Below are 72,089 nucleotides of genomic sequence, written 5' to 3'. Positions count from 1 at the left end.
TCTACCTAATTATCTCAAATACTCCTCTCCGGACCAAATAATCATATAAAGAAAAAGATATTTGTAGAACCGCTTAAAAAAATCTAAATTATTCTGCCTAAATGAAACAGCAATAAAACCTAAAAACTATCTTCTTTTTAAATCATCCAACACACTGGGAGCGGTGTTCGGGTTGGAAACCGATGTCCTCGGCAAGAAAAAAAAAATAAAAAACAACAACATCCACACCAAACAACTATTCAAATTTATATGCAGTCATTAAAAAAAAAAAATCCAGAAGTCAAATGAATATAGTAATCCATACCTAAACCGAGCAGACGTAAAAATCACCAGTAAGGTTTGGGGGTATTTTGCTCTAGAATAAGGCGCTGTGAGTTGTTGGCTGCAGAGACAGAAGGGCTCTGTGGAGTTCTGGAAGTGGCCAGATGTCTTTATATCTGTCTACAGCATGCTCTGCCTCTCAGCACTTGCCTTTATAATCTCACGCATAATTGGCCTTAATCTGATTATTTCCAGCGCTGTCTACAGTGAGTAACTTGGATAGGTCTATTGGGCCCTACAAATGGCCCACGTGGTGTGCAGAGCAGAGGGGGGGTGGAAAGGATGAAAAGAAAAAACCGTCATTTCTCAGCAAACGCCAGGAATGTGAACGGCAGCAACACATTATTTTCTGAGCGCTGGTCGCTCCGGGGCTCGCGGCCCCCGGCGTGTCCCCCCTCCGCACCGGGGTGCCCCGGGGTGCGGGGCCGGGGGGTCCCGCCGCGCCGAGCGCTGCCCTGCCGCCCGCACCCCGGGCTGCCGGAGCGCCGGGTAATTGCCGCCGGATGGGTTTTGGGGGGCCGCTCTGCACACGCCTCGCCTTTCCAAGCGATCGTACCACGGCAAAGTTTGATTTTGTTCGCAGCGAGGGGTCTCTGGATTTATGCTCGCTTCCCGTCTGCAAATGATATGCGGCGGGACCCTGCGCAATTACTTTTAAAATGCATCCGAGACATAGGCTCAGCGGAGAGAGATGGCCCTTGCCTCAGCCCGGGTGAAAATTAGACTTTAAAGTACCCAGATGAAATTTTCAAGTCAGGGACGCGGGATTGGATCAAATCACATAAACTGCAAAAAAAGCAAGTATAATGGCGCATAATTGGTTCTGTAATAGCATTACACAAGGATAATAGCCTGTTATGGCCCCCTGCACATTAAGTGCTTCCCTGGCGTAAAGCCTTTATGATATTAAAGGGGGAATATAATGATATTTTGGTTATTAAATGCGTGTAATTAATTTATGCACCACTGAAAATAAAGTTGGTATTATGACCCACTCAAGATGCATCAGAAGATGTAAGTCAGACAACTGTTGATAAGTTCTGGTGTCTATGTTTCGTCTAGACTGCTGATTTTATTTTGGAACAATTGCTTCTCCGGCAGACTACACAAATTTAATATTTTATAAACATTGTAATGTTCTGTGCAGGAAGGGTGAGCAAATCTACACAGGCTCTCTTAGATCTGATGGGAGTTTAAAGACATAGCACATTCATACCAGAGGAAGGGAGATGGATACAGACAATACAGGTGCAGAAATAGAGAGTTTGAAAAGATGATGGTTTTGGAAAGTTATTCTGCATATAATCTCATTATATAAACACTAATAAGCCTTAGAAATATCACTTGCTCTATCTGCCTTCACACTAGGCATAGATGTGGAAATTCCCCTAATGTATATTCAAGTTGAAGTTATGTTTCAGCCCTGCAAAGCATTATTTTAGCAAAGAAAGGCAAAAATTAATTGTACTCGAGATCCAAATCAATCTGATCTTTTCTTATCTGCTGACTTATAATTTTATCACACTAGTAACAGATTTAGTAAGCAGGATTCATGTGTTTATATATATATATTTACATGTCTACACATGAACATAAACATTTTTATGAATATCTTTGTTTGACAACAGATATTGACTTACCATCCAGGCAAGTCTCTGAACAGCAAAGCATAGTACCAGTTGAGATGGCTTCTACAGCACCGTGCAAGATCAAAGACGAGTGTTCTGAAGCCGAGTGAGCTCCTTAAAATAGCAGCATAAGCTTTAGGTCAAGTAACCTTAAAAAGAAGAAAACATATCCCAGAGGTGCTGTGTGGATCTCCCCTGCCAGCCTCTCCATCCTGAGCTTTAAAATCCACACAGGGACAGCACTGTAGGATCCCTTTGCACAGAGACAGAAGTGACTTTTCCTTGTTCTCGGACATCGAGAAGTGAGGAGTGAGTGTTTTATCATAAGAACCCCTAATAAAATAATAATAACTTCATTATGGCGCTCTCAGGCCTTGCTCTAGTCAGGGGTTACATTGCTGTTTTGGCTCCAAGACTCACTTTCCCCAGCAGCTTGAAGCCTGCAAGTTCAGCGTATTGCAGGAGGTGGAGAGGGCGGAATGGAGCACGGGGAAATGCTCCAAGTCGCTGTTTTTTAAATAGAAACAGAAGGACCCGGAGCCGGCCGAGGCTCAACTTTCTCCCAAGGAGCAGCAGCTGCAAAACAAGGAGATAACTAAGCAATATATAATCCCCCACCCCTCTCCAGCTCCATGTCTGTTTAATTTTAATGCTCGAAACGTGGGGCTGACATAATTAAAAGTTAGCGCAGGGGAGTCCTGGGCGCTGCTCTCGGGCGGCCGGAGCCCAGGGGCGGCGGCGGCGCTTCAGCACCGCGGAGAGCGCCCGCCGCTCCTCCCGCACCCCGGCCCGCACCGCCCGCTGGGCGCACCGGGGCCAGTCCCTGCTCCGGGGGAAGGCTGCTGGCAGGGCTGCTTCTGGGTCCCTCCGTGCAGTAGACGCTTTCCTGCGAAGCTTAGGTACCACAGTGGAAAAAATACGCAGTAAATTTGCTTGGGACTGTGGCCCGTGTTTCTCTGGCGGTTCCTCTCATCCAGCTGCCAAAGGCAAGTACTAAAAACAAGCTGTAGAATGAAATAATGTACAGAGCTAGAATATTTCAGGGGAAAAAAAAAAATCCCTTTTTATATAAAGTCTTTAAAGTCTCTCTCGCAAACTTAATTTTTATTACTGTTATTATTACTATTAATATTACTGTTATTATTACTTTGACTACTTAGAGTGACATCAATATTAGTTACTAGGTCTGCAAGAAAAAGCCCAACTAAATATAATTCTGGATGGACATTCTGCTGATTGTGTCTGTCTTACAGCAGACCTGTTCCTGTACTGCACACACAAACACACCTCTTCTCATTTTTCACCCATGACGACAAAACCTAGGGCTGAACTGATGAGCAAAATCACTGAATGGACATTTTCCTTCAGAGCACTGAGCTTTGAGGGGTTCATTCGTAAAACTCAAGAAAGTCCGAAAGGCTCAGTTTGATGAAATGGGTCTTTTGCCTTTCCATGTCTAAACACATTCTTTCCCATGATTCTCAATACCTGACCACAGAAAAAAGCTAGCAGCTAAAAGGTTATTTTACCCTAATTCATGTGCAGTAAAATGTATTTTCCAATTAACCAAATTTGCCGATTTGTCCCGCTTGGACACTCTTATAATTTATAATGTAAAAGTGTTCTTTCTTTATCTAAAGACCAAGGTGACTGCTTTTAATTTTCTGTAACCTCTTTACACTTGATGTTCACCAGACTCATAATGTTAATTGGCTTCATATACGGATCATCAGTTTAATGAAGGAATAAATCCTATGTTGCTTTATGTCCCTCTGTTTTAACAATGATTGCTTTAATGAAGAATGTGACGTGTTTGAAATCAAAGCTGCAGGAGACATTAGAGGTTTTTTTTATGATGACTGAAGTGCTTATTTAAAGCTAAAACCATGAGGTTTCCATATTTCAAAAGCTTTCCTTTAAATCATTTTCCATGGAAATTACTGACACATTCTTCACCAAAGAACTTTTTCTTTGCAATTATGGGCAGAGACTGAGAATAATATAATCTTGTAATATAAACACCCCAATTAGGTTATGAAAATATCTCTAAGCTGATTTTGTATCACTGCAGTTTTCATTCAGAATTTAAATAAAACTCCCAGAGAGTTGAAAGGACTTATACCTGCCTAAATAAGGAGTATTTTGGGGTAACTAATAAATCTCTTTGTCAACCCATTGTATTTTCATTGTTCGTGTGTAGATGAAAGAAAATTACAGGGGAGAAAGAATTATCAGTTCACACACAAAAGCTATGGATCGCTGTAGTCTATTTATCCCCATGGGAATTTTAGGATTTCAGGAGCAAGGGTAAAATGTAATGAAACATGGGCTCATAGAGGTAGGTAGCTGCAAATCAGAGCATCAATTAGGTCAAGCTGCAAAGTAGCAATTAGACTCAACTGCATGTGCTGGTTACAATAGCTGCAGCAGGTTTAAAATGTACAAAGCAAATGCATTCTGGTTATTGAACTTTTACTTTCATGGTCCCACTTAAAATGAAAGCAAGCCTTCTCTCTCTCTCTCTCTCTCTCTCTCTCTCTCCCTCCCTGTCCTTCCCACCCCCTTTTACTGGGGACTGCATAGACTGGTATGCATATACTGGTATATATTTTCTTATTTGAGAGCTGATGTCTGGACTGCAATTACATGACCCTTAGATATAGGAACCTGCAACATCAGAGAGGAAAGTCTCTAATCAAAGCCTGGGCAAGGGTTGAGCAACTGATGGATTTGGACAGAAATTTCATGACATGGCAAAGGAAGTGCATGAGACAGGAATAGCAAGTTACATAGCACTGAGAAGTCATTCAGTATGCCAGGCCTGATCACATGACCTCTTGGGTTTATGTCCCTGCAAGTGTTACGCTCATTCAGCCCAGGTCACAAAAACCTTCCTGTAGGGTACACACAGAGCTTCACTCCCATTCTCTATACAGGATTGTGTCTAAGAGAACTATATGTTTCCATTCAGAGCCAGAACTGTGTGGACACCCAGAAGACAGCCCATAAACCACACCTGCCTTCCCTTTCCATGGAAAACAAGAAGGTACCTTGTGGCACCTCTAGTGGCACAGAAGATTAGTCTGTCAGGAGCCTTATTGAGTGTCATCAGTCCTCTACCTGGAGCTGTGCGTTTACCAAACCTATGTTTACCATTTGAAGTGACTCAAAGCACAGGCTGGGACTATGCCAGGATTTGATGAGGCAAAACAACCCTGGTTGAAAATAGTTGATTATGATATGGATCACACTACAGAGTCTATACTGATTTTTAACACTGGTTTTGTGCTGCTTGACAATTCAATTTAATCTGATATTTAACCAAGTAAGATTTCTGTGAGTAGATCTGAACAAGTGTGCTGGGGTTTAAACCATAACGCTGCTTTGTGTCACAAGGCCTAGATTTACACATCACCAAATCATGGTTTCAGTTAAGGGTCAATCACTTCTCAGTATCAGGCCGTTTTCCCAGGCAAAACCTACAGATTTGGTTTTCCAGAATAAGACAGGCTGTGATCTAGGCCTGAATCGGTTAGTATCTGCATGAATCTAAAGCACACACATCCTGTGAGAATAGAAAGTTAGCAGTCCCCCTTATTCTGTTAATGGCTTCTAGCAATAAAGCTAGTAGGAAGAAAGAAAACGTTTTATTAGCTGCTTTAATGCACAATTGTCTCATTCACCGAGGGTAAGGCAAATTCACACCTGCTAACTACTCTCCTTAGAGCTGAGCTGCACTCCAGGCCAGAAGGGGAGAAGTGGCTGAGGTGTGACATACTTTGGCACAAAGCCTTTGAAATGCACCTTTTGAATGTGGCAATGTTCTCAAATTAGCTCGAGCACTCCACCTTGGTTATGGATAAGTTGCACCATCATTTGGAGAAACCACGAATGAGGATGCCTCTGAACATGAACGCATGTGCACCTGGGTGTGTACATAAGAAAGAAGGCTCATGTATACATATTTGTATTTGCACGGGTGATCTGAAAGGGACCGGTGATAGTCCACAGGGTTCGGTATCTGTGGGAAAGCCCTGGAACTTATCACAGGCACCCAGCAACTCCTCTCTTTCCGGAGACAAACTCCATCACTGTGAATAAATACTACCTCCACGGGTCTTTCAAGTAATTTCCCCATTTTCTACAACCGAGGACAAGAAACTATACTACCCCAGACAGTCTGGAACAAAGACCAAGCATTTCAAACAGAATGCCTCACATCGAGAAGCATTTTCAAGCCTGCAGAGTGGACAGAGTAGAGCTGAGGCTTTTCAGTTTCTTACAGCACTGCTGTGCTCCAGTGTCCTCAGGGCAGGCACATTTAAGTTATCTCCCCCCACCAAAGGAAACCATCCCAGACCAATTTCCCCAAGCCCATCCCTTCTGCCTTACCCATCCCCAGACATCCACAGTGTATCCCTCCTCCTGCTTCAGAACGGAGAAGTACTTTCTGTCATCTATACCTTGTGAAAGGTATGTCACAGGAATCCCTTAAAACAAACATTTCTACAAACAGGAGACCACTCTCGTGAATTTTGTACTCCTTGCTCTTAGCTCTCTCCCATAGCATACCGACACCCCACTGCCATCTCACTGCAGTGTTGTCAGGGCCAGGTTTTGTGGTGTCCCCACCTTAAGCAGTACAGTGTGACTGCACATACCTCACATGCACGGACCACTTTAGTTCCAAATTGGACTTTATGCTTTGTCGTGGGGCTGAGCATAACCCTATAGCTTTACCATGGGGTTGGATTCTCTTCTAAGGTTGTCTGAGTCGTTCTCCCTTTGAAATATTGCTTTCCATGTGCCTGTGGGTAGGAAACATGAGCTGTGTTATTTGCTAGAGGAGCATCACACTGATCCCAAGCTGTGGAGAGGATGCAAAGATCTGGAGCCAGCAGCCCTCGAGCTGCAGGGCTGAGCACTGTACAGATTCTCCACAACGAATGGCTGAGGGCATTCTGCTTCCAGCCCAGGCAGCCCCTCGCTGTGGCTGTGCCCTCAGGCTTGGAGCTGGAGGCAGGGCAGAGATGATGCAATGCTCTTGGTCCTTTAACATGTAGATCTTCATCAGCATATCTCCCAATTTCAGTTCCTGGGGTGTGATGTTCTTGGCGGCAGCCTGAATATAAGATCTGCACTCATTCCTTTTTGTTTCTGCTCTTTACATGGACAGCTCTTCAGAGCCTTATTGGTCTTGGTACGATGCATCACAACAGGGTTTGCTACTAGCCTTGCCTTTTCCTGCTGCTGCGGTGGTGCAACATGGTATAACAATGCTCAGTTTGAGTCATCAATCCTTTTTCAGACTGGCCATGCTGGAGACAACTCCTAGTCCCTCTAAACCCCTCGCTGTTGCTGTTTGGTGTGTCACCTAAACATATGATTTAACCAAGACTCCGATGTGTAGAATTTCTTATTTTGGAATTCTTACCTATTTCAGTTAATGAATAAGAAGAAGATTCACCTTTATTCTAAGACAAACCAAAACAAAAAAGGCAACAAAAAAGGAGCCTACTTGTGCTTAATTGTTATTCTAATTACAAGTTGTGGTGTAGTGTAAATTTTTTCCCTTGGCATTATTATGAACCTCATTTCCTTACAAAGTCCAGGATAAACAATTCCAATATATTTTGTTTTAATTATCAGGGTTTAATGGGGCATAATGAGACTATGTTGAGTGGCGCAGAAAAAAAATAATTTAATGTGTGCAAAACTACTGAGTGCTCCTAGTTCGGCTGTGTATATTTCACCTATTGTAGGGCAGCACTATCTTAGCTAATATTCAGTGTGCCTATCATTTATTTATTAATCATACTTGCTTTTCAATAGAAAATTTTCCTTTTTATTTTTTTTCCTGGATTCTAAAACAAGAAGAAACACATTAGGATATCCTAGGAAAAAACTGAACAGTTCTCTGGGTTAAGAAGTGAAGGATGAAGCTGATACACAATTGATGGTGCTGGAAGTATTTGTCATGCATGGACAGAAGATGAGTATGTTGGACACAGAAACTGGCTCTGCCTGTCCGCTCCAAATGCTGTCCTTCCAGCATTACTTGGCAGTGAAAACTTCAGTTCTTAGGGCCTCTACCAAAAGCAGCATAGATAATATCAGCTGAGGTGTCACCATTCAAAAGTGACCTTGTCTGGACTCCCACTGTAGATACATTTTCCCACTCCCAAGGTGTGGTTCCTACAGACTTAAAACACCACAGGTACTTCTGCAGTGATAAGGAAAAAAACCAAAAGAGCAGCCTGGGAAATAAACCAGTAAAATGTGATCCTTTACGACCCTCTAAGCTTTCCAAGGTCCCTTTGCCAATGCCAATTGCCCAGCCATGGCTGGGTGTGGCTGATGAAGCAGTTAGAACCACTCTGCTACCAGATTTGCATTCACTTCACCAGGGTGACCATATACCCGGATCAAGATGCTTTCATTTCAGGAATAATCACTGAATCCTCCCTGAAGAGAAACACATTTATTCTGCTTATATACTTCTTGACACAGAATCAGAGGACTTGATACAGTACCCACCAAAGCCATTGGGAATGTCCTCTCTTCTGGAGAAGTATTTGATTCAGGCCTCTTGGGAGGAGGTTCAAACACAACAAACAGAACACACCAATGTCACATTACATTTATTTAAAAAATTAACATTTTATATTACAGATTAAGTTAATATACCCAAAGTGTTGGGGTTTTAAATAAAATAAATTTATTATAGACATCAGTATTTACAGAAAGAAAAACATTACTTATTTTTTTTTTTAAGTATCATTGGAGTAAAAAAAAAATCTCCATGAAGTTTCTGCCTATGGGAGATGTCATATTCTGTGAGAAATCAACCTCCTTTAAGGATTAATAGAGACAAGAAACCTAATCAGGATAAAGGACTGAGGAACTGTAATGGGCCAGTTACCTGTAGCAAGACTGAAAGACCTCAAGGGGCTGCTTACAAGTCTATGTCCTATTCTTCAAGGAAGAATGGAAAGGAATCAGTGAGTATATTCCACCAAATTTGCCTCAGACATGGGACCAGGCCATCAGCCACCATGTTGCCATGGACCTCCAAAGCTTAATGGTTTTCTTCCTGCTAAACTATGAGTATTCTGACCCAAGCTTAGGATCTCACTGTACAGCCACTGTGCAAATACGCAAAAGTAATCTCTGGTGCCACACAGCTGAACAGCCACAGCAGACCATGGTGGAAGAGAATAATTTTACAGAAGGACTGGCTGACCCTTCATTATACAGAGTTGCAGCCCTGAGTTAGAAACCAAATATGCTGATTCCCAGACAAATATTGACCCATGTGTTCCATCAGACTGGCTAGGAAGTACCTTGGGGACTTACAAGGAGGTTTCTGCATTTGGTAGAGCTGCATAAAGCACAGGGCAAAAAGTGCATTTCCCTGTAATGCATCATCTGCAGGTGGTAGAGGCCTCCTAGATGAGCTCTGGGAAAACACCCTGAAAGCTCAGTGTAGGAGTGTACATCCCTACTGGATCATGCAGCCAAAACTGAATTAAGGTTGTGTTACTAAGACAAGCTGCACCCCATCCTGGATTGAGGTAGGATACCGTGCCTGTTAAATCACAGAAAATTCTGAGTGTTAATATACAGAACAAGACCTTAATTTGAACAGTTGACTTGATCTGTTTCAACTCCTTCACATAGGAGGTTCCTGATTTTAATTGTTTCCTCTGGTGTACAGGCACTCAAAGAGTTCTCCACGGAGGTCTTGAAGTCCACAACTCTTTAAAAGCCAGCCACCTTTCCACAGAGCCATGGTGAGAGGAGAAGGATTTAAAGCACAGGCAAGTTTCTGGCTCTCCTGCCCTGTAAAGTGAAATGCCGTCTCCTCTGGTATCTTCAGTGACAAATGGGGAACTGAATCCAGGTGCACATCAAATGCAGACTAAAAGAGGTCCTGCTAATGACAACCACACCTTGTTGCCACCATGTCTTTATAATTTTTAAGGACCACATTCTCTTTGTCATCAAAGTAGAGAAGGTTGAGGGACTTCAGTTCATCTGGCACACAGCAGGGCGTGCTGACATCTTGAGACAGTTTCAGTGTATGGACGATGGACTGAACTGTAGCGTGGTTTGTTGCATTTAGACTTTCCCCCAAAGGGAAGAGACAGGATCCTCTGCAATAAAATGCATTGTATCCACTTGGATAAATAATCCATCCTGACCAGCCAATAGCATTGAAGTCTACGTAGAGTTCCCTTCGATGACATGCTGTTACCTGGCCTTTGGCAGAAGGGACTGGGGCAGCTCGAGGTCTCCTGTCCATGCTTGCACTGCTGCTTTTGATGACATCAGTTTCATGAGGCACATGAGAAGCATCAGTTTTGTCAGGGTTTATTTCTGATTCTGAAAGGAATTTGTGTGTTAATATTTCACAAGTGAAATTCATTTAGTAAGTACAGTATTCTGCATGAAAGTATATTCCATAAATCTACATCAAAGCCTTCAGAGTAGATTTTGAAATGACACTTGACCTGTGAACGTACCAGAAGGGGTGTGCATTCAATTGCCATTTCAGCCATATTTCCAAACCTGCCAAATCTTGCATTTAACTTTGTGTGAAAAAAGCACCCCAATTCAGCAGAAATACAAAGGAAAAATTCAATGATCTACAAAATACATTTTGTGAACTCCACAGTCCCTCTTCAGGGATGAATCTGGTCAGAATGGTATAAACAGTCTTCACACAGTCACTCCTACAACACACATTATGCTGAGCAGTGCTAACAGAGGGTGGAGATACAGCCTCTTTCTCTCCAGTATTCTCCCACAAACTCAACCCATACATTTGCAAAACGGAGTGTGCAGTAACCTGGTAATGTGTAAAGTAACATTTTAAAAAATTATTTTTCAATTTTTTTATCTGAAAAAATCACCACCAAGTTTACAGAACTCTGCTAAGGAATAAAGCTTACTGACAATAGGATGCTTTCTGAAGTATCTTCGGAGAAGCCTTGAGATCCAAGGAGACCTCAAGATCCATCTACGGAAGCTGAAACTCACTGATATGTAGAAGAACAATCTATATAGTCACTGACCACAAACAACAGGCAGGTCTAGGGAGTTTCTTCATTGAGAAATTTCTCAGTCCTGGCACAGTATCCCATGTAGAGCTTGATGCTCATTAAATTGGGCTCTAGGATTTCATTATTAATTTTTCTTTGGAAAACAAAAATAAACAGGCCAATCTCATTTTTATTTTTAATCAATTTCACTATCTACTTCTTAATATTGATCCAAGTCCTACCTAGCTTCTTTCTGATATGCAAATACGATCGTTTATCAGAAAAGCTTGCAAAGCCAGAACTGCATTATTTTTGCCCCTCCTCCCAACTTTTGCTCTTTGCGTTTATCAGGCCCTAAAAATCCAGCCTGAGTTGGTTTTACAGGAAGGCCAGTGGGAGAGGTATGACACTGTTTTGTAATTTAAGGCACAAGGGCGTTGTCGTTGATGAAAGCAGCCTTTTGTCACAATGCTAATTAGTCCCCGAAGTTAAATAGGTGCTTAAAAACCAAACCAAGTACAGAGAGGTTCAAATTGCTTATTTAACAACCTCTTTCACTCTTGAAAATTACACTTAAAAACTCTACTTACAGATACTTTACCAGCATTTTCACAAAGTTTTCCAAGATTTTTAAGTCTAAACCTAACATACAATATTCACCACCACAAAACCAACATAAATAGTACTTAAAAAAATAGAACTCCCATCCCTTTACAAACAAAGTAGATTCCCCTTAGGCTTTTATGAACATTTCCTGCAAACCCAGTTTTTCTCATGGGAGAGGCAATTTAAGATGCCGAGTGACCTACTATCAAGAAGTATCAAATCAAACTCTGATCAGTGACAAAGCTGAACTTCAAACGTGTTCAACACGGCAAATAAATAACTGCGGTTAGGTACACATGAGGTAGCAGGAGGTAAAAGAAGCTGAACAGACAGTTCATATTCCAAAACTCGAGTGAACTTACTTGTGGAGGACAGTACAAAGTTGAGAGACCTCCGTTTGTTACTGTTAGTGAAGAGGACAAGGAGAGCATTTCTACTCTCCTGCAAAGTGTCCTGGCTCTTGGCAAACTTAATCAGGTTGTGTTCAATTCTATTGTTGAATACATGTGTCGTTGTTATCAAAAAGCCATGGTTTGATCTGCTGTTTCCAACCCACCTGGAAACCTGGTAGTGACAGGGAAATGAAATAATATTGTTTCAATATTCCTATTACAGTATTATGATTAACCAGTGTTTATATTAGGAAAAGGGATCAGGCAACAAGCTGTGAGAGTATAAGGACATATAGGATGACAGAAGTGAGATAACTGTATAGCTGAGAGTCTATTGAGTTTAATAATTAGTAACTCAGCACTTAAAAACTTAAAAATAGCATATGCATACCCCAAACCTATATTTACAGTAAGATAATTAATTTCAGAGAATTTACCAGTGAACAAATGAGTGTAAGTATTAATATTAAAATAAATACTCTTTGACTTTCACCAGAAATTTATTTTTAATAGCAATCTCAGCACAGTAATATGAACCCTCCAGACTTTCCATACCATTAAGACCATTTAAATCTAACAAACGTGGCATTTGAAGAAATTACCTTGCAATCAAGCACATTTTCTTATCTAATTGTTATAATTACACACTAATAGATAAGGCCAGGCCATTCTTAAACAGGAATATCATGACTTAAGATGCAATCTGACCAACCATCCAAGCATGCTGTTCAGTCGGATCATAAAGCTTAGGCAACAAAAAACACTGTTAGAGAGTACAGTTTTAAACCCCCAAAAATGTTTCTCTTAAACCCCGTGTGACTTTTGTTTTGCTATGGAAAGGCATTCACCAACTACTTTTACAGTTTATGGATATCTACAAAACAAATCCTGAAGCTAACGAATAAAGAAGTCAACAGAGGAAGTTAAATGAAAAGCAATCCAACCATGATAAATTCCAGAAACACAACGTTGAAGCATACTGTTCTATAGAAATGTCGCCAGGATAAAAAGAAGAAATGAAAACTTACTTTTAGAACACAATCAATGCCAAATCCTAATGCATTATTGCTTGTATCACAAGGACATGCTTGGCCTCATGTCCCTCCATCGATTAGGTTTGGGTTACTCAATTCTCACCATGCATGTGCAGCTAGCAGCATATAAACAATTCTTTAATTCAGGTAGCACCAGGTGTGCTTTTAAGGGTAGAGAGAAAGCTTCTCCCCCTGCTGCTGTCCTTCAGTTTGAACTGACCACAAACCCCAGCATAATGGCAATGCTGGAGTTATGAGCTGTCACCTTAAGAGATTTAGAAATAAAGTGAAGTCAGACTTCTCTGCTTACTGTCTGCGTGACATTGAAGACTTCCCAGCCTTCTGTATACAGGGACAATAATCTTGACGCAATGAGATGTTTTTTCTGTGGCTTGCTTCCACTCTCCAGGAGCTCATACACTTCCACCTTGATTAACAGCAATACAACAAAACTAATAAGAAATTAACCCAATTGTTCTACCAGCAAAACAAGAAATATGAAGATTATGCACATTTCTGCTACAGCATAGCTGTAATTCTGTACTATCATTCTAAACAAGGCAAAAAGTAGGTTTTGGACTGGACAGTTAAACGGAGAAAACAATTATCACTACATACATCTACTTCTAGATGTGTTCAGAGGCAGTATGCCAAATTGTTTGATTCTACAGAAAAATATCCTGACCATTCCTATTCTATTTTGAATACCTAATAGCTTCAAAGTCTTCAGTTTCTCCACATCTTTGTCTTCAGGTTTGTAAAAAGTCCCATCCTGCTCTTTGCCAGAAAAACACAGACTGAATATCAGAATCCTGATCTGCCTTGTTCTGTTAGGAATCCCCGATTGCTATTATTATTTTTCAAAACAGCTCAGGCAGATAAAGTTCTACTCGAATTTGGAAACATCTCAAATCCCAGAAAAGTATGGTATGACTTGGGATAGGTCTGACACTGGTATAGCACAATTAAGTGTTTACCTGTTTCCCCACTTACTTTGCAGAAGTGTTTCACGTCGGACCTTCTGGACACGCGTGTCATCCTGAGCTTGAAGACCCTGAACTCCGCTTTCAGCATCTGCTCGCCCTTCTCCATCGCGCTGATGTCGAAGTAGAAGTGGTGCTGGTCCACGTGAGCTAGAAAAGACCCTCGTTTAGGAACTTCGCCAGACCCGGCAGCCCCAGCCACGCACCCCGCCGGGTCATTGCCCGTGTGCCGTCGGCCGAGCCCCTCCGCGGGGATCCACGCCCCGGCCCACCTCTGTCCTCGAAGCTCCGCACCACGTCCCCCTGCAGCAGCCCCGGGGCGCGGGTGATGCCGTGGGCGTCGGCCACCTTGTTGAAGAGATCCACCATGAACTGCGGCGGCTTCCTGCGGGACAGCACGTCGGGCGGCAGCTCCTCCACGTCGAACACCTCCCGCAGCCGCTGCAAAGCCGCCGCCTGCACCTCGCCCCGCGGGCCGGGGGCCAGGGGCAGGGCGCTGGCCGCCCGCAGGCTCAGCAGCGCGGCCAGGCACAGCCGCAGCACCGGGCAGGGCGGCCGGGCCGCCATGGACAGCGCCGCGGGCTCGGCGAGGCCGCCTCGGGTGCCCCGCGCAGCGCTGAGGGGGCAGCGGCCCTTGCGGGGGCCCGGCCCGGCCCGGCTGAGCGCGGCCAGCCGAGTGCGGGGAGAGCCGGGCAGGGCGCGCAGCCCTCAGGGCCAGGGGCCCCGGGCATGGGCGGCCGCGCCGCGCCCCGGCCATCAAGGGCTCTTAAGGGCTCAATGGGGCATCGCTCGTTGACATGAGAGGGGCCGCCGGCCGGGCTCGGGTAGCTCTGGCTGCCGGGGGCATGGATGGCCAGGGTCTGCGGGGAACACCGCACTTGCGAAAATACCGTCCTTTACATCCACCTTCCTCCCTCCTCGAAAAAGGCTTTGATTTGGGCACTGCTGAGCCCAGGTGCTGCATCCTGTCGTGGCAGCAGCAATGAAAAGTACAGTTGGCCATAGGCGTGAGCCTCGGCACCTCCCAGCCCGTGGAATCCCCGTGAGACTCGGCACCTCCCAACCTGTGGAATCCCCGAGAGCCTCGGCACCTCCCAACCTGTGGAATCCCCGAGAGCCTCGGCACCTCCCGGCGGATGCGGGCTGCGGGACAGAGCCTGCTGCAGTCATCCGAGTCTCCAACTCCGGCCCTACAGCTGCCCCAGGGAGAGGGTTTAGGGACAGAGTCCGGGGTTCTGCTATTGCAGTGCAGCAAGAGCAGCCACGGTTCGAAGTAATCAGGAATGGGAGGAGGCACACACATTTTGAAGAGTAGTTTTAGTGCTCAAATAAATCCAGAGTCAACCAGCTTTCAATACTTTGCCTTTTTTTCCCCACCCATTGATTGATGAAGAGGATTCTACCCCACCCCCTGAAAAAAGCCCCAAATCAAACCCCCACAACCCCCAAAATCCTCCAAACAAACCCAACCAAACCTTAAGCATCCTGCATACTAGTCTTTTTAAAAGCAGTCTGGCAACTTAGAGGAGCAATTATACATTCCTAATGGTTCATACAGTGGTGCCTGTTCTGCTTGTGACACACTGCACTGTGTTCCCTTTCCAGGCAGGAAAGCAGCGGGAGGCAGGTTATGGGGCAGGTAGAAATGTCTACTGGCTGCTCTGCTCAGGTGCACTGTGTTAGGAGTACTTGCACTGAGCAAACATATAGACCCACAGGAGAACAGGGTGGAGACAAAGAGGCTACAGCTCCACGCAGTCCCAAATCAGCCATTTGAATACGAAGTTTAATCTGGATTGTTCAAGCAGCTCTGACATAGGAAGCACTCACCTTCTACTGCACTAATGCTGAAGTTCCTTGGGACTTGGCCACATGGTTCTTCATACTCCCTCCCTCTGTCACTCATTCTAGCCTTCAGCTCGTATAGCCACGTTTAAAAAAATATGGATAGTTATTAATGCTATGTTTTTGCCTTTTTTTTTTATTGTGTTGTTTTGGTTTTATTGTTGGCTTTTTGTTTGTTTTGTTTGTTGGTGTTTGTTTGTTTGATTTTTGTTGTTGGGGAGGAGTGTGTTTTTTTCCACCAGGAGACAAACATGCTGATCCAGTTTGCCACATGAGGTGCAGAAGACTATTGGAGGAAAATGAGAAGTAGTGGTGGGTTAATCAGAGCAGTGTAAAAAGAGAATTGTTGCTGCAGATAAAGCTTCATCCAACCTTGATCCTCAAAACTCTGCAGTTGTCTTCTAAGGGCTGTAGGCATCTCAACTCATGGTTAACAAGTGGTGGATAAAGTAATACTCATTTAACTATCTGCCTGAGAGCATGGGAAGAGACTAGTAAGATATGAGAGATCATCTCTAGACTGTTTTTCAGTCATCCTAAAAGCTTCTCTTCCACTTCACTGCTTCTTCAGATGTTTATCCTCACAAACCCTACCCTGCCCTTGGGTTTCTTAATTTACTCCCAGTACCCTCCCTAGGCATATACCTTCATTTTTACTCTCATGGTGCTGCTTCCAGACATTAATGTCTAGAAACACATAGCTAGGGTTCCCAAACAATCTCAACTGTGCCCTGGAGGCAAAGATTTATGGAAAAAATCCTCTCTGTTTAATATAAGCTGGGACCACAAACAATGAAATGCCTCAATCGTAGTGCAACTGCAGAAATTCCAGCGTACAGTTAGCCAAACGTAACCCACTGAGTGCTGTGTTCTTTTATTTTCATATTTCTGATTAGGCAAACAACATAATGAAAGCTTCTCTCCCTATTCTTTCCTAAGACTGCATGACTCACCACTTATGTAAGCTTTATACAGGAGTTGGTCATAGCTCCTCTGATGATACTACGTACTGGTTTGTAATTAGTGCAAGGCTTCAACCTCCCTGTTAAGTACAACAAAAATAGGTTCTCTCAGCTTACATGTTGTGAGCAGTGTGGCTTTGGGAGCCCAGGAAAAGCTGGGAATCTCTCAGGAACTATGACAGACAGTTAACAACTTAAAATTTTGGGTAGATTCTCCAGAGTTCAGCACTGGCATTGCTTTCCCTTCTTTCTCTCTCAAATGACTGGATAAAGAATCTGTAGTCTGAAGAGTTCACAATCATCTGACTTTCAGGTATAGCTTATGGGTAAGAATGGTTGGATTTATTATATGGCCTGCCACATCCTCTTTGATGCCATTAATTACTGTGGGATGGCAACACTGAAAAAACATGGTTATGGCGTGGTATTATCAGTGGGCAGAACAAAATTTACTTAGGAACTTTCACTGTACATTTTAGAACCTTAGCAAGTTTGGACTTGAAGGCAAGTCCAACCCTGCCATTCAGAAATTAAGAGCTCAGCATATACCCTCCCTTCCTCCATTAGTTTCATGTTGGCACAAACAATAAGAGCTAGTGGGTAGAGCAGGTTGGAAGTTGATTCTTAACACAGCTGCCTGACATTTCATGTTTTCTGTGCAGGTTCTGTAGTTCCTAGTTTAGTGACTCACAACAGATCTACTCTTTCTGGGGAAAAAATTTAGAAAGATTAGTTTTCTGCTCCCTCAATGCAGCAGCGATACACTGCAGTCTTCCCCGGGTTTTTCAGGCAGGGAGTAAGAACACAAGGTGTTTCACTCACCTTGTAATAGCTGTCTCAGGCCCATTTAAAAAAGTGGAATGGCCCTCGTGTGAAAGATGTCACTTTTCTCCTAATGATAGCAGAGGCAGCAGAAACAGGGCTACCTGTTTACAAAAGTTAAGAATTACTAAGGAAAGCTTCATCTTCTATGTCTCAGATGAAGGCACAGGACTGTACCACATCAGCGGAACTGTGAAGTAGGAGTGGTGACATCACCCCAGAGCCCAGAATAGCAATCCCTTGAGGGCTGGGTAGATGGAGAGCCACTGAGTTAGTAAGAGTATATTCAGCATTTAGCTTGAATGTTTGAACAGGGAAATTATAAATGGCCCTAAGTAGCAGAGAGCGTTTTTACCATGTATCTAATATATAAATACCTCTCCCAGAGGAGATAAACTCCCAAGTGCAGACTTGCCAGCACATCCTGACTCCTAGACATGTGCCCTATGCAAGCCCTTCAAAGACTGGACTCTCAGCAGTTTTGTATGATAGTTTTGTAAATTAGAGTTGCTGAATTAATAATCTAGACAATAAAATGCCATATTACCTGTGTTTTTCCAATCAGGACTTCTTTATACTGTGCTATAATTTCCTGAAGCATTTTTGAAGAAAGATGTATTGCTTCCCCCAGATGACTGTATCCATCAGATGGAGAAACCAGTGCAGCAGGCATTATAGTGCTGCATCCAAAGTAACCCAGAGGTTTATAGCAGGAGAATTCAGACATCCTTGCTTCTAAAGAGCAAACAGGTAGATTATTCCTCATTTTAAATCATCTCAGCAACTATGTTACCTAATTTAAAACATGAGGAAAAATTAGTAAGGAAATAAATAATTTATTGGCCCACACATTGGGAATAAGTCAATTTTTGAGGAAGTTGTTATAGGGCCTCTTCACATTCAATTTTTCTCACCATCTTTATATATCATTTGAGAAAGCACAGCCACCACCAGCACAAGACACACTGCATCATCCTTCCTTGTTGAATCACTGGGATATGGCTGTTCCTCAACACCTCCTCCATCAAAGAGAGAAAACTGCCTAAACTGTAACTACTAGATTTTACACAGCAATATGCAAAAAGAATCCAACTCAGATACTATCTCACCAGTTTAATTATTCATCTACTCAGTTCCTTCTTTTAAAATTATTTTATGTTGAAGAACAAGAAAAGAACATTAATCAAGTTACTGTTTTCTCTAAGATTGTTTTGTCAAATTAGTTGCTTAAGTCACTGTTTTCTGTGACAGCTTTCCTTGAAGAATATATCCTGTAACAATAACTTTCACACTGCTCTTTTTAGTAATCTGATGCCTGCCTGAACATCTCTCTCACTGAAAAAGTATGGTAATACCATCATATGTGTATTTCTTTTTTACAGCTCTCAATGTGTAACATTTAAAAATCTATCAGAAAATTCTCTCCCTCCTCACCAATTCTCTTATTTTCCAAGTTACACGGCATATAATTTAACAGATTTTGTGTATCTGCTCTGTCTTCACAAATGTAAAACATTTTAAGAAGAACAAAAATCCCATAAATAATTTTGAAAATGTTGTCCTGTCTATTGTAGCCTCTCCAAAGACAGAGAACTGCACTACTAGAAGATAGTAAAAATTAGACAATCTTGCAATCGAAAGCAAAGTCAACCTTATGATTTGGATACAACTGTCTACAGGTAACTGTCATCTGAAGCCAAAACTTGCAGATTTAAAAGCCCACTTCTCTATCCTCTATTTGGAATGATAACATTTGTTATCTGCAGTAGACTCAATTTTCCACATGGTGCAGCCCTTTCAGAAGAGGCTGAGCCACAGACTGAAGTTGGGAATTTAAAAATACTCCTCTCAATTTTTAATCATCATTGCTACCTATCTATCTATTCATCATCTTACATTTCTTTTGTAGTGAGTCATTATAGTCCAGAAGAGTCAAAGGCCTACAGCCTTTAGCAGAGTCTCTTTTCTCCAGGTCAGAATTTAATTTTTATACCAGAGATGTGTGGGTTGCCTATACATCTTCAGCAAAAGGATGAACACAGGAGAATAAACACCTGGAATAATGTAAAAGGAGAGTAGCATGGGGGGAGAAAAAAAAATCTCAACAAATGTTTTTTTTTTCACCTTCCCCTTTATAAATATGGTTTGAAACCAGAAGGAGCAATTATGATATGTTTTGACTTCTGCTGTTAAAAAAAAATCAATGCAGCATGTTTTATCCAAACAGTGTACATACACAGTCCCCACTGCTTACAGAACAATCAAAGTTTTTGCTATTTAGCTTTCTAGAATTTTGTGTGCATATTAGGTCACATCATCTACACTGGCAGGACATTTTTGGAGTATGATGGTGCTCAGCTTTTAGCATCTTTACAGGAAAGAAATTTTCAGTAGTTCCTTGTGATATATTTTTTTTAATTTAAAGATTATACTCACTGTTTCATGCTGAAATGTCTTCCCTTAGTAAGATCTAATGTTTTTGTCCAACTTGATTCCTAAATTGACGTTTGATTGTTCTTTATCCCCTTTTTACTGAGATAAGAAAACAAAACATAAAAGCAAAAGCATTCCACATGGATGATTTTTGGAATCATGCACAAATAAAGTAGCAACTACCAACTACAGTATTGAGTACTTGGAAACGGAGACACTTAAAATACAAGATTTGTTTGGCTATGCAATATCATTAGTCAGGAATTGCTTCAGATATTCTGTGAAGATGTGAAAGGAATTTACTTTACACTGGTAAAGCTAAACAAACAAAAATCAGATAATGCTTTATGGAATAAAAGTAGGAAAAGACCCTCTTCTACTTCAAAATGCATAGCAGCTATAGTATGTTCCAGAAAAACTTTTACCTATAAATCAGCCTGTAAATGTTTAATCACATATGCTTTTAACTGCTTAAAATTATTTTTTGGGTATTATACTAATTTAAGTCAATTAAACATTTTAAACAAATGCTAGTACTGGAAAAAAATAGTTGCTAGGGAGCATAATTTGAAATTGTATGAAAAATGGAAATATAATTAAAGTTAATATAAATCATTTGGCCAGTGCCACACTGTACAGGAAAAGATGACCCCCTACTCCCACTCTTCCCCTGTGCCCAAAGACTTCTACAACACACTTTTGTTTTTCATTTTTTAATAAGTCCATAAAAGCAAAGGATTTATAAAAAGTACATGCAAGTCTATTTACATTAACAGATCACTGAGAAGCTGCAAACTCTCTTTAATACAGGAAGAGTGTCTTTAAGATTGGGAGTAGTAAATAAAACAGGACACCAAAACAGATAAGGTGACAACAGCAGCTTTGCTGACTGCTGAATTTCTGTTTTTTTCTTCAGGCAATTAGAGATGCAGGGGGACATGACAACCAAAACAATTCACATTCCCTATAGCTTTGAAGAAAAGAGCAAAATAATTTAAATTTTACTCTTTTTCTGATCTGTTTAAAGTCATATCAACAGATCTGTTACTTTCATCTTTCTCTTGAAGGAGGGAAAGTAGTAAATATAAAAAGGATCAGAAAAAGATGTTAGGAAAAGATGCAATGGTCCCACCTACAACTACCATGAGGAAAACAGATTCTTGAATTGTTTGCCCTGTCCAACTCCAGTCTCTGAAAAGCCAACTGACCAGTTACTGCACAGTGAAGAACCACTTCTTGCACATTTCTACAGATCTTTTATCACTGAGCAGAAACAAGAGGAAAAGCCATTGGAAGTCTCCTAAAGGCTTTTTTAACGAGAAAGTAAGTTTGTATTCTTGCATCACCATTCATCTTTCAATATTTGTACTTTCACTTTAAGTAAACAAGATAATTTCATAGTAAGCAAAAAACTGAAAGTAGCTTAGCTTTCCCTTCTCTTAATAGCCTAGGGATAGGAAGGACATTAGGCATATTTAACTGTTCCTAGTTTGAGCCATACAGTAATTTAATGTTCCTCCAACAATGTGGTTTTCTTCACAAAATCTATCTATATTTTCCCTCTTAAAATTTCCTTGTGTAGTACACAAGTACCTTGAAGACAGACCAAATGTCATACTCGGATTTGCTACAAATGATCCAATCCTTCTTTCCTTGGAAAAAAAATGGGTATTGGAGCTTATCCAACTGTCAAGAAGTTTGATATTTTGCCTACCTACAGAAGAGGTATAACCTGTAACTTCTGCATATGCTCCAACTATGTCTCCATGCAAAAGTGATTATATTTAGTAAAATCCAGTGACACCATCACCCCTCTGACCAACTAACACCTCAGTCTATGTCAAGGTACAAAATCTTAAGTGCTAGGAGGGAACTGTAAAGTTTTGGACATAAATCACAGTGAAACACGTGAGATTTCAGTTATCAGTCCACAACCTGTGACAAACATAACAGTTACTGTCACCTAAGTGGTAAGAAATACTGTACCAAACACCTCCCAGTGGTGCATGGGACTGTAACTGAACTGCTGATTATGGTGCAAGTGGGTGTTCTGGAACTTAGTAAGTTTTCCTTAATTATCAATTGGCAGTTAACTTAATATCCTGCCAGGCTTCCCATTTTTTATGATTAAACCTTCAGGGCAGCAGAATTAATTTTTCAAATTAGTTAGTGATATAAGTTATACTGTATATGCTAGATGCTGGCAACAACTGAAGCACCAATATTAAACCAAAATCCTCACTACTGGTGAAAGTTTCATACAGTGATTCTGATGCACTTGGCAGTACAAGTGAATCTCTCATGCTAACTACTATCATCTCCCCCCCCTTTTTCTTTAATGGTACACTGAGTGCCCCATGACCATTCAAGTAACAAACACAAAATCAAGGAAGAAGTTTTCTGGAATTTCACAGAAATCAAAGTCTTGCAACTCATGGCAACATCCATGGTTCTTCTTATTGTAATAAGAAGTCAGTATATGTTCTTAATCCTGTTTACATTAAGATTTCTTTTAAAGAAAAGGTGCTATTTTGTATTGTTTCATCTATGAGGTAGATGGCACTTTCATATAAATAGTGTAAATCAGAAATTAAGTTAGCTCTAGGCGTGCAACAAGTCCTGCTCTACTGACTGTTCAAAGTAATTATTTATGAATACAAAATACTTGTAAATTTTAAAAGTCAAACAGTAAGTCTTTGAGAGGAGAATGGTGGCCAAGTGGACAGAGGTGCCTTTGCTTGTCAAAGGTCATCGGAATTCTGTCTTTAGCCTCCAGACCCCTTCACCGTTTGGGGTCCTGTGGAAGGTGCAGATATTGCGGAGGAGTTCTCTGAAGACACAGGAGTGTGCTGCAGGCAGTTTGGACTCAAATTCCTGTAGTAATTCCTGAGTGCTGGCCTCGCCGTCCACGCGCGCCTGGAACGCTATGAAGTTACGTAAATCCACAAGCAGTTCATCGTATTCTGTTGAGCCCTGGACTGGGGCGGGTGCTGGCTGATGGTTCTCATCTCCATCATTCCTTGTCTGCTGTGGTAAAATAAGGTGGTTTCTTGCCCTCATATTAGCTAATAAAGATGAAGAGTCTAGAGCACTGGACGATTCTCCAGATTTTCCATCGAAGTACTCACTGGAACTACACTTCTTTATATTTTGTTTCTGTACTGGATCTGCATCCTGCAAATAAACATACAGACTATGGAGGAAGTTGTATTTTGAGACCCACAGAATCTGTTAAACAAAATCGGCCTGTAGTTTAGACTTAAACAACAAACATGACCACTCAAAACTTAGTCATCTGAAATACACAATAAAGAGGTGATATATTCTGGTCTCAACTTTAGAACTCAGGAAGCGAAAGAAAAGCATTGCTGGTCTTGAGACAGATAAGTAGACCACAATGCAATGTGTGACTGCTGTATCCAATTAGACTTCATTAAAACATGAAAAACCAAAAATTCACAGGTGACCAAAAAATTCTAGAATTCTGCATAATCATACAACAAATGTGTGCGAGACATCTACAGTATAAATCAGATTTGTTACAGTAATCATAATATTTCACATATATCAACTATTAAGACAGAAATGTCTCTTACCTTGTGCTTATTTGCAGGTGATGCACAAGTGGAATGTGAAGAAAGCAGCATGGAGTTTCTTTTTTGACCAAACCGACTCCTAAAAACCCACAAAAGAATTAACTCCATCAAACATCCTTCTCAAAATGACTAGTACAGTTTTTCCAAAGACAGACTGGGTTTGCATTTTAGGGTTCTCAAGAGCCCTCTGTTTTCTGTTCTACTGTGCAACAATAATGCTTTCTTTGTGCTTCAGAATAGACTACCTTGGCTTGTAATGTGCCTTCATCTCTATATAAATATAAAACATGAATGCCACTTTGATACATGTAACTGCAAATTACAAGTGCAAAAAAAGATAAATCCTTAACATCCTAACTCACTCTTCTGTTTTTGAAAAAGCAGCAACAGAACTTACTTTATTCCTGATGGTGCACCAGAAAGACCACTCATGCCTGTCCAGGTTGGCACACCAGAAGCAGCTCCTAAACATTGCTGACGAGAGATTTTTAAGGCTCTCAAGGCATTCTGAGCCACTCTGCTTGCTTCTGCTTCCTCCAGCACATGATCTGCACTGGAAGCTTCCATAATGGCATCATGCTTCATAACACTGTGTACCCCTAAAAATCAAAAGATTCAAAAGGTGAAGGAGGACATCTGCTAATACATGAAAATCAAATACTCAGTTTTTAAGTGAATGCCACAGTAACGTTTTTCCTTTTTCATGTTGACTATATTAAGCACATCAGTACAGTAATTCCTAATGAGAGAACCCCCTTCCATATGAGTTAAGTAATCAATTTGGCAGCAAATCACTTCTGGTGTGCTGATGAGGTAATTATTCACAACAGATCTGGCAATTATGTGGGTAAATTGATCATTTCCGTTTTTATGGACAGGACAGACAGAAGCGAAACCCTTGTGTAAATGAAGGTTGATTACATCCTTATTTCCAGGAGAAACACTGCATTACTTCTATATCCAGAAGTGCAAATCTATCTGAACTGCTGGTGCCAAGGTAATCAGCACACTCATAAATGCAGCATTTAAATTATGAACATCCTAAGGTTTCAGCACAGTAACATAATAAACAAGTTTTGTATTGTAGCTCTAACTGTCAGAGTAACAGAACTGCTCTTTCCCTCACTTGCATAGGTTAAACCTCTGTTTAAAAATAGTCATCAGCCAAACAAGAACCATTACCTGATTTTTTGAAAAGTTTCTGCAAGACATAATCATCATTTTTCTTTGAGTCTTCCTCCTTCTCTTCACTGTTCTCCCTTCTGTATTGCTTTTGTTTCACTAGATGAGGAATGCGTTTTCCTTCAAATTTGGCATCTTTGTGATGTTTCTTCTTAAATTCATCTTTGTGGCTCTCATGTGACAGCACAGCCACCCTGTGCTTTGTTTTTGAGATACATTTATAATGATTATTATCTAACTGCCCATCTTCAGTTTTAGCATCCTGCTTTTTCCAGGAGCCAGCTGCATCACCAGTAAGGCTAAAATCTGCCTTGGCATTTGCATTAGCTGCTCCTTGTACTTCATCAGCCACCACGGCAGTCAGACATTTGGCATTCTCTGAAGACCCTGCATCACACGGCAACGACTCGGACACAGATTTGTTACCACTTTCCAAGTGTTCCTCCTTGCATTTATTCAGTGAATTTGTATCAGTAGTAGCTTGTGCATTATCTTTTGCATAGCTATTTTGGTCAAAGGATTCCAAATTTCCTTTGGTTTCCTCACTTGTCTCTATTGCTTTAGCAGAAGAATCCTCCATGTGAGTGGTTGAGCAGCAATTGGAGGACTTGCTTTTCTTGTGTGAGCTGCTTTCTGCAAGATGGAGATCACGTTTAGAAGTACCATTACGAGATGGCTTTGGGACTTGAACATCTGAACCAGTACCTGAGGGATGAATAAAATTAGTATCTATTTAACAAACACTTAAAACATTTTTTTTATGCTAAACAAATAGAAAAAAAACTATGTACCTGCAAAAATTGCACTTGTTTCTGTCCCCTGAGACACATCTGGGCTGTTCAGAGTAAAAAGTTCATAAAGGTCGTTGGATTTGAAGAAGCGATTCTGCTTAGGGTCTTTCAGCACTCTGTTTGTTAAAAACTGTTTGAAGATTTGCCTAAAAAAAGAAAAAAAAAGTACTTTGTGCATGAAACAATGTCTAGCTATGTTTAAGTACTGAATACAGCACTTAAACAGAAAACTATATAAGCACAAACGTTACCCTGCAGAACAATTAAGCAGTGGGAAGATTATGTTAGTTTCCAAAACAATCTTGAGTTAGTAACTTTCAAAACAACCAAGGAAATTGTTAAACACAGGGATTTATTATTTTGCAACAACCCCATAACACAACAGGTAACCACCATCCTGAGATGTCCTACGAGGCATCCCTTAACTAAGCAATAAATAATTTCACAGCTAGTATTTTTGTCTATTAAAACTGAAAAGCTTGCATATGTTACAATAAAACTATCAGAAAGCTTCTGAAAGAAAAACAAGAGCTTGTTAAAATGACAACATTTTACATGTTCAATTGATTGGAGGGATCAAAAGCAACAGAGTAGCTCAGTCTGATTGTGATGACTGGATGACAGCCACTGAAAAGGGAAATCAGACTTGTGGTTAAGAGAAAAAGAGAGCCTACCTGCAGAGGACCAAAAGGAACAAATCTGGAGGACAACTGAGCTGCAAAAAATCTTCTAGTATTGATAAAACTACTTCTATGCCCTATTTGTACTACATAGTGCCTGGAGTAAAAGCTATTTTTTTCTACAAAAAATAAATCCCTAAATAAAACTGGAAATCAGTTCTCTAGAACTGTTTTTATCATGGTTTTGGCTCTAATCACACCATGTAGTGAAACTATTTTTAAATCTAGTTGTTGAAAACTAAGTTTAAACATAGGTGTCGGCTACTGCACAGTATCCAGTAGAAGACTTTATGAAGTTTTTAAGGATTATCTGAGCTTCATAGTTTCCTGCAATGAGGACCACATATTTGCAGGGAAGAACACACAGGAAAAGAGACAAGACAATTGCTTTAAGTTCACAGTCCATTGCACTGTTCTGGAAATAAATGAATTTCTGATGGCTGTGCTGACCCTTAGAGTCCAATTCCTTGATGCGGTCAATGTTGTTTAAACACAAGTATGCCAGAGGGATGGAAGCCAACCAACAGCGGATCCTTTGTGTCCATGTGGCAAAACAGATTAAAAAAGGCATTCAATAAGTGCTAGCATTTCATCATTTAGAGCTTTTCATTCATCTGAGTTTTCCAAAAGGACATTTCAGTTCTGAAGAGTAATGACTAGACAGAGGATTCCCATGTACATTCATTTGGAATTCATGTGAGTGAAGCTAACTACTGAGAAAGATAAATTGGAAAGCAAAACAAAAAGATTTCATTGATTTCAAAATGCAAGCACTTTAAAGGCTTTAGCTACATTTTGGAATAAATAACATGAATATGACTGGTGGTTATTTGGATTTAATTCTTTCACTTTGGAATGATTTGGGAATAAAATCAAATTGGGTTTGCACAGTAGTAAATGGATGTATGTATCACATACATCTTGATATATCCCAAGGAGAACATAAAGAACTTGTTGATTTCAATTTGCCTTTCAGACTTCTTGAGTCTCACATTCTGAGTAAGGTGATAATTATTTGCTGTCTATGCCTCATACTCTCTTTTCCAGTGTGTGCTGGACACAGCTGTTGGAACAGACTGATAAGGCACATTTAGCAGGTAGGTCTTGGAGCTGAGAGAGAGCAGACTCCCAGTCCTGAAGCTGGGAGTCTAATACTAGAAGAAGGCCCATTTCTCAGGAGAAATTTTAATAAGTTTTCCATGATGTGCCCATCATGACCAAGGTTAAGAGTTACAAGCCATGTGAGCACATGTACACTGGGTATGTCACTGCGCACTACGTTGAGTCGCTACAAGCATTTTCCTGAGCATGCAGCTGTATCCAAGAAAACTTTCTGACTGACCTGTGGTATATCTTCTCTTCAATAGTACCTGCAGTGAGAAGCCTATACACAGTCACCTCTTTCTTCTGGCCTATTCTCCAAGCACGTTCCCGAGCCTGGAACACAAAAGGTTTGGTTACCAGTCATTAATTTCTTAAACGTGTCTGATGGAGAGCTAATGATAACACTGTTTCAAACTTAACTTGGACATTTAACATAGTTCAAGAAGTGGTATTTCTACAGCATTATGACAACTAACCCCACAGGAGAAGAACAAGATTTAGAAAGTTTACGTATGTAGAAACACAAGTCTCCAAGAAATCTATGTAAAAATTATCAATAATATTATATTAAAATTGGAACTTGTATCTAGAATAAGTAGTTCATACAGACTTATTCCAGAAGGGATCTATTTTACAACAGAGCTTTAATATACACCTTTCCTTTGAACTTTTTATTCTTAACTGAAAGCTTTCCTATAAACATCTTGAACCAACCACTAACACATACCACTCTAAGTCAGACGTGTAGATCTCAGAGCTATGTAGGATTCTATCAAAAAGTTTTATCCTCTCAAATACATAAGCATCACATACTGCTACAGGATCTGATAAACCAGAGTCCCATCATACCATGAGATAAAGCACGACTTCTAACAATACTGGCTTAGAGCAGCATTCAAAGGATATAGCTACATATCATTATCTAGTGACAAAGCCAACTTGAGCAACACTTGTTCTCCTTTTCTTACCCTGCACTGTCACCACGAACAGTCATATTGGTTCCACAGCTTGCACAGCTATACTCTCCCTTCAGAAATATCTGGTTTATTTATTTTAAAAACACAGGACATTTGAACTGTTTGTTTGACTGCACTGTAAACAGACTACAAGAATTGACAATATTGAAGAGTGGTAAGATATAACAACATAAAGGGGATGTGGTAAGAACCACTTAAATTGGCTTTGCCACAAGAGTAATCATAATGTGGAACTGCACCCTAAGCGACCACTGCTGGGAACAGCAACCTCAGAAAGGTTGCCACACAGTGCTTTAACACTATTTGAGGAGATAAATGTAATTTCATCCTCAGTTTTGTTTCAGCTTAGCTGGTGAATGTAATGTAATAAAACAAACTCACCTGTGTGTCTACACTGGGATTCCAGTCAGGATCATAAATAATAACCCGGTCAGCACCAACCAAGTTAACACCAATGCCACCAACACGAGTTGTTAAGAGAAAAAGAAATATGGATTTGTCCTATAACATAAGAGAGAATTTACTAAAGCAAGAATTACCAAAGCACAACATTAAAAAAATAAATTAATTCCTGGAATCTTTCATTATCAGCATTATTTACAAAGATGCAAAGGGGGCCAAGAGAAGCAAATACATTTCCTTGTTCATCTAGTTTGACAAATGTTTTGACAAATAAAAGTAGTCTAATCTAAATTTCATTTACTGTTGCCCAATAAAATTTCTTTTTCCCCTTCTCAGCTGTGATTTTTTTCTTAGCAGAAAATCCAATTTTTAAGTGTGAAAGAAGTGATGATTTTTTTCTGCTCTCACACTATGGAAGTTGTTTCATTTGACAGAACTCCTCAGTTTTGTGTCTCAAACCTGAAGTAGTATATTTAAAAACACACCAAAAAGGAATGCAAGAATGTAGCCATACGCACTAATAGTCATTCATGTATGGAATGCAACACCTCACCTCATTATATTTTGTTACAAGAGGCTGTCTGGAAGCTATTGCTGTGGTGCCATCCATCCTGAGGTAGGAATAGTTTCTCTGTCTCACAAAGACTTCAAGTATCTGCATCATCTGTTGTGATGGAAAAAAAGTTAATTAAATCCAGATGTGAAGACAGCAGCTGCCTGATCAAGCCATAGGAATTTGTGGTATGAAGTGCAGTGTTAATCAAACAAACAAGATGACAAAAAAAACCTTGTGAATTTTAAATGAACAGAAAATTTACTTATATAATTGGGGAAAAAAATCATTTATTTGACTGCTGAATGCATAAGTGTAATGTTTGTGCTTGGCTTGGAAAGTCCAGGGCCATAGTCTCAAGATACTTAAACAGATAAATGGTGCAGCATTCCAAGGGAAGCCACAGAAGCAAGACAAAATTGTGACTACACAGGGAAAACAAATGAAGGTCACTGTCTGTGCTACTGGCCCAATGCACACAGTTCTCAGGATTAGATGTGCACATGCACTACACAGAAACTGAGTACCAGTTCTATCCTGAAACTACACAGCAGGGACAGCTTGGTACGATATGGGTAGAACTGATACAAGCTTTCACCCCGTATATTGAAATTGGGCAACATTGCCACAACACTGTGTCACTCCAGTAAAGCTTACTGAGCTTGGGAACTTGTCTCCAATTATTCCAGATAATAGTAATTTTTGTAATTTTTTTTTCTTTTCAATAAGATCTTAATTTTCTGAGAAGGACACTACAAAATGTGGTTCTAATTACAAGTCTTGTTGGAACACACACACACAATGTTTTTAGCTTTAGTGATAACTAAAACTAAAACCAAGTAGGTCATCTTACCTGCCTTGACTGAGTAAAAAATAACACTCTGTGACCTTGCTTGTGCCATATTTTCAGCAAGGATTCTACCACTATCATTTTTCCAGAACGTCTCCAATATCCAAACTGATTTGATTCCTCCACTTCAGCATCTGGTACACCCTTTGAAAAGCTGGGACTATCAGCGACAAAGTCAGGGTGGTTGCAAATCTTTCTCAAAGTTGATAGTCCTAAGAGAATCTAAAGAACACAGGATAAAAGTATTTTTATTTTTATGACAAATACTTGTATATACAGGCTGTGGTTGAGAAAAATAAACAGCAAGGGATTAATGCAGTCATCATAAAGAAGTTTGTTTGCCATTTAGAAGGGTTCTGTTCAGTTATTTATTCAATAATATTACAAGTGTTATTTATTCTTCTGATATAATGAGCACCCATTAAAATGAACTAGCTTGAAACAGCAAATCCCTCAGTCTTCTAGCACTACAAGTTGGATGAGCCTGCTCATAATTTATGGTTTGTTTGGACAATGGGGTTTTTGTTCTTCAGCTGGGATTTGCTGCTGTCACCACAAAACATCTAATAAAAGCATTGGCATTTACTATCCAAAATTTTCAGAACCCTAGCAAATATGACAGCCCATTCTGTAACATCTTTGGGAAATCTCTGCAGATAGACTTATGCAAGCTACCTCAAAGATCAAGCTCCTTAAAATAATTTTCACTGGGATAACTAAAATGGCTAGGCACTTGAAAAAAACTTGGCCACTATACGTTTGCAGGACCCGGAAAAATAAAAAAAGTTCAAAACAGGAATAAGGAAAACATGTGCTTTGTATGGAACTGCAATATATATGGCTATACTGGCCGTACAACTGACTGAAGCCACTGTGTATGAGGGGAGAAAGGATTTCACAGTTCACAAGATAAGAACACATGGTAAACTCTACATTACAGCCAAGGCCTACTACCTCTCCTCTTATAAACAACAGATCTGTATCCTGCAGCTAAAATGAAGGGAGAAACATCCACTGCAAGCATAAAAATGCCAAAGGGACCAGATGTGTGCAATGCAGGAGTCACAGGGAATAACAGACGTTTTATACAGGCAACAGCTAGCATCTGAAAATGTATTTCAATTACTCCTGTCACCTTGGCCACAACAATTTCAACACTTACACTGCCAGGATGGAGGCAGATGTTGGGAAGTGACTAATAAGACAATAACAAGGTTGCTTGCTATTTGCTCTGCTATATGCTAAGACACTGCAATCATCAACCGTTGCATCACAGTTATCACACCTGAACTGTACTCTCACAACAAATTACGCTTTTCCTTTGTTTCTCTTCTGCACCAAGTTAAAAGCATGTATGCAGTTACCTACAACAGGTCATCCAATAGCCATGATTTCTTTCTAAGATCACAAACATTGTGAAGTCAATTCCATTCCTACTTTTATCTGGTCATGTCACTACATATGGATGACTAACTCTACATATTTCATGTAACATTTCTTGAGAAAAAAAAAAGCAGACATTTACAAAAGCAGAACTGAGATCAGTGTGCTTCCCTTTCTCCTCAGAAGCCAGCTAGAAGAATGCAAAGGCCAGTCCCTGACTTTATCCACCAAAGTCTACCTGTCATTATCCTTAATGATGCCCACCTGCATGTCTCCATTGAGAATCTGGTAAACTTCTTTAGAGTTGATGTAATCTTGATAGATTTGACGTTGCTCCTCTGTCAAGCGGCAAAAGAGGACCTACAAAACAAAACAACCACTCAAGCCCAACCTATGTGAATTTTAAAATTTTACAGTGTACTACAGTGAAGCTTCAGAGATGTCTGACATACTGAAATACTAAGTTAAAAGATACTGCATAGAAATAATTAGAAATAAAAAAAAGCATATAATTTTTAGGGAACAAACATAATCAGTAAGATGAGTTTCATGAGGTTTTATGTGCTCTTTCCCAGTTATGTTTTCCCCTCAAATTGCTTTAGTTTTGGAAGTGCTACCATTTTCCAGTTTTAATGAGGTAACTGTGCAACGTTAGTGTTCTCTCAAAGCTATGTTTATAGGAAATGCTTTCTATTGTGGGTCTGTTACGTCCCTTACAACTTGCAAATTCTTACTACCTCATGGGAAGGTTAGCACATGTGATCTGTCATTAGACTTTTGAGTGTGAGCATATAATGATTTTTTAGAAGCTCTGATGAGCTAAAATGGAACAAAATACTTCCTTGCACCCAACATTATGCTGTAAGTCAAACTGAGGTAGTGCCTTGTGACTGACAAGAACAAAAATCAAATTTGTTTCATCTGTTTATGATTGTGTTCTTTAGATTAAGTAGCCCAGTATACTTCAAAGTACATAGAAATTAAAATTGATTAAAAAAGATCGTTGGACTGAACAAACAAGTATGGCCTACTCGATTATTATGTACCTTTCAGCACTGTCTTACAAAGGCTAGCACGTCCACTTCTCTTTTAGAGGGAGAAGGCAGGAAGAGAATGAGAAGAAAACATGAAAGCCTGAAGCACTGAAACCTGAGTGGTAGAAGAGTCTAATAATTACTAGAAGTGAGTATTTGTAGGAATTTTAGTTGATTCATACTTTCAACCTTCTCTGAGTCAAAATATTTCTTAAAAAAATATTCTACCTCATGATAAAGCACACAAGTTTTACATCAAAAAGCTAAAATGTATAGGTCTGCTAGCTTTCAGTACGAACAACTGCCATCAAGTATTTCTCTACTACTTTCTGCCCAAATTAATATTTTTATGGCAGGAAATAATGCTTAAGTGTTTCCTGCTGTAAAAAAAGAAACAGGCAACTCATTTCTTTGCTTTTTAGATGAGTGTGCTCAGAGATCCTGCAAGACTGTGACCATTTAATACGCAGAACACTTGTGAAAAGAACATGAATCTTGAAAGCTCTACATCTTCTTTTTAGTTAAAACAGCATTTCAACTACTATTAGCAAAAATTATTTCTAAATGACAAGGAAAGATCTGAGTTTTGGGGAGGGAGAGGACTCAGATCTAGTAGTGAAGACAAACAAACCTGTTCATTTTTATCTGGAAGTGAAAGGCTCATTTTTACATCAGCCTTCATTCTTCGCAGCAAGTAGGGGTTTATGGTGTCCCGTAACACACAGGCACATTTGTATGCAGTTTTTACCTAAAAATAGGAAGAAAAAAGCACAGGTTATATTTTGATTCTTGACATTAATTTTAGCAACAAGCAAAATTCCATCATTAGTGATAGGAAAATTCTAATAAAATCAGATGTTTTATATTTTACATGTGTCTAAAGTTACATATTCAACACAATAAGAATTGCAATAAAATTCATGTTAGCAACAATAAAATTGAATAGGTCTTCCTCAGAAACCACAGATTGGTCTTTAAAAAGAGACCAGAAATGAGATATTTCATTAGAAACCAAAGATAGAACTGAGTATAAATTTACACAAAACTAAAATCCTCATGAAAAATTGGTAATACATCTACTGAAGATCAAAAAAGAAGCCTGCAGCAATGGGGGTTACTAGACAGTAAGTGAAGATTAGTGCTCACTTGGGACTATTAAAAAAAAAAAATGGGTACAAGAAAATCTCCACGATCACAGAAAGTAAAGGTCACTCTGGCTTTAAATGGAGCATATGGTTCTAAAATGGGTAATGGGTGTGTGAGATGGGTAATAACTGTACATAATAGCTAAAAATACCTTAATTTCTCTTACATCAAAACAAATAATATAATAAATTATTAATATGTAAAACAAATTGAAAGTCCAGTTTAGTAAATTACTAAGGTTTAGACAAGGGAAGTACTTAAAAATAAAATGAAACTTTAGAAATGCACGTGTGCATTACAAAGAGGATACAAAAAGATACAACTTTCTTAGCATTTATATATAATTTCGTCTGCAGATTATGATACCAACAATTAATTTATCATCTAATTTGAAAAATGTTCTCAGTCAATACTGAGAACCACAACTACAAAGATTAATAGACATACTCACTGAAAATCATTTTCCAAATAATTTTTGCTTTCAAAATTAGTTTATCTACTTTCAGATTTCCAACACCTACTTTACCTTTTAAAATTAAAATAGTTTTCAGTTTGGATTTAAGGATTCCTCTTATTGCATAATTTGACAAAGCTTGATATCAAACAGGAAAGTTCTATTTAAGTACATCAAAATACAAGATCAGTCACTTTCCACCCCATTTTGTTTATCTTTACTTCATATCAAAGAATACTTCTAATGACTTAAACTTCAGGGCTTTTGACAAGAAAACCCTTTGTATAAGCTGTACCCCTGTATAAATGAAATGGTTTCATTTAGTTGAACAGTTGTTTTTGTACATGTAGCAGTAAAACAAATAAACACCTGTTTTTTGGGTTAGTGTAGTGTCTAGAACATACAACATGAAGCACATTTAGATGTCAGTTTTGAAACAACATACCAGTTTCCTTCAAGCAAAGTGCTATTTTTGATGCATTTACCTGTACAGGAGAAGCATTGCAATATCCTCCCATGGTTATTGGGACAGAAAACTGCTCCATGAACACAGGTAGGGTTCCCAGTTTTCCTGGGAATATAAAGTCAAAGAGGGACCAGAGCTCCTTTAGGTTATTTTGCATAGGGGAGCCAGACAAGATGAGTCGATGGGGCGTGCGGAACTATTAATAAAAACCACAAAACCAAAAGAAAGTTATTTTCATGGTTCATGATGTAACCTGTCTCCTGCCCCAGAGGATATTCAATTTCACCATCAATGAATTCTCATGTTAAAATACACGGCCTCCTATTTGTGAATAGAAGAGCTTTCTGCAATATACTGTCCATAAACTGTTGGCAGAAAAGTCACACCAGCAATCTGACATTTATACCCAATGGTAAATTACTATGCAACTTAAAATTTCTGATTTTTTTTCTTTACCATACTTCTGTAAATTTACTCATGTAAATTCATTAAAAATGCTAAGTAAATTAAATAGTCAAATACAGACTGTTGTGATTCATGCTTTTATTCTTTACTACTGATCAAAGTATATTTTTACAATAGGCTATTAGATTTTGGAACCTCCCCCTAGAACACAAATTTATTTTTTACAATGTACCTGCTTGCATGCAAGCGTGACTGCAGCATTTGGATTTCGGATTTTGTGACCCTCATCCAGAATCACATAATGCCAATCATACGTGTGGATGTTGTCCTGCATCAGTCGAATGTATGAATAAGATGTAATAAGAATTCCATGGCATGAAGCAATTTCATGAATTAGTTTCACCTAAAAGCAAAAGATCCACATTGTCAACAACAGTGAGACAGAAATCTCAGACCTACTGAACTACACACATACAGGTCTGCTATCCAAGGTATGTATAAAATAAAGTTTTGTAAAAGTAGATATATAAGCACTTAAATACTGTGTTATTCAGTATACTGTAGTATTCAGTATCAGAATTTGACCTGAAGTCTGGTTAGAAGGAAACAGTGGGTTTTATTTTAATTTTTTTATGACAATTTCTAAAAAAGCAAACACTGGATTCGATTAACGCAACGGATTTCTTCAAGTTCTCCTATATTCATGTCACAAACCTAGCTTTGTGTACTACAAGCAAAATCTAGAACATTAGAGGAAAATTAAACAAGTAAAAAACTGGAAAACAATCACAAAAAAAATCTATTTGGTTAATTCTAAATTCTGTCTAACCTTTCTCATTAATAGGATTAATATATTTGTTATCAATCTTCAAATTTTGTGCTTCTCTTTTAAGCTATAACCTTTCCCCAAGTTTTTACTAGCCTTTATATTTGCAAATTATGTAGGGCAGAGACAGTCTATATCACTTTTCACAGCATTCAAGACTCATCTCTATTGCATTTATCCTCCACATATAAATCTAGAAGAGGATGGGCTGAGAAACAATTTCTGGGTGAAAGAAACATACTCAGTGTAAAAGAAAAAAGAAAGTAGAACCACTACTGAATTTGCTATAGGAAAGACAAAATCCTTATTACTTGAAGTGTCTTTAGGAAAACAAAACCCCAAACAAACAAACAAGCAAAAACCCCAACAACAAAACCCCAAACAAAACCAACAAAAACAAGAGAAAAATCCATCTCAAAAAGTGAGATGGTGTTAAAAGTCCACAATCTTTTACTGTAAAATCAGTTGTTTACACATACCCCAAGATTTAAAGCTCTTATGAGCTTAACTTTTCAAGAATTTCTACTTTCCGATTATCATCTCCTGATAAAACCACAACACATTATTTAACGTTGATATCACAATTCTCAAGAGAATATGCAATCTTCAATACAATTTGCATTACAGAGAGAGTAGGATTTCTAGGCAGCTGTGGACACCCAAAGCCTAATTTTACAATATTCTATATTATCCACAGTCTGCAACTTTTCTGGAGTCTCAGCAATGGCCTATCCTAGAATATTGTAGACTTCTCTACCCAAACACTTACGACAAATCATCTCGGGTGATTTAAAATTAAAAGCTTGTAAAATATGTAACCTCTCCTAATTTTTGCAATTAATAGGCTATGTCTGCAATTAGCCTGACTTACAGAATGCTATGCTCTTGTCATTAAAAGATGTTTTGTGAAAGTGCTGCTGTTATTATAGAGGCTCAAGAGACCAATCCCTCCTAGAGGGCAAACAGTGGACCAGTAGAAAACAACAGCCATAAATCACGCTGTCAGGTAGCAGAGAGAACAGAAGTGAAACACAGGCACATGAAGGCCAGTCACTGTAAACACACCACAGCAGAATCCTACTCAGGATTTACTGAACCTGTAATTAATTAAAGTTTCCTTCAAGCTAAATTTTTAATAAACAAGGATTTGTGCTGACAATGAAGAAATAGAACACAATTTTATCAACTCACGCTACAACACTAATTCTCATTTTACTGCACTGGGTACTTTCTCAGAGGTTGCCTTCACTTTAGATGCAGCTCTTGCAGTAATTTTAAATATTTTAAAATATGGTAACTGATTTAATACTGGATACACACTCTTTGGAGGGTGTGGCTTTTCAGAATTTATGCTATTTTATAATGTATTACTTAATTCACAATTCTTGTTTGGTTAGATGAAAGCATGTTTAATTTAATTTTATTTTTTCTTGAGCAATACACTTCAATGAAATATTTCAGGGCATGCACTCCTAAACTAAACCAAACCAAACCAAAACAAAAAAAACTCTGCTTCAGAGAGAGACAAATCCTACTAATGCCAAAAAATAACACAGCCACTAGCTAGTTTTGAAATTCTGAACTCTGCCTTTATATGATACAAATGAATAGAGGAACATGCAAGTAGATTGAGTAATTATGAACTTACATTTCTGTTCAGTACAGTACTTCAGGCCTTTAAAATTCAAGGATAGTATTTTCTAACTTTGGGTGATAAGTTGATTGTGTTGCCTTGACTGGGACACAACCAATGTACTGGATGGTTTTTGGCAAGCACCACTTCCTAAAGCCAAAACATTTATGATTTATTCTAAGGACACACCTTTAAGCAAATGCTTTTTTCCTGTTGGTACCTCACTGTAGCTACAAATTTGTTTCTCAGCATACACAAACAGGAAATTTTTTTTGACTTACAAAAGTAATGTTTATCTTTTTTTGGATAAAGTAGTCTTTGAAAAAAGGACCTGAAGACCTGAATTCTGAATTATTATGTATTAGGCATTAAAAATGGTAATTTTCTTAGACAGAAATGTATATACTAAGACTGAAATTAAAGACATGGACTAGTGATAACTACAAAATTCACTAAACATTCAGATATCTTTGAGCAAGTGTGAATTTAGAGATAATATCTACTCACATAAGCATATTTCACATGTGAATCAAAAATGCACTCTTCAGCAGACTTATCACTATCTCATAACCAACCATTAAGCCCAGAGATCCATAAATTCAACATATAAAACCTCTTTATTATTTCCCTGCCCCCAATAAAACAATCTAAATGGCACCACGAAGAGGCTTCAAAAGAACACATTACAATGTTTAATAATGTAAAAGTTGCAATAAAAAGAGCTAAAGCACTCAGTACATATTTATCAAGAATGCTGCTTCTTGGGGCATGATACTAACTTTATCTGAGTTTGGTCCTTAACTCAGAAACAGATCCTTTGTACGGTTCCATATTCAGTCATATGGAGTGAGCCAATAACCATAACCTCTGAAGCTTATTTTGTTTACATGAAGATGATGTACTCTACTGTGAGAGTAGAAGGTTTTACAGTTTTCAGTGTGTAGGTACCTTCAAGTAGATGGTTTCACAGCTGCAAGTGTCATGAACTGACAACTGCTTTTGAGGGCTGCGCTGTGTGTCCTGCGTTTGACCAGGACAAGGGAGTGCCAAGTTGCAGCTTTATAAATGGTATGTGATTACCACTACAGAGAGCTGTTAAACTCAATGTTACCTGTTCTAAAGATCAAGAAATTAGAAGTTCAGCCTTGAACTTAAAAAATACAGTCTCCTTCCATACATGCTATGTTAAACATGATAACCAAAGTTCGTTTTCCCTTTTATATTCTACAATTTACAAATGCTCATGTGCCAATAGAAGCTTTGAAACAACAGGACAAGCTCTTTTTACAGAAGGATGCTTTTCCAACTCTTGCAGAGCTTTCTTCTCCCCACCTTCTGTTCTACATCATAAATAAAACAGTATTTGTGATACACTACATTAGATTTACTTCTTCGTTTTCTCTCATCCGTAGAGATCTCAGAGCACTCAGTGTTTACAGATCAGATTTAACCATGAACCATAGTAGGCACTTAATAGCATAAGACAGCACCACAGGACATATTTAGCCACAAATGCTATACCTTGTTCAAACTGAAAGCTGACTTCACAAAGGAAGACTATTACGTAAATCTGGTTTTTCCTACTGCTTCCAACTAAAGCACGTTTTTCATCATAGAAGAACCAAATGATCTTATGGGATCACAAATACTAGTAATAAAAACAAAGGGCAAGTTTTACATTTCATCCAAATGTCCCTTTTGAAGCTCCTTCAGGAGCTTCAGGAGTCAGCTCCCTTTACAGGTTTCTTGTGTGAGACTTCCTTGGTGCTCTAGTCCATGCTGAGTTTATGACCAGACTGCTGGAACACCACATATATGCTACTAGCACTTGAGAATTCTCATCTTACATTTCTGTGCATGAGTGTGTCATTGATCGATATTTAATATGTTTTGCATGCACGAGCAATTTCTCTTCAGTTGGTCACTGTCAGATGACATGACTTAATCTCATTTTCTTTCATGACAGTGTTACTTTCTTAGTTTTCATTGTTTCAAACAGTGCTCTTTCTGTCTTTTTAACTTTCTTCACGACTCTCTTCATATACATGTTCTTAGGCTGTTTCTTAAGTTGGATAGCCTGACTCGTCTGAAGTTTCAAACTTTGGTACCTTGCAGGAACAAAACAAGGAAAACTTAAATTTTTACTTTCCCTTAGGTGCTTAAATGGATTTTCAGGATTCAGCAAAACATTTTTAAATTTCTCTTTAAATATTTATTGAGTTTCTTGTAATAACATTAAAATGATATGGTGCTTAATTGCACTTGATTAAACGTATTCTGAGGTAATTGATGCAGTTACAGTACATGGCAAAAAAGGAATAGCACACTCTAATGTGCTAATAGCTTCCTGTTGTTCAATTAACTTAGTGTGTTTTCAAGCCCTAAAAATGTGTTGACCTCAATAACATGCTTGCATGTCTTCCTAAATTAAATCATGTGTGCTTATTTTGGGCTATTTGTTAATTAACGGACTTGACAGAGTGGCTCAAATTTTTCCATCTGCAGGTATAGTCACGTTTTCAGGACTTCACCTTCCCATTGTCCTCCCACAAATGCATATTCAACAACTTAAAATTATAAGCACTTTAAATAGGGCAGATTTAGAGAACTGAATCTAATGCCTCATCTTCTAAGAGCTGCAACAGTATGCTTTGAGAAGTGTCACTGCTGATATGGTCTTAAGCTCATGTACATTTTTTTTCTAGATGCCTCTTAATCAGAGAAGAGCAAGTTAAAGTAAGAAAAAAGAAAACACTTGGAATTCCAATTCTAGTTGCTCTTATACCTGCAATAAAAGTTTACTACTAATTTATTAGCAAAAATAACACTTGTACACTGAAAATACATCACACAAAATACAGGACAGAAGATTTACTCCTGCTAGGATTTCTTTTCAGTATACCTTCTGTCTAGGAATACTTTGATCTTGTGACAATTCCATCTTATGATAACCTGTGGCATTACAGGAAACTACTTTGGCATATATAAACTTCATAATGCTAATCCCATGACCATTCTGCCCTTATGGCATAAGGCATAAACCTACCTACGTTTAAGAAATAAATTTAAAAATAGTGGTTATACTGCATAAGAAGATATGTTTATTCTTTGAGATTAATTTTATGTGGCCAAAAGCCAACTTGCTGTGCACCTGTGGTCTCAGTGTTGCACAGACCTGTTCATAATTATCTGACAACTCCAAAATTGACCTGTTATTCTGTTAGTGTACAATGGTTTATCACAAAGTAAATCAGAAGAGTTTTGTGTTGGACAGCCAGCTTGCCAGGGGAGGACTGGGGAACTGGAGTGAGAAAGGTCACTTCAGCCTCTGATGAGGTTAGAATTATCTGAACTAGTGGAAGAACATAATTGTCCTCCAGATTAACTGGACATCAGACAGTAGATTTTGAGGACTACATTATTCTGTAGTGGTTGGTCAGCAGGTTGTTTGTGGTAAAATATAGTATTACAGCTTGTTCTCTGCAGGCCTGTGAAAGAGGGATAGGTAATTTCTAAGGAACAGAAAAAGATTAATTGTAAAGCTATTGAACAAGATTTTTGGAAAAAAAGAGTAAGCAATGACAGATGTCTCATAAAGCAAGACAGTATTTCATAGCAGAAAGAGACAATAGCTGAAGTTTCATTTGACAAAATTTAAGTTGATGTTTTAGGTGTGATTAATGTACGTAATTTTTACCATAACACTGTCAGGAATCCTGAAATATTAGCAAATACTAAATCTTTCAACATTGGTGAAATTATGTGCTTTTATGAATAGGCAGTTTGTGTTGCACCTTCTAAGATACGAAAGCATCAGCATAAGAGCCTGTCTCCTACTTCTTTACTTGCCCACGGAAGTATTTCACTTGACAGTGAAGAGTAGGGAAGACATCTGTTCTGTTTATCATAAACTGATATCAGGCAATACCTTGCACATCTGTTCAGTTAGTGACACTTCTTTAGGTGTTACAAAAGGACTTCTGAGCAATGTGGTAAGTGAAAGGCTCACTGATTTTTTTATTGGTTTTTTTTTACCTTGGCATATCCTCTCTTCCCAGTCCATTTTGGTTTTCTTTGCAAGCAATTACAGGATTTTCAGAATAATAGTATGAAATAACAGTCTGAATTGTGAGCACCAGATTGGCTGCCAATGTTATCAGCCAATTTTAGATCAGTCACTGAGACATCCCTCTAAGATACCTCTGGTGCTATAATATTCGTGTAGGTTTTCAGCATATGTGAAGCTTCAAAAGGGAGATTACAGGTTTTGAAGCTATGCTTCATTTATTCAGGCAACACAAGTCTAAATCATAATACGCATAATATGCACCTATTCCATGTCATACCCTTTTTGTCCAGTTTACTAATCAATTTATACAAGACAGTGAACTTTCTGTTCTTTTAAAACATTCAGAGAAAGGGCACAAGCTCTTTCCTACGCAGAAACATTCAGAAATAGAGGACTTTTTTTTTTGCTAGCGCCAAGAAAAAAAAAGTCTCTGGAATTAAAAATGTATGTCAACCATTACCTTACTCTTGGTATAAGAACCAGTTTCATGGAGAACAGCAACTCTAAATGGAGGCCACCAAGTGTGGAATTCTTTTACCCACTGATGCAACACAGTGGCTGGACAAACAATCACTGTTGGACCCAATCCCTGGTACCTAAAATAGAGCATTCGAAGGAAAAAAAACCCTTTAATATGAAATAAATACTTTTTATTAAGTAGCTCATTAAAATACATACATATTAAAATGACACACTTTAGAGTGGAATATGAGAGCTATGGAAATTAATTGGCACTTTGTTTTCCTGGAAGTCTGTTTTTTAAAGGAAGATGAAGAAGGTACTGCTAGAAGAATCTACCCATTGAACAGTTTATGGATGCATCTATCAAGATAAACTGAAATAGAAAAGCTCCAAACAATAAGGCATAAGGGAACTTCCTCCTGTGATATTACAAATCAGGTTTTAGTGACTGCTGTTTCTGTAAGAGAAAAGAAATCATTAACAAGCAATTATTTTATTACTTCTATTACACAGAATGTGCAGCTAGAGTCTCACAAATGGACTCACACACAGGTGTTCTGCTTCATGTTTGTAATATAATGTACTATCATCACCATAATTTACAGAAAAGACATGAACTCTAAAGCAGCAGACTATCATCCATAGAAGTTGAGGTCTGAGCTCAGCTCAAACTGTCTCATAAGTTTCTTATTCATAATCAAATGATTGTTCCTGAGGAAGTTTGAAACAAAGTCTTTCTGTATATTAAGTTCAGAGCTACTCTTAAAGTTAAAAAGGGAAAAATCTCTCACACAACAGCCAAACAAGAAATATTACCACCACATATAAATATCAAAAATTACATAGGAAATATACTAAGTAGTGGTTACTAGCAGTTACTTTTCAAATACATTTGGTCTTTAAAAACCAGAACAAAATGACTTTGCAAACAAAGGCAATAGCTACAGTTGTCACATACTGATCTGTGTCTGTCTACGGACTATTCTAGTGGTAATAAATAAACAATGCAAAAATCACAGTATACATTCAAGATCACACACTGATAGCAATAAAGAATGATTTCTCAGACACCGTTAATACCCAGCTTTAAAAAAAACCCAAACATCTTAATGCCTTCAGAAACTGCTGTCATGAAGAAATAATATTCTTTGTTAAAAGCTTATACATATGCAGAATAACTACCTGGATGTTGCTTATGAAACAATACTATAACACAAACTTACATAGTCTAATTAAAAAACTCCCAGCAATCCAAGGGGAAGTAAGAACTGAGAGATGCAAAAAATAGCTTCAACTATGACACGAAACCACATAACCTCTGTTACTGCTCTTAAAAATATCTATAGCAAAAAAGCCCACTTTCCCAGAACATACTATTTTGTCACTCTTCATGGGTTGTAACAAAATACCTCTGTTTATTCCCCTGGTCTGTATCACACAAGCTCACATGCTGGGTTTATCCAGTTTTTTCCTCCCTTCATCTGACATAAAGAGTTCACACCTCCTTTGATCAATTTTCAGAAAATCCACTCTCCCTCCACTCAGCTGTGTGAAATCTCTTCTGTGTCTAGTCTGGCTCTAACCACTTTCCACTAGCCAACATTTTATTATTCTCTTAAGAGCTTTTATTTATTTATATAAAAGAGTCATCTAACTTCCTCCAGTCTGAGCTCACATACTTCTGCTTGCTACACTTAGGAGGCATCCTCCACTCTCCTAATCACTGCAACAGATTTACTCTGCTGTCCATCCAATATACATTTGTTTTCCTTGAACAAAGGTAACACTAAAAACATTAAAACCAAAAGTCTTACTGGTGCCTTGTACCAAGATAAGAATACTGCCCTGTTCCTACTGCAACTATATTGTCATGATGTATTTTGTCCCTTTTTCACAGCTGCATTATTGTAATAGCTTATGATCAATATATGATCAATATACCCAAATCTCTTTCTTCAGTTGTTCCTGGTTTATTAAACCCAAATTCACAACAAGTATCCTTTATTTGTTGTTATTTAATTGGATGCAAATTGGAATTGAAAATAAGATCTATTCCTGCAACTTAATACCGTGAAAAAGGAAGCTGTAGTCATACTATATTTATAATCTTTAAGTACTCAAAAAATTAGCAGAGGAAAACATTGCATTATAACCAACTCTGTTGCCAAGGACTGGTAAATCATGCCTTCAACTGAAATGGTAACAAAACCCTAGTGAAAAGTAAAGAACAGGGCACCAAGAGCAATTTTCTGGGGCAATGGAGTTTTATTTACCCAGGCACCATGGAAATTAATCTCTACCACTCACAGTAGAGATTGAGTTGTTTATGATTATCTTGAAGAGCACAGATGAGTAAATAATCAGTGTATAAAATTTCTGTCAGTTTCCGTCTGATCTCTCAAATAAATACATCTGTAGTCAAATGTAACATATTTGTTAAATAAAAGAATGTATTTTATTTAACAACAAGATTTCAACCTAGACACAGGCTAGAGATGGGTCACTTAAGTTTGCTAATGCTTTCTTTTTTTTCTTATGAAGGGACAGTTAGTTTGAAAGCTGTTGCTTGTTCCTACTATCTCAGCTGGTCTAACTAACTTTTCCCCTCCAAAAACCTTGCTTCCCTTGTATCTTTACACCAGAATGGCAGCACCTTTGCAGATACACCACAATTTGGCTTTCCCCAGCTGTATGTATCAATAATTGTTAAAAGTGAGACAGTATTTTAATTTTTGTAATAGTTTTACTTCATGTAACAAGTAATTCCTTACTCCAGCTAGTCTTCAAGCTCCTTCAAAATAAAAAAAAAAATAGAATTAGACACACTGACAACACAGCTGTGTTCACCCCAATGCCAGCTTCACAGCCAGGCTGATCAGAAGGTCTCCTGCTTACCACAGTACATCTTTCAGATAGAAACTAGTCAACCAGTATTACTGTCCTCTTACTCCAGATGAGGAAAATACAGGACTATGAAAGATCAAGTTGTTTAGACCCTTTGCCTTACAGCACACAAGCAAAATCAGAGGAAGTTTCACCAATAAATTAAACCTTGCTTCCTTCCATGGAATCACTATCATGATGGACTTAATTACATGCACCAGCCAAAAAATAAGACTCAACAAATTATCATACATGGAGAAAGAACACAGCAACTTAGGTGTGCAAATAGATTTTGGCCTTTTTAAAGTTTTATTGTAGTTTCACACTATGTAAGTGTCAAGAGATGTCCCTAAAGGATTTCCATCAACTCAGTGTTCCCCAAGTAGGGTAGGTAATTTAACTCCAAAAAATGATCTGTACAATAGCATCCTTAACCAGGCAGCCATATAGAAGTAAATCAACTGGCCTGAGGGATGAAGGACCTGGTTTTAACCGTTTTTACATAAAGGCTACTGTAAGAAGTAACTGGAAAAAAGAAAGGAATATTTTCTCTTTAAAGCATTATTTTACAATTCACGTGCATGCTGTACATAATTTAAACGTACCTCTATGTAAAGATAATTATTTTTGTTTAGTACAGTCCTATGACAGTTGCTAAATTGCATGTAGCTATTTACATCACGTAAACAGGTCAACAGAAGCAGAAAAATCAAGTATTATTGATGCGTGTATTTGCAAATCCAAGGACACAAGCAAATTTCTTGCTGGTAATTTCACCTATGAAGAAGAAATTTTAAAGCATTGTTCAGTAACAAAAAACCTAAAATATCTTGTAAGAAAAGCCGGTCACAATAACATATGTTTTGAAAAGCAACAACAACAACAATTGAAAAAAAAAGCAGATGGAAATTCCTCTGTATAAGTTACTGGTTTTACTATTACTTTTTTTACTGCTACTTTTTTTGACATGGGTAATTCCCTGCCCACCAGAAACCCTAACTTTCTTTGCAGATCAGCTTGTTACTTCCTGTAAAGCATTTACCTGGTGGCTTGCCAGAACAAATATTTTAATGTAAAATTTAATAAATGGAACTAAAGGTATTACATCTAATTTAAAATTCCATATTGTGTAAACTATTGATATTAATGTAATTGAGTTTGTAAACAATCCATTTGTGGAAGGTAACCTTAGACACTGTATTGACCCAAAATATCTAGTGCGGCTCATCTGCAAAATGAAGCATCAATGCCTGGAATTCATTAAAAGTGTTACATGTTTAATTTTTCCTGCCCTACAGCTCCATTGTCTCGTAAAATTTTTCCTTTGATGTCCCCCACTAAAAGAATTAAAGGAATATTGTAATTGAAATGTCATTAATAATTCACAGGACCCTCCTCCACCAGCAATACATCTGATGAAATATTAATTGAGCTCCACAGACTGACAGTCTGCAGAGGAGCACTTGCCTGTAATTTGAACCACGAGTCCTCATATTGCTGTAGCTCAGACCTGCCAAGAAGGCAATTATCTGGATGGTCTTGCCCAATCCCATCTCATCTCCCAGAATTCCTCCTGCCTGCTGGCAGTGCAATTCCCAGAGCCACCTAACACCTGTCTGTTGGTACCTAAAACAAGGAAAAAGAAAATGGCAAATGTCTGATAATACAGATCATAACAGAAAGTACTCATTAATTAATCATTTGGCAAGGTTCTTATACTAGTTACAGTAACATGCTGGATGTGTGTTTTACATGAGTGCTGTATTTACTAGGTCATACATTTTTGATGGCTCAGACATTACATGTGACTTTCATTCTTTATGCAACACTAAAACATTTCTAATTAAACCGATAGTCATGGTAATTAGAGGGTATTTTATTTCATATATATTTTAAGTGCTAAAAGCAACTTGGAAAGTTACTCTTACAAAGCATTATCTTCTCAGAAAAGATGACATGTAAGGGTCTAGTAAATTATCTTATCTGGAACATATACCTTGAACTCAAGGAAAAGGTTGTCTTCTATGTGGTGCAGACTTCATACTCAAGTGCAAAAACTGATCACATCTGCCAAAGCCTGCCCTTTTTTTACATAAGTTTATTGACTAACAAACATTAAGTCTCTTTCAATGAAGAAAAAACCCATGGCAAAACCATAGAAACTATTGCAGTGAATGGGATGCAGCAGAACATTATGTGAGAGCATCAGAGCAGTTTATACTCCCAGTCCTTCACTGGAAATTGTACAAGCAACAATGTAAAATATATTTCAGTTAAAATAAGAAGACTGGAAAGCAAGATTTACAATGGTGAGCTGAAAAGGCTGGAGATAAGATACTGGAGAAAAGAATCACTGGAGAACATGCTTTTTTATAATTATATGAAACAGTGAGACCAGTAGGAATAACACACCACATGTGTGGGTTAAATTAAAACAACAGAAAGAAATGAAAAACATTATCTTCAAATTACATTAAAAAAAAAAAATCAAGCAGGTTTCAGCACTTTTGTGTCTCCTAACTCACTAGAAGAAGGTTACTGTTATAATTTTCTTGATAGCATGCACTTCTGGAGTGCAGAGTAAGGCAAAGAGCAAAACATGTTTTTTTTTCATAGGGATTGTTCATTCTAGGGGATTTCTTGTGTGCATTTCAAAATCCTGTTTCCTTCCTTGAACAAATAATATTTAGGACTACTGACAGCTAATGACACTAGTGTCTACAAAGTAGTATTAAAAATCAATTTATGACGAGTTCTGTATGGATTTAGAGAAAGCTAAATGGAGACAAACAAATGGTGTGAGCAGGTAAAAAAAAGATGATCAAAGAACACATCTAATGGTTCAGACATCACACTATTCACTGGTGTCTCAAAAGCATTATGCCAAGAAGCCTTAAAAAAACCCCTTATTAGAAATTAATTCACCTTAAAATGCAGCAATCTATAAAACAACTATGAAATGGCTTGCAGGATTAGACATAATTGGGCTAAGACGCTATCATTACATTTTATAAAGACAAAACATTTCCTGACAAATATTAAAGAATTGAAGGAAATCCTCATTCCAGTCAGAAGCTGCTCCCCTAGACTAATGTCCTGCATGTCTCTTCAGAAGACAACCATTCAAGAATTTCCTGATATAGGTTTGTATTATTTCTTACGATTACATACAGAGTTTTAAAGTAGCTGCATTTATAAGCATATTTCTCTCTCTCACCTTCCTTCTCCTGAGAAAGTTTCACAGTAGAGAATTAGGTTTGTGAAAAATCCTGCTCCGAGGTTATCTAAAAATGTAAAAGATGCAGGTCCTTTCTTTGTATAATCATGCATAATCATCTTCTATATAAATATGTAATAATTGCAATTATGCAAAAGTTAAAGGAAACCTCTCCTTCAATTTTTTGTACTTATATGGAGAGATAATCAATTCTCTTCAAATCTTATACTTTTGTTGCCCCTTTTTTTTAATGACAAAAATTCTGTGGAAGTAAAATAGAAGTGCTGGTCTTGCAAAATAGTTATATTTGGACTGTTTTTCATATGAGCAATCATGTTGTGATGCATCCCTCAAAATTCACCACAGTAGTTTAGCTGCATTGTTGTGGAGACACAATTGCATTTCAGATGTGTCAAGGAAATCACATAGTGAAGGCAAATAATGATGAAACCTGTCTTCTTTTTTATACAGACAGCATTCTCTCAGGCTATAAGTACATAAGGCAATGTTTGCAAGACTGTTTGGTTTTGCTCCACAGTAGTACCCGTGCTATTCCTGCTGAATGTTCATCAAAGGAGACAAGCATAGAGGGAAGAAAACAGATCATCCACTTCAACAGATTTGCCAAAGGACAAACTTGAGGCTCTCCTATTTCTAGCATGAGCTAACTTCTGTGTAATTTAACTATGCAAGAAGATCACTTGATATGCTGTGTATGTCCTCAGGTCAATATACTTCCATGTTTTGTACTAAACTTGTTCAGAACTCAACAGTTTAATGCCTATTGACCATGGGCTTTCCTACACTGGAGATATCAGCATTTAAGTTACAAGTCAGACGAATCATTCAACTCCATTGATCTTTCTAACCACTTAAGAGGTTTTGCCAACTGACTCATGCTTGCAGGGATACCCTTCATTAGTGAGGCTTGCATTTCTATGATTAATTTTTAGTGTCTGCTTTATTTCATTTCCCTTCGGGTTGCTTAGACCACACATCCGTCCTCAAGATGAATACTTCTGCAGTACCTTTGCATAAACAACTGGAGACCACATATTGGCTCTGGATGGTCCCAGCAACCAAGCCATTAATTCAATTCCATTTCAGAGCTAGTGCTTTCCTTCCAAGGACTACAGGACAACAGTAATAATTTCTTTGAGGTCAAGACTAAGTGGCTCTGTTGGAAGGGATACCACACACACCCATTATAAACCAGGGCTTTCTACCACAACAATAGGATTTTAGAAAGTTTGCTTTTGAAAGTGATGTTTTTCCTTCTGTGTGAAATGTTGTCAACAAAATCGAATTCAAGTCCATCATGCATGAAATGTATGGGGAGAGATTATGAATGAAGATAACTGGTCAGCTGCTAGCTTGTTTGGGCTGCCTTTTGTAAATAGTTTTTTGAGATGAACTTGAAAGCATCACTGGGCATCATGTCTCAAAAAACTGAAACAGAAAGGAGTTATGTCCAAATCTGTAATCCAGCACTGAATACCAACAGAATGTTTTGAAGTAATTCTACAACTCCACACCTGAATTAAGAGCACATACATATCACTAAAACAAAGCATTTAAAGAAATAGACAAGGAGAGCTACTCAATTCATAGTTTAGCTAATACCCATCCACAATATTCACATCAGCCAGTTATCATTTGTATTTTAATGTAACTGCATTTTGTGCTCTCAATAAATTAATTTCTTTGAAGTTCAATCCTGGAACCTTTTTTTAAAGACAGAATCCTACTGAAACAACTGAAGTTAAAATTGAGGCATCGTTGACTGAAGTAAAAGTTACAGCAAAGGGCATCTGGAATTCACCGTGACTATTAATTAGTACCAATATTATTAACAGCATACACCAGTATAATATTAACATCAGGTACACAATACATACTTAAATAGCTTTTTGAAGAGAAATCCTGGTACTTTGAAACCCTCTTCAAATTCCACATCACTTTCTTCAGAAAGTTCCTCAGCTGTTTGATGTTCTTTGTCTTTCAAACGTTCTTTTTGCCACTTCCTGGAATGACACAGAGTCAACATTCAATTATAACATGGAAAAGGTAGTCTATGAAAACGACACAAAATTTTCAATCAGGCAAAAACCCAACAGGAACACATTTGCTGACGTAATGATTTAAAATAGTAATCTTCTGGAGGACCGAATTTGCAAGTAAATGCTCAAAATATCTGATATATTCAAAGATGCATGAACTTCTTACATTTAGTTACAGGCCTTCAGAGTTTTATAGCTAGTTACAATGTTCTATAGACAGAAATACTAATACAACAGAATCAATAGCTAATACCATCAAAAAAATACAGCTACCTTAAATTCTTAAGGTTAGTTCAGGTTGCCTCTGTAGCAGCAAAAAAAAAAAAAAGGCAGCATAATGGGTGAAAAGAGTTCTAAAAAAGTCTGCCTTTGTGGACCCAGTCACAAACTTGGTATTATTTTATTAACTGAAAATAAACACCACCATCTGCAAATAGACACAAGTTGCAATAAATTGTCAAGATAGATTGCACTGAAAAAATAAGACAACACAATGCTGAACAGGCTTAAAGGGCCAGTTTCATTGAAGTATATTTTGATCTCAAGTCAGGCAGTCTTCAAATGCAAAAATAATGATGGAGAGGAAAAAACCAGCAAATGCTGGGAAAAAAATAAGATGCACAAAGATAGTCTTCAGTTTGCTGATTAAAACTGATGAATTGCTAATGTTTATTATTGGACTGTTCTTATTTCATTATACGAAATCATATATTCAGTGAAGTAGCAAAAAAGAACTTACATATAATATATAAAGTGTCAATGCTTTCCCCTTTTATTTACCTATCCTAAAACAGGAATGGAAATCTCTATCTTAGACTAGCAGTTTGTTAAATGTTTGACTTAGAAAAATAACCTTCATGCTCTGGAGTCTAACAGGCAGATATGACACATTCTAGAGGCACAGCATAAAAATTCTTCTATTTTTCTTCAGATCTACAATGTTATGGTCTCAGGTACAGAGGGTCAATTATTCTTCTGAGTTCCAGAAAAAGATCAACAACTCAAATTGACAAATGCTGATAGTCATTGTTTCAGACTGTGTCACTACTGGAACTGAGACAGGTTAGAACTTGATCATTTTATCAGAGTGGGTTATGACAGGACTTAAACCAAGGAAGGAAACTGCTACTTATCACACTAAAATCAAACAACTACAGATTACAAAGCCTACCAAGAGACATCTAGGTAAACAATCCATGCTAAATCCAAGCAGGGCAATCATTTGTACAAGGGTGAATCACCACTATCCAGCACTGGAGCGTCAGCATCCCCTGGGAAGAAGCAGATTGCCCTCTAGTGTGCATTAGAAAAAGTGACCCAGAAACAACCAAGGGGAAGCGGTCTGAGATCAGCTCGAAGCTGTCCAGAAATTTAGGCACTCAATATAACTACTATATTTTCTGTAAGAGTGATCGATGTTGGGATGTCTCCTAAAATTATTAGATACCTAGAAAATACAAACATCTAGAACTTGAATAAACCCTGTACTTAATTTTACTGAAGTTTACTTTTCACACACATTATCTGTTATTTCACTGAAGTGCAGTATAATTACTCCAGCTGTAGTACTGAAGGCTCTCATAGCATTAAGATATTCTACGCTAAAACTTGATTATTTGCTTTTAAAAAGTGTCAATATCTAAACGGCTGAAGCAATGGGAGGACAAGAACTATTTGCTGGACGAGATCAATCACAGCTGGTCAATTTGGTCTAGTGCCTTACCCCAGACATCAAACACTGGGGGGAGAAACAGTAGTAGCTCATCTTCAACTTAACTACACAGTAGCTTACTGACCATTTGGTCCATAAGCTCAGTTAAATATCATTCGTATGCCTAAACAATCAGAAAATACAGGTTTTACTCTATCATCAATGTCTCTTGAAAACAGAAGCATGACCTTTGAGAAATCTATCTTATGCTGTCTATGGTCAATGCCATAAGTACAATTTTATCCTGAAAGTGAAGTATGAAAGCCATATATCATACAATTAAATTTTTTCTTAATATAAGACTGCATTCAGATACTAAGCCCATTTCCTACTTACTGCAATACCCTAGAAAGAAATTCTGTGCCCAAAACAGTAATGAGCATAATTTGATTTTTTTCAAAAAATACAGTCAGGAACCAAGCTGAGTATTTAATATAGTTTACATTTGTGAAACATAATATGTTTTATATTTTATACAGTTAAGAATCCCTTACAGATTATTCTAATTTGCTAAATTGAAGCATTCAGTATTACTTTTTTGATCTAACTTTTTATGGTCTATATGAGTGGATTTAATTGGTACATCCTAACAGATGAAATACATGCAGTTAGTACCACAATTCTCCATAAGTAAATTAAGACTGATGCACACAATTACACACTTGAGCTTAGAATGAAAGGTGTACTCAGCAAGTGAGATAAAATATATCTTCATTTGTGTCTTGGCTTTGTCATTCTAAAGAGCAGTTGGGATGCTCTAAGAAAGTAACTTTCAGGAAAGGTAATATTTAAACCTTTTTTAATTTATAACTCTGAAACATCAAGAGATTTGGTGACTCAGATACATCAAAGCAAGCTAGCACATGAAAACTGATCTATGAAACTCAACTTATTTTAAAAAACATTTTAATTTTTTTGTTTGATTCCTTGGATCAGCTGCTTTGTATACTGATAGCCACAATTTCCATCTACTCAGCTGCTTGGGTATCACTTGGTGAGCATGGAAAGAAGCAGCTTTCCTAGCCTTGCCTTTGAGCACTTGACAGCAATAGAAGTCAAACAACTCTAATCCACAAACTATATAGACAGCACAGGAAAATATAGATATGGCACTTATCTCCCTTAAGATGACATATAATTCCTTCCTTGAAGCAGCAGTCTTGAAGCAACATATTGACAATTATGGGAACAGTGACCATAACACTGCTAATTTTTGTTTTGACTCCAAGCTGTTACCTTATGCAGATACTGTATTACTGATGCCAATACTTTAACATAGTAACTACATGTAAGCAGCAAAAATTACTTTTTTATACTTTTGTTTCGCACTTTAAGACATGCAAAGGAAAACTGTAATAATAAAAAAGAAATTTCTTGATAATTTGCAATTTCCACAACTACAAAGCTTGAGAATAATGCAAGAAAACCATACAGCCGTTTTCTTGTTGAGGAAAAAAAAAGCAACACCACAAAAAAGAGGTTTATTTCCTATGCATTTAATATGCATGCAAGGTTACTTTTCTTTTGGAATTCTAGGTAAAAAGCTGAAAACAGGCTCATTTCCACTCTTTCTATAGTCTTCAAAGAAACTGGCTCTTCCATGACCTGATATGCTGGTGGATTAATTTTCTTCACACCGTCTAGTATGTGGCTGTGTTTTGGATTTGTGCTGAACACAGGGTTGATAATATAGAGATGTTTTTGCTATTGCTGAGCAGGACTTGCACAGAGCCAAGGCCTTTGCTTTTTGTACTGCCACACCGGTGAGGAGGCTGGGGGTGTGTGGGAGGCTGGGAGGAGACCCAGTCGGGACAGGCAACCAAATCTGACCTAAGGGATATCCCTGACCGTATGGCATCATCCTCAGTATATAAAATGGGGGGGAGTTTGGAGTGATGGCATTTGTCTTCCTAAGAAACTGCTATGTGTGATGGGGCTCTGCTCTCCTGGAGATGGCTGAACACCTGCCTGCCCATGGGAAGCACTGAATTAATTCCTCATGATGCTTTGCTTGTGTGTGCAGCTTCTGCTTTCCCTATTAAATCCTATTTATCTCAATCCACAAGTTTTCTACCTTTTAGCCTCAGGATTCTCCCCTTGATCCCACTGCTGAGTGGGTGTGGCTTGGTTGCTGGCAAAGGTTAAACCATGACACCTGACCATTCCACCTGACCAGACAGGAGGCTACAGGTTTAGATACCACAGCTCCAATTCTGAACACTTCTAGACCAAGAGAGTCACTGTCAAGTATGACAAAAGGCACATTGATAACATACCTGCTGAAAGGGATAAGTCTTTGAGATATTCAGCAGCAACCCAGAGAATGCTTACCTAAGCCTCTGGGTTCAGCTGGTAATGTATGAAGGACAGCTGGCAATGAGAATTTCATTGAATCTTAAACTTACTTTATAGGTACTTGACAGTATCCTACTTATTTATCTTACTGTCCATAACCCTGACGTTCCTTGCTCCTGTTCACTGTTATAACAAGTTATAGTTGTAGCAAGATTGACCTCAGACATTGACCTTTCAGAACAGAAGACTTTTTTTTCGCCTGCATGTCTGCACAGCAACATGGCTCTAGTAAGAGTAACTAAGAGAAAAGCAAGACTCGCACAAGAAAAAAACAAACAATGAAATTACTGAGAACCTGAGCTCAATTCTATATAACTAACTTTTTTCATGTTCCACTGATCACATCTGGCTTTGAGTGATTAGGCCAACCACTGCAAGTAGGCTTTAGAAGGAAAGAGTCGGGTACTCTCCTGTCTGATGTTTACTGCAGATAACAGCTCCTGTTCTGGCAGCAGTCTCTTGTTCCAGAGATGCTCTGCAGTCGCACAGTTAGCTAATTATCATGCTTCAACAGCATCAGTGTAGTTTCCCCTTGACACAGACCAATCTCTTGAAGTCCCATCTCTGAAAAGTTTTAATGCTAAGGAAACTCATTTTCAATCTCTAAGAGTATAGGACTGCATTCATCACCAAGCACAAGACTAGATGTTCAGAAGAATAAAGTAATCCTAAAGGGTTTTCCTCTGCCTCTCTCACGGGCAAAATATACCATAATCTCACCCATTCGTTTGCATTCAAAAGTAAAACTGACATGAAACAAGATATAAATGTAAGCAAATGACAGCATTTCTATAGCATTCTTAATATGTTTCTTAATTCACTACATTTTATTTTCTCGTGGCATTTCCCATAATGAAGATTACCTGGGGGTGTCAGCATAAAAACATCAATGTGGACAGCTGCAGCTTAACAGCCACAATAACTGTAGCTATGAAATTTTTAAGAGATGTAGTGTTTTGGTAGCAATTACAGTTATTGATATTTCTAAAATTCATTTAGGCTTTTATTGTAACTTCAGTAACCAAAAGAAATGTAGTCTATGATATGACTTTGCTAAGGATAAATTGTCACAATCTTAACGTTATTAAAAACCGTTTTTGAATGAATTTAAACTGTGAGTCATATTAAAACTTTCAATCAAAATAAATTACTCTTGATGAAAACACTGAATTAAAAATGATTTAATATTGGTCTAATTCAAATGTGAAGAATACAGTTTTATTCAGTAAAACAGTAAATATTTTACCGATAAGAACAATTAATTTTTGTTAATGCATCCAATAGAAAACATATTTCTTTTTGACCCTTTGGACATTGTTCAGATTAGCCTCTTGCTGAAATTTCCATTCAAGACCAATAAACTATGTTTTAATTTTGAAAGGTAACATCCTGGGATTGCAAACCTATTGCCTTTTATCAGCTGCTGATGTGCCTTGATAACCCGGGATGTCAAAGTGAAGTTGGGCCCTTTCTTTGTGAGGTTTTCTACAACCTCAGTACCTCCGTGACCAGAAGATACCCCTTCCTCCACAGCAACCCAGGCTCTCACTCCAGAAGAGATGGTGTTTATGTCTCTACTTCTTGACTCCTTCTCTGATGCAGCTTTATTTAAATACATAAGATTTCGTATTTCCATAGAAATGTAAAATTGGAGCCTCTGAAGCATTAATCAAGTTTTTATGCTAGGCTTTATCTCTACATCAATCACCCTTCACTGACAGACCTAATATATATTCTTCCTTCTGCTCTAGAACATGTTTTCAAGTTCCATGGTTTTCTAGAGGACTATGTAACTACTTGAAGGGTATTCATGAAAGGTAATTAATTAAAAGTAAACATGCTATCAACAAGCTGAAGTCTATTATATGAAGCTCAACCCTTATACTAGAAAAGAAACACGTGAGTGGTTAGAGAACAATTAAAGCAACCATTTTAGTCATCTTGATCTTTTAACTCCCAGTGTGTGCAGAAGAGTCTTGTAACTTTGCTGGTACGTCTGGTTAGCATTTTAAGAGCTTAACAAATTACATGTCATTTCATTGCCCCTTCAAAATGTTTTCCATTGAGTCGTGAAGAATGGAAACATTGCTCAGTATTATTGTTAGGAGCTCAACCACTATGCTGTCAGTAGAGAAAACATCTCAACCACACCCTGTAGCTACCCAGAGATCACCAACACATAGGTTATAAAAATTTCTTGAGTCACAGCTTAGCCGAAGGTGTTTCAGCTGCCATTTTTGAAAAGAACTTGTTCTTAGCTTAGAACAAGTGTTTTCCCACCTGGCACACTAGATTCTCCTTACAAACCTTACTCAGTTTACAGCCTTAGGTCATTGTAGCAACAGAAAACATCACTATTAACACCAATGTCACCATGTCTTTAGATGAGGAAGTTTTTACCCTCACTCTCATCAGGAACAGAGAGGAAAATCACTGTCAAACAGAGCAGCTCTAAATTTTTAGACTTGACTAACAGCAGTATAAATGTCAGTCTTAACTACTTATGACTTCTAATATAAGTTATGCAAGAAATATCTTGTGCTATTGATTAAATAATATATTGTCATTTCCAGTATAAACGTTTTTATAAGTTTAAATTCAAAAGATTCTTTTAATACTGATTTTCAAATAAACTTGTTAGCCATAATAAATGCCTCAGATTTCAATAAACTAACAGATTCTACAGAAATAGTATGCAACTAATTTATTCAAATTATTTCTTCTTGACTAGCAGTTAATTATATAAAGCTGAAAACTAAGCATTTTACCTCATACCGAACTTAAGATTTCTCTTTCAGTGGAAAAGTGCCACCCCTCTGAAGAGGCAGGGCCCTCTCAGTCTGCAAAGCAATTTGCCTATCAAGCAGAAGATGTAATTATTTTGTTTTGGAAAGGTGGGTATATGATCTGCAGATAAAGGCAGTACTTAATTACAAAGATGCCAAGTAACACCTTTTTTAATATATACTTAATTTTTGATATATTCACAGTTCTCCAAACATACCAATACTCAAATAGCTTATTACCGAAGGACCTGTAACAATCAGCAAAATCTAACAACAAAGTTCTTATATTAATAAGAATTTAATAAGTAATTAATAGGTATGTCTGATTCCTTCTGTAAGGCTATGATCCTTCCAACTGCCTGATTTCCCTTACCCTGCTAGAAGTGCATTGAAGTATTACAGACATTGCCCTTTACATGTTCAACATAGTTTATTTATTAATATTACTTATAAAAATGTCCAGGACTCACCTTAGTCTCTGTTTATAATAGTCCACATCTCCATCATCTCTCCACCTTCTTACTTTGTGCTTCCCCGGTGTATGCTCTTCTTCCTCAGAGCTTGGAACAAAGTCAGCATCATGTTCAGCTTCTTTTAAAACCTTCTTCAAACGTTTTCTTTTTCTTGATAAACTCTTAAGTTCATAATCAGAATCATTCTCAGCAAGAGAAGATGCCTGCTCTTCCTCCTCTTCTGCTGCTTCTGGATCGAAGAGCTCCTCATCAGGTACATATTCAGACTCCCCACTATCATCTTCCTGGTCATGCCTGAACTTCTTGGCCTCAGGATACTTCTTTTCCTTCGGAATCCTGGCCTTTGAGTGAATCTGAAGGGCACGCTTCTGAAGTTCTCTCATGTGTTTTTTTAAGCGCTTATCTGTTTTTGACAGGGCTTTACCACTTTTTTCCTTTGTAGTAGTTGTGGGAGCTACACATGGAACACTTTTGGCTTGTGCTTTCTTCTTCGCTCCTTTGTGACGGGATAACTTCTTTCTTTCAAATGACAGCTTAGCTTGGTCAGCTAAATACTTCTCAAAATCAGATGTTTCATTCAGTCGTAATTGTCGTGTCTTCCTCTCTGGCTTCTGAGGTATTTTAGTTCCAAATGGAGTCATCTGACCAGTACGAATAAGCTCTTCCCACTCTGTTTCCTGAGCAGGCATAAGCATACTACCAAGACATGATGGACCAGGTTCTACAACAAAAATCAGAACATACAGCATGCCTTTAACATCTGCTGTATAACTAAAACACAGGAACAAGGGTAGTTTTGTTGTTTTTGTTTTTTTTACCTCAAGCTTCATATATGTTCAGCTCAGTTTTTATATACAACTTAAATTCCAAATTATCATCACACATAATACTTGAAGTTCAAAAATGGCAAAACCCAACAGAACAGATGGCTAAAAAAGTCAAGACTTTTACTTCAACCTACTTCTCAAACTTCACATAGAAAATATTACACATACTACCAAAATGCAAATACTTCTGAAGCAATACACAGCAGCAAGAACTGCCATAAAATTACAGTTTCCAGTAGCACATGAACTCTAATGTGCCACCTATGCTGTCAATTCCACCCATGTCACCTTGTTCAGTGCAAGAAACCACTGTGTTCCCCATAGGCAGCAACGCTGCCCATTTCCATTTTATTACTGATTTTTCAGTCCTACTCATAAGCTTGAAATCTGACATTTCGATTACCACACCAGAACACACAAAAATCTTACAAAACAAACTGTCTTAACACATGCTTCGGAAAAATCACAAAACCCAACCAAATAAAACAAACCAAAATCTGTCTTCCTATCCTACAGTACTAATATTAGCATGATGAGTTTAAAAGTCAGATTGGTTGCACAGCATTTTGTCATAAAAGAGCACTTCAGTTACACTGCACATACGGTTACTATACATAAACTATAATTGCTGTCTGAAACCAAAGAGGAAGAAAAGCTCTGGAATTCAGGAAGCTGAAGGGGAATCCTGGCCTGATATCTATTATTGGGGTCCAAAACTTCAAAATAACTGCGTCAGAATTGCCAGCCCAGCATGCTCCTGCTTATGGTTGCATTTAAAGTACTGTATCTATCGTATGTTTAATGAGCAATGGTGATGCATGAAACTCCTCCACTCCTCCACCTCCACCCCCTTCTACTACAACTGCTCTATTCCATTTCTTCTGTTGGGCTCTGCTGTCTTCCTAGTTACATTTCAACACATTGGGTGCCTGAATTTTGCTGCATGAACTCACTCAAAGAAAAAGGATTAAAGATGCTTTTCCACTGAGAAAAATTTACTGAGGTTTTGACAACTCTAAGTTTTGTTGAATCAGGAGAGAAGCATGAGCTCTGTGAGATCTGGAATCCACTCCAGCCACATTTGCATGGGACGAATAGCACAAAGTTTTCACCTCTGCAAACAACAGCATAACCCAAAGGTGATCAGCTGATGTCAGTGGGATCCAAACTTGCCCTGCAGAATATTGCAGATTAGTGACCATGGCCAAGACACGGCTAAACTGGAGTTACAAAATCCATGTTCCATTTGCAGACAGCAGTGAGAAAGAACACGTACAAAACCACAGAGAACATATACCCTGCTCTGGAAGAAATCTTATTTTTAATTTAAAAAAATCACACTGCAGCCTGCAAAAGAGAAGCGTGTCCCCTTCCATTTCTAGTGATACTTCCCAACAGTAAGAAAAAACAATTTTGTTAATGCTGATTGATAGCATCCAGCATCTAAAATGTAATTCAATCATGATGTTAGTCATCTTTATCAAATTAGCTGTGAAAAAAATGTTAGGATTTCCAATTTATTAAGCCCAATACTCTAATGTGCCTCAGTCATCCCTACTCAGCTGAAGGCAGATTAACATCCATTTTTTAAAACTTCCCACATGAATATGTCAAAATCTGCATGTCTGCAGGTGCAGAGAATTAAGTGTTCTTAACTCTCTCTTTGAAAGCCAGCCACTGAAATTTATCTCATTACTGGCACAAGTCTTACAAACTAGCTTCAAACAAAAAAAAAGGCAGCCTTCTCCCATACATACCTTCATCTTCCTCAAATTCAAGCTCATTTGCTTCATCAACAAACTCTGTTAAACCGAGAATTCCTTGGAGACGCTTTTGTTTTGCTTTTATCTTCTTCAGCTGTTGTTCCTTCAATGAGAATTAGATATGTAATGTAATTTTTAATCTGGTTCATAAACTTGCTATCCTTTTAAGCAATACTTAAATTACTACATTTGTGGTATTTTCAACCGGAATCTCACATTCAAATGTTTACAGTACTGCACTTGAAACAAAAAAAAGCGCAAAAAAGTGTCCTTTTGATGAAGAACTGTTCACTAGCCTGATCATGTCTTCATGTAGCACTTTTTAAATCACAAAGGGTAAGTGTATTCATGTATGGTATACAATGTATTACCTCCTGTGTATGCACTATTATCCTTGCTACCAGAGTACTTTGCATCATAAAACATGTCCTGTATGTCTGCTCTAAGGAAACAGCTGTCTTCTACCAGTTGTTAATTTCCCATTTGTCTCAATAACAGAAGTCTTCCTTAGCAATTTTTAAAAAAACTACAAAAGGAAGACTACTAAAAGCACTTCTCCATGCAAAAAGTAGCTCAAGACCAGCTCTAAATACAGTGCCTGCCTCCAAGCAGCCTCCAAAAACACTCTTCAGGTTATTAGGAGCACTTTCATGGATTATAGTTTTCAGACGGAAATTTTTTCTTACACTTCAAAGATGGTTAACAATGAACTTGAAATGAGGTCTGAATTTCCCCTGAAACTAGCATTTGTGTAAATCACTTCAAGCAATATGAAAACAAGCAAAACACAGTGTCCAATTACAAGTCTGGTTTAATGCATTTCTTCCTACTACTTCTATCTACTTGTTCCTAGTGCTGTGCCACTGTTCAGTACAGCCCCCATCACTGTCTTAATTGGCTGAATTATGAGCACAGTGTTATGCAAGTTGCTGAAATTATAAAGGTTAAAAAACAAACAAACAAACAAACAAACAAATGAGTCGGTGGCAAATAGCCTGAGACTGTCCTGTCTGAGGGCAAAGGACAGTAAGTTTCACAATCAGGTTTATCATTAGAGAAAGCTGAAGGTGAATTTTCAGCAGAGAGTGAGCTGATCAAGGTGCTACATTCCTGATTAGCAGAAGTTTCCCTTTTCTCAAATCTCCTTGCTGCTCACAGCTGTAGAAGTCCATTGCTTACATTGTCCCGATGCCTGCTACAATGCTCTACAGCTCCTTTCACTTACTACTTTGGCAGAAAAAAGCTGGAGCAGTTTCTGACAAATGGATGAGTTAAAGAGGCTCACAGAAAAGATTGATGTGTACTGATACAAGATACAGAAGATGAAAGAAGGTTAAGGAAAAGCACATAGGAAATGAAGACCATGAGAGCTGATATTTTGGTAAACTACTGAATCACACCCTAACAATGCTCTGCTAATTCTCCAAACACTGCTGGGAGATCTTTTTTTAAATTAATGCAAATCCATCTTCTGAGCAGGTCCTGGAACTTTGGTTTTAGAGCTTGTTTCAAAATTTAGAATAACAAAAAAAAATCAGCTTTTAGAATAAAAAACCTGATACATCTTTAATTTAGTTATTTGTATTTTTGGTACAAAATGAAACCCTTTCAGAAGGAAGGAACAGCAACTGTAGATTAACTCTGAACTATATAATTAAGAATTATATCACAAAATCCAAACTTTAAGACAAAGTACAAAGTAAGTATTGTCAGCAGGAAATTAATGTAATCCAATTACCTTGTTATATTTTTGCCGTTTTACAGAATCTAGTTTTCTGCTAATATTTTTGTTGTCGGTAGCTTGAGGTGAAATTTCCTCAATTATTTTATTTATTTGTCTCAGAGATGTTGTACATGATCTGAAAAAACAATAAGATTGCAATGTACTAGTAAACTCTAGAAAGAAAATTAGCACAATCGTGATTCAGACAATTTAGAAATTCCAAGAGATTTAAGGTAAGGTGTGAAAAGGTCTACAGGTAAGTTTCTGAATAAGCATATTATATTTAAACAACACTGGAAATACTAAACACTTTAAAAACTTGTACACCATAAAATAATTCTAAACTAAATTTTGCTTATAGTAAAATTTGAAAGGAAAGGAAACTGAACAACCACTGAAATGTTTGGCACTCAAAAGTTACAAGTCTGATGATGATGATAATCAAATGAGAGCAGTTGTTTTTATTATTCAAGATAAACAAAATACAAAACAAAAACCTAAATGGCAAACCACGTTTTCATTTTCTAAAATGATTTTAATTGTTTGATGCCATTATATAAAGGAAGCTTATATTTTTTACCTCTACAGTGTTTCTTTTACACCAAAAGTAGATTACAGCATAGAAATGCAATTTCAGGATGACAGACTAGCTCAAAGAATTAGCAGCACATCAACATTAAACTTCCCTTATGCACCACCATTTTTCATGTTTCCATACACAATATGAAATGCAAGTTGAACCACATGCTATAACCTAATATCATGTTTCAGATGCTGAATTCATTTGCAAGGAAGAAGGCACTCCATCAGAAGCAACAAATCTAGGCTTATTGATTCAAACAGCAGAATATTTCATAAGGATACACAAATTAGCATCTCAAATCATTATTAAAAAGTCAAAGAAAACTCTTCACAACACCTGCAGAGCAGCCATTATTTCCCTCATATGCAAAGTGAAGCACAACTCCTCAGTTGTCAGAGAGAAAATCGTTGGGCCACATTTATCTCCATCTCTAATGTGGATTCAACCAACGGCTATCCTTCCTATGAGACATATTTTACCAGCTCTCCAGCTATCACTGCCACTTTCAACACTTTTGAACCACCTCATCCACTTTTTCACTCCCTAGTTTTGCTGCTTTGAAGTACAGCGTCCTCTTGCACATCTCCTAACTTCCGGCCATAGAGTCTCTTGACACATACCACTAACTGTCCTCTTCCAAAAAGCTTTAATTAACAGGACTCTGGACTCAGGGATTTAAACAGGATTTAACTTCATCTGTCTGTATATTATAGAATCATGCAGCTTCTACCACGAACTCTGTGCAAACTAATCAAAAACCACCTCTTATTTTTCCTCTAGTCATGGATTCACTATGATACAGGATTTTAACCAACTCTACCATGCTCTACTCATATGTCTTTGGTTTTGTTAGTCCCTCTGCTCAAAAAGTCAGCCATACTTGTTAATTTTCTCAAATTTCAGCTTTCAGACTCTCACGTTACATCTTATGCAGACAAGGTTCTACAAGTCTGCATAAACCTTTTTTATTCCCTTACACATTTTACGACTTCCAGTGAAAGATGAAAATAGTGGGATAAGAAAAATCAAGGATGCTTCTTAAAGAAAAATGGGAAAATATAAACTAATTGACAGTGCTGTGCACAACTCTTTAAGTAACCACATAATCTAACTGTATGCTGCTCCAGTCTTCCTCTTAACACCATCTTTCTCATTATTTTCTTCTGCTCTATAACATCTGAAATTAGATTTCAGTTATTAAATTTCACACTCCACACCCAAACTGGACAATTAATGAAGTGCATAAAATTAGGCATGAGAGAGCTATGTGACTTCACACAGTAATTGAGGCCTATAGCACTCCTGAGCACTAAAATCCACCATTAATACAGACAGTGAAAGATACACAGGTAGAACTATTTACCTGCAATAGTTCATGTACTAACTACAATGAAACTATAAAGGGAGATCAAAACTCAAAGGACTAGTGGTTCTTATTCCTCACAATCTTCTACAATCAATACACCATGATACTTAAGCATTTGATTCTTTCAACGTTAGGTACTTCTTACAAGCTTAAAAGTACTTGTGATAAGGTTGTTTTGGTTCTAGGACATTCATGAGATGGAGTTATCCAAATTACAGAAAGTACATAACCAGAAGTGAGGAAGTCTGAGTAAGAGTATAATGCAGTTCTCCCCTGCCCAGAAAACAGACATGAATCTTGGTAAGGCAGGAGACAAAACAGAAAAAGGAGATGCACTGTACTCTGCTGCTTTGATGCATGACTAGATTAGTCAAATAAGACCAATGAAGCATTGTCTGATGTGAAAAATATTTTCTCCTTTTTTAAAAGGTGAGTGACTTCAAAGAGTATAAGTGATCTAGAGTTTTCAAAACATCTTTTCCTCTTCCAGATTATAAAAACATGAGATACTGGGTCTCATTAGATGGTCAGTAACAGAAAGGAACAATAAGAGAGAATACCATTTACCTTAAGTCCTCCAGTACTGACTCATATTCTTTCGATGCATTAGCTATTTTTGCTGCTTTATTAGCTTCATTAATTGCATTATCTACTTGCTGAAGAACTCCTTGCTCCAATACATCCTGGTCATAGACATCGACTCCTAAATCTTTGAGCTCAGCAGCATGTGCACTACAGGAGACAGACTGAATCTGCTGCCTGTTGATCTGTAAAAGGGGATGTCCTCTTCTGGGCACCTCCAAAGGAAATGCTGTAGAAGTGGAAGGCTGGCTGTCAGAGTTGGGAACTCTGACACTATTACCCGTGTCATTGTCACAAATGCCATTTTCTTGTTCAGTTCCCAAATCCTCATCCTTAAGCAGGCAATTATTGCTTGAAGTAGTGGCAGGGTCTTGTTCTTGGATACTGTCTGGCAGGGGGCTGTTGTCTGTTGGCATCCTCTGCTCAAAGGCAACAAAGAAGAAACACATGGTCACAAGAACATTCACACATACAAAGCTCCTCATCAAGACTGTGCCCAAATAAAATACACAAACCAATAAGCACACTGATGAGAAACTGGTGCTTCTAAACACCTGGTACTTTACTCCTCCATAAGTCCTCCCCAAAAAGGCATCTCCCCACCAACTTCCACCATCAAAAGAAAAGAGCAGCCTAAACCTCTTAGAGACAACTGTGCCTAACTCTCCTGGAAGATGTTGATATATGTATATATACAAATATGTAAGTATACATGCAAATATTTGCATATATGTATGTATATATACAAATAGGACAACCTCTAAAAATTACTCTGCTTGCCAGACAGTGAACTCAGTCTTGTGTGTAAATAGTCATGCTCCAGAAGACTATGACATAACAAAAACATGCACAACTTAGCATAACCAAAACCCCAAAATACAAGTTTCTGAAACAGGTTAAGACTTGCCAGTGAAAGCACTGAGGAGAATAGCTGTCCATAAGCTTTAGTTTGACTATTCAGCTTTAAAGTGAAATATAAAGTGCCTTTCTTAGGAAGTTAACGCTGGACAGACATACTCATGCAAGCCTGAAGCTGATATGGTTCGGCACCTTCAGAACAGAACTGTCACCTGAAAGGATGTATTTGTTGTCAATTTCTACAGCTACCTGAAAGGAGATTGTAGCCAAGTGGGGGTCAGTCTCTTCTCCCAGGCAATCAGCAGTAGGACAAGAGGACACGGGCTTAAGCTCTGTCAGGGGAGTTTTAGGTCGGATATTAGAAAGAAGTTCTTTACAGAGAGAGTGAATGGCCTGCCCAGAGAGGTGGTGGATTCACCGTCCCTGGAGGTTTTTAAGATGAGGCTGGATGTGGCACTGCGTGCCATGAGATCTAGTAATCACAGTGCGGGTTGGATCAAGGGTTGGACTTGATGATCCCGGAGGTCTCTTCCAACCCAGTTAATTCTATGATTCTATGATTCATGGACAAACAACCCCTATTAACTCGCAGGAAGGCACCGATAACCTTGCTGGCCTCCGCCAGCATCCTCTCCCGGCAGGGGCACCCCGCAGCCCTCAGTGCCCCACACCACGGTTCTCTCCCCTCCGCTCCGAAGGTAAGACCGCACGCACCGGCCCAGCTCTCTCCGAGAGACCCCCCCCAACACCCCGGACCGCGTCACCGCCCACACCGCGGGTGCTCCGGCGCTGCTTCACCCACCTCTCCCTGCGGGCGAGCCCCCGGATCGGGACAGGAAGGGGGACCCAGATTGCGAGCGGCGGGGCCGGGCCCGGCCGGGCCCGCAGCGGCTCCGCACCAGGGACGGCTCCACGGCCGGGCGAGCGTCACTTCCTCAGCGGCAGGGGCGGGACGGGGCGGTGTCGCGGCGGGCAGGGCGGGCAGGTCCCGGGGCCCGCTGCGGACCTACGAGCGCAGCAGCGGCAGCTTTTGCTGCCGCTGCTGCGCTCGTAGGTCCGCAGCGGGCCCCGGGACCTGCGACAGCGGCCCCTGCTCTTGCCCCGTGTTCTTTCCCCCATCCTATCTGCCCGCCTCGGCGTCACGAACCTCCCGCGTCCGGCTCCTCCTCCGGGCGGCGGAACTGGATTTACTGGCTGGCGGTCAGAGGACATAAATACGTAGCGGCACACAATACACGCCGAAAACGGTTTTGGTTTGTTTTTTTGTTTGTTTGTTTTTTTGTTTTTGGTTTTGTTTGTTTTGTTTTTTGTTTTTTGTTTTGGTTTTTTTTGCGAGTTAAACGCCGGGGCGCTTGGACTCGGCTTCTTCACCCTTTTTGACTTCAGAAAGCAATTTCCGACCGAGTTTGACCGCTGGGTTGGGTTTTTCTTCGGTCGCCCCGCGGTTGCCCCGCGCCTCGCGGTTCTTCGCGCCGCCTTTCTGGCAGTGACTGTCTAGAAATAAGATGCGTATTCAATAAAACGTATTACTGGTTGTAAATTGCTCAGGCGATCAGACAAGGCGTTTATAAGTGATAGAGGCATGATGCCTTCTTCCCACGTGTAATTTCAACAAAATGCTGCAGACCCAGAGAGTAAGAAAGCTTGTCCACTAATAACACTTTTGCAGTGGGCCTTTGATCCAAAGAAATCCCAGATCCTACTGATCAGTGCACGTAGAAGATTGTGATTGTTGCTGTGCACAGTAGTTTAATGGTGGAATAGCAGAGATGTCTGTGTATGACTGGATGTAATGTGCTAATCACGAAAGTTTAAGGACATAGAATAGAATATTATTAGAATATATAGGGAAAGATACCTTCTATTAGATTTTGGGCTTTGTCTTCTTTTCACCCTATTTGTACATGCTGATGAGATCCAGCTCTTTCCAGCCTTTCCTCGTTGGGGAGATGGTCATGGTGCAGTCCTTACTCATCTCAGTGGCCCTTTGCTGCACACTCTCTGGAAGACCCATGTCTCTTACACTGGGAAAGTCTCTCTAGACACTGGTTGTCTGACATTTCTTTGACTGTGGTGCTACAGCACATTGAGGGATCAAGTATCCAGCGATTCAAGCATTTCAATCATCATTGAAATTACTTTTTTTTTTTTGTTAAATTTGTGGCATACCTAACAGACCCACAGAGTCCTTACACACTTGCTCCAAGAGCAAGAGTTTTGTTACTTTTTCTCATAAGTGACCACCACTGACAGTTTTCAGAAAATGCTGTGTCCTACCAAGTTCTCCATGTTGCCAGCTCTCTGTGTCAGATTATACCATTTCCTTTAATATCGAATGGTGTATTAATGGATAATTCTCAAAATCAGTGGTGGCTTTATTCTGAATTTCAGGTCCTTGACTGAAGATTTGACTGAAGATGTTCCTTCCATCCTTTATTCCCTTCTTCTCACAGTGTCTGAAGTCTCAGGAAAACACAGAATGGGTTCTCTATAAGTCCAAGACTCAGAAGGTCATCAGGCAAATAAAGCAGTGTTACATGGATAAACTCTTGTTTGTTTCCTCTGCTCAGAAATATCCTGTTACTGCAAATATCCTTTACTTAATATTTAATAACTACAATGAGTAGGCTTTTTTTTTCATCTTCATTACCATGTTCTAAGTAGAAGGAACGATATTTTGTAATTGCTGAAACAATTTAAAATGTGTAGTGCATTTCAGCAGAGTGAGAAAGAAAGCAACCAGGGGTCACTTAAGGACGGAGCAACATCAAGCTATTGCCAAAACTAAACTATGGTATGGAGGGATAGGCTCACTTTTCCAGAAACTGATAATGAGGGTCAAAAGATAAGTTATCCTGGAAGCAGAAAAAAAGAGCTTTGTGTTATTTGCTAGGAGAGGAGTTTCCAAATGAAAGGCTGCTTCTTTCCTAAGCTCAGGAGGAAATTTTCCTGTATGTTAACAGACTTATATGGGTTAAGAGATTACTAGTGTGAGTGAGAGTCACTTCTAAGACAGAAGAGTTATAATCCAGCATCGATCTCGGAGGTCTTTTCCAACCTAGTTGATTCTGTAATTCTGTGATTAAATACCATTGCATCAAAGCAGGTACTTACTAAACAAAACAATTACACTGAGATCCTCATGACTCCAAAGATCCCTAGTAGAGCTAGCTCATAAAGATCCCTATTGTGCTCTGTATATAAGGGCATCTATGGGACTGAAGATGATCTTTCTAGGAGTGTTCTGAAACCATGATAGAAAAATGTGGTAGTCCCTTCAGAGACTGATCAATAGCATCTCTCCATGAAACACCATCGGGACTGGCAATAATGTATCAATAACAAGCAGTTTGTATAAACAGTCTGCCCAGACTGGGTCAGGCTCCCAGGTGCTGTGAATGAAGGTGGTTTGATTGAAGTCTGCTGAAGCCAGGTCTTCCAACAGACTTAAATCAATATGGCTCCATTAAGGTCATAGCAGAGATAGATTCTATAGGCCTTTAAAACTCATTCTGTGGTGGTCCATCCTTGATGCATTTGCAACACTCTACCTTTAACTTTTCTATCTCAACCCATAGTTTTGCCTAAGCAGGTGAGATCTGTCATTTACTCTGGTCTCAGTCTTATCTATTGCCTGGAATGGTTATTGCAAAGGCTGTAAAAGTACAAAACCTGTACCATAAAATAGAATTACTTTGAAGTTATATTTTCAATGCAGTCATTTTCACACAGAAAATTAACTTCTGATTAATCAAAAGTTCAGTTCTGGTCTTGACTACATACACCTGTGGCTTCTGATATTTTCACATAACCTGCATGGATACATGTTTATCTTTTACTGATGTACTTAATTGCATTTGCCTTCATTTTGTTTTCCTTTTTTTCCCCTGCATATAGATAACTGCTAGCTGCAGTGCAGGTACTCTGCTAAACCATTGGCAGTGTGGTTTCCTAGGCAGGACAAGTTCTACTTGTTTGGTTAGTTTTTAAAATGTTGTTAACATAGCCACTATCTTCATCTCCCTTGTATGCAATCATTAATGATGACAATTCTTGCTGGAGTTGGTTCTGGCAACTTTGGGTATGCAGATATTATACTCCTTAACTTGAACTAGCAAGATTGGAAAACTAAACTGTGTGGGCATCTTCCCTTTCTATCAGCCTTGAGGGGTTACTGGGAAGGATCCTGGCAGACCATGAGAAGCAGCAGCTCGGAGCTCAGCTGTTGGATCTGGAGGGCTGTGAGGAAATGCAAACAGACTTCCAAGGAAGCTCAAATACAACAACAACAACTTGGAAAGGGAGTGATTTGTTTCTGTTACTCAGAATTGGCTAATGAAAAGTCAGGTTCTCTAAATTATGGTCAGTGATGAGAGGGAAAAGGAAGTGGTTTAATGTTTAGTCCATCATTTTTGTTCAGTTTCCTGGTCTAAAAGGTTATCCCAAGAGTCGTGGCCTGGGATTTCTGTGAGAAACACATCTCAGTGATGTACCCAGTATAACCAGGAATAACCTGCCATGTCTACGTCCCTGTTTCTTAGCAGGAGATGATCCTCTCAAGCCTCTCTTTCTGCTTGAGAGCCTGGTTGTGCTATTAAGGGTGTGCCTTGCTGGGAATTGGCCATATCTTCATTCTTGCTTTTTCAATTAGGCATTTCCTCCACAGATTTTAGTATGTATTTTACCAAACTGAAGGCTAAGGAACGACTTTGTGACAGAACATATTTATGGCTTTTGTTCTGAGGAAGTTCTGTACATGAACTATGATTGATTGCAATGGAGCAACTGCACAGAATGGCTTGAACTGACTGTCTAAGAAAAAGTAATCTGAACCACTACATTTTCAGAGTTAAGTGACTCCAGGATTTGAACATCATCTTTGAGCTTTCATCACACCAGTGTTTACATGCATTAAGATGACCTGAGATGCCTGAGCCTCAAGCATGTGACTTCTGCTTTTATTTATGGAGCAGTCCCAGTGGACATAGTGCTTTGCTAAATATTTAAAGATGTTCTTTGTCCCAAAGTGCTTAGGCCTAAGATTTTCCTTTATTCGTAGATTCATAGAGCTTAAGGCCAGACAGGACCATTAGATCATTTTTCTGACCTGCTGTGTGACACACAGTAAAAATACTTAGTAACTGCTACATTAGGCCTGAGTCTTGGAGATGAGGTAGTACAGATGGCTTAGCAGGACATCATATTTTGATTTAACTACACTGAACAGCAGAAAATCCACTAAATGATTTGATAGATTTTTCCAAGAGCTAATTACCCTGCTATCTTTCAGGTAGCCTGAAACACATTAGCTTTAAAAAAAAAACCATGTGTTTGAATGAGAGGCTGGTCTGTTTATCAGAGGGTAAGGAAATTCAATGGAATTTTGCAATAAAGCTCAAACTTTGTAAAAATCTTGAGGCTAAATTGCAGGAGAACAAACTTTCCCTTACCTACTTAGAGGTTTGCAATGGGATGGACACCGCAGGCTTAACCTAAAACTTCCCAGGGCAGTTATATGCTTCCCTGTCCTCTATGGCTGCTCCTAGAAGTGCTGCTTTTATGGCTGAGCTGATCAGCTGAGTACACTTGTCCTGCCTGCTTAGAAGCTGTAAATCCCAACACTATGCTAGAGAGGTCAGTTAGTCAGGTATGGAGTGTCCTAGTGCCCACAGGCAGTAGTTGTGCTAAAAAACAGATGGCAGTGGTATATTCTAGTGCATATCCGTTTAGCTTCTCTATTTTTCAGTCCTTTCCCCATGAAGTATCAGCTGTGGGTCTGAGCCAACACCCTAGGAGATTTCTGTGCTGGTGGTGAAAATGCTATACACTGAGGCACCCTGATACTTTTAAAGCAAAATGCCAAAACTGTGATGAGAATAGATAATAAAAGATTTAGGGGCTGCATTACTTCTCAGGAGGGCACAGAATTGCCAGCAGCATCGGCAGAAATGGGAATTCCATCCATGGTAATAAAGCATCTGTATCTCTTTGTACCAATGAGTTGAATGGCAAGTATCTCTCAGAGCCATGCCAGTGTAATAAAGCTAATATATCAACCTAAGAGAGATGCTAAGCTCTTTGAAAATAATTGTGTAGTTGGCAAGCAATAACTGTTACTCTTTATATTGCAGAGAACTAAAAATGGTGGTTTTTTCCCTCCCTCACTCTCCCTGCTGTGGTGCATTTAAGAAATTAAATGCAGATATCTACTCCTAATGCACTATTAGGTTGAAAAAATCATGACTGCAAATGGGAACAGATTGCAGAAGAGAAGGTTTCTCCCACCACTTTTCCATGGTCACCTTTTGTATTTCCAGAAAATATTGCTGGACTACAGCTCACATGTAAGGACGTTCTTGATAGTACCCAATTTTTAAGAAAGCTCTGAGTTTGTGACTATTTGGGCTGTACGTTTCTCCAGAGGAATTAAAAAATTACTTTCTAGATGAATCTGCTGCAGCTTGTAGAGGCCTGATCCTGAGCTTGCAGCCAGATTATTGCTTCATGTGTGTCTTTGCTATATATCTTTTATAGCTGTGTGTGCACAACAAGACTTTTTAAGACCCTGAGTAAGCATGTAATAGGATGTTGGCAGAGCCATTGAATCAATCTCCTGCAGGCAAAGAGGGAAGTTGAACCTGGGAGTTTATTGAGTCTTTTCAAATCAGCCTCGCACATTTTCTGAACTTAATAGCTGTTAATTTTAAAGCTTATGACAGGGCTCTAACACTTGTACCCCAGAACCAGGATCTTCTACTGCCATGTTATCCAGGCACCTGTTGGCTGCTGCCTTCTCACCTGCTGATGACCTGTGCTAGG

At 38.6% G+C, this 72,089-nt stretch overlaps 2 protein-coding genes across 4 annotated transcripts; both read right to left on the bottom strand.

The window, feature by feature from the left end:
* Positions 1–9,885: 9,885 nt before the first annotated feature.
* LOC126653298 (bone morphogenetic protein 2-like) lies at positions 9,886–14,575 on the bottom strand. The gene is made up of 5 exons (XM_050340855.1): positions 14,281–14,575; positions 14,019–14,158; positions 13,336–13,452; positions 11,962–12,163; positions 9,886–10,334 (listed from the first exon to the last, which is right to left on the bottom strand). Exons 1-5 carry the CDS (start codon positions 14,573–14,575, stop codon positions 9,886–9,888), a joined length of 1,203 nt encoding a protein of 400 aa, XP_050196812.1.
* Positions 14,576–19,755: 5,180 nt separating this feature from the next.
* Positions 19,756–66,201, bottom strand: ERCC6 (ERCC excision repair 6, chromatin remodeling factor). Of its 3 annotated transcripts, none has more exons than XM_050339205.1 (21): positions 66,073–66,201; positions 64,398–64,831; positions 61,897–62,017; positions 60,153–60,261; positions 57,566–58,289; positions 50,082–50,207; positions 46,434–46,592; positions 42,082–42,217; positions 35,326–35,496; positions 34,708–34,884; positions 33,254–33,370; positions 31,853–31,948; positions 30,209–30,427; positions 29,356–29,466; positions 28,782–28,901; positions 27,662–27,756; positions 25,640–25,785; positions 24,849–25,553; positions 24,064–24,265; positions 23,667–23,745; positions 19,756–23,244 (listed from the first exon to the last, which is right to left on the bottom strand). In XM_050339205.1, exons 2-21 carry the CDS (start codon positions 64,826–64,828, stop codon positions 22,819–22,821), a joined length of 4,470 nt encoding a protein of 1,489 aa, XP_050195162.1. In that variant the 5' UTR covers positions 64,829–64,831; positions 66,073–66,201; the 3' UTR covers positions 19,756–22,818. The 3 variants fall into 3 exon arrangements, with proteins under 3 accessions (XP_050195162.1, XP_050195167.1, XP_050195154.1); XM_050339210.1 differs by lacking the exon at positions 66,073–66,201 and adding an exon at positions 65,520–65,570; XM_050339197.1 differs by lacking the exon at positions 66,073–66,201 and having other exon boundaries at positions 64,398–64,897.
* Positions 66,202–72,089: the final 5,888 nt, after the last annotated feature.

Source organism: Myiozetetes cayanensis, unplaced genomic scaffold (genome assembly GCF_022539395.1).
Source record: "Myiozetetes cayanensis isolate MyiCay16 unplaced genomic scaffold, myiCay2020 scf10, whole genome shotgun sequence".
Classification (NCBI taxonomy): domain Eukaryota; kingdom Metazoa; phylum Chordata; class Aves; order Passeriformes; family Tyrannidae; genus Myiozetetes; species Myiozetetes cayanensis.
Note: the sequence above shows the minus strand (reverse complement) of the source record. Positions and strands in the feature narration are given on the sequence as shown.

Bases quoted from the DNA above. Each gene is read 5' to 3' on its own strand.
- LOC126653298 (XM_050340855.1), bottom strand. From the start codon at position 14,575: ATGGCGGCCCGGCCGCCCTGCCCGGTGCTGCGGCTGTGCCTGGCCGCG. The intron at 14,159-14,280 runs GTGGGCCGGGGC...GGTCTTTTCTAG, and splicing joins GCGGAGCTTCGAGGACAGAG to CTCACGTGGACCAGCACCAC. The intron at 13,453-14,018 runs GTAAGTGGGGAA...CTGTTAATCAAG, and splicing joins ACGTGAAACACTTCTGCAAA to GTGGAAGTGTATGAGCTCCT.
- ERCC6 (XM_050339197.1), bottom strand. From the start codon at position 64,897: ATGAGGAGCTTTGTATGTGTGAATGTTCTTGTGACCATGTGTTTCTTC. The intron at 50,208-57,565 runs GTGAGTCCTGGA...GTGTCATTCCAG, and splicing joins TATTATAAACAGAGACTAAG to GAAGTGGCAAAAAGAACGTT. The intron at 25,786-27,661 runs GTCAGTCAGAAA...TTCTTTTTTTAG, and splicing joins GAAGAGAAGATATACCACAG to GCAAATCTTCAAACAGTTTT.